This window comes from Eutrigla gurnardus, assembly GCF_963514095.1.
Source record: "Eutrigla gurnardus genome assembly, chromosome: 8".
Taxonomy (NCBI): Eukaryota; Metazoa; Chordata; class Actinopteri; order Perciformes; family Triglidae; genus Eutrigla; species Eutrigla gurnardus.
The window spans coordinates 29,428,816-29,500,904 of record NC_139922.1 but is presented as its reverse complement, the minus strand read 5'-3'; the positions used below and the strand labels follow the sequence as shown (position 1 = coordinate 29,500,904).

Genomic DNA, 72,089 nt, shown 5'->3' with positions numbered 1-72,089 from the left:
AGTGACAGCGACGGCGTGAAATTCAAGCGTAGATCGGGGTAGGTGGTCGAGAGGAAGGACCTGGTAGGACCATGTGGGTGAGATGAGGAGCCCAGTTCCTCCTCCTCGCCCTGTTCGTCTTGGGGAGTGTGAAAATGAGTAGGCAGTTGAAAGGGCAGCTGGAGTGGCAGTGTTTTCTGGGGTGATCCAGGTCTCTGTGAGGGCCAGGAAGTGGAGAGACTGCAGGGAGGCATAGGCTGAGATGGTGTCCGCCTTCTTGACTGCAGACTGGCAGTTCCACAGCCCCCCTAGTACTTCAAGTTCCTTACCGGTGGAGATTGGTGGGTAGCAGAGATTGGATGGGTTACAGCCTCGAGTGAAGTGAATTCGGTAAAATCTTCTCCAGTGCGATGTCCTGACTGGGATAAGACACATGGCTGCGAGGGGGGGGGGGGGGGGGGTTGAGATGTTATACCTACCTCAATGGGCTTCCTCGATGGACTCCCACAGATAGACTCCCTTGTCTTTGTTCAGCTGTCTTGACTCCCACAGATAGACTCCCTTGTCTTTGTTCAGCTGTCTTGACTCCCACAGATAGACTCCCTTGTCTTTGTTCAGCTGTCTTGACTCCCACAGATAGACTCCCTTGTCTTTGTTCAGCTGTCTTGACTCCCACAGATAGACTCCCTTGTCTTTGTTCAGCTGTCTTGACTCCCACAGATAGACTCCCTTGTCTTTGTTCAGCTGTCTTGACTCCCACAGATAGACTCCCTTGTCTTTGTTCAGCTGTCTTGACTCCCACAGATAGACTCCCTTGTCTTTGTTCAGCTGTCTTGACTCCCACAGATAGACTCCCTTGTCTTTGTTCAGCTGTCTTGACTCCCACAGATAGACTCCCTTGTCTTTGTTCAGCTGTCTTCGTTCTGATGGCCCGACGCTGCAGCTGACGCTGTAGTGACAGCCTTTTAAGTGCTCAATTTACCGCAAGTACTGACTGTGGCTCCTCCTTCCCTCTAATCAAGTCTATTCACTACAGGTGAGCTGGCTCAAACAAGCTGATTGCTCACTTACCATAGACAGCTTCACAAGAAGTTCAACAACAAGCTATCAATACTAGACTAAATGTTACCACTAGCTTTACACACACAATGCCTAAACCCAAATCTACAATTAGTTTCTGACTTACCAACAAGAGACAAAGCAGCTTCCTTCCTTTCTCCAGACCAAATGTGGTTTGAAGAGAACTACTGCTGTCCTTTAAGTTCTGACTGGGGCTCCTCCTTCCCTCTAATCAAGTCTATTCACTACAGGTGAGCTGGCTCAAACAAGCTGATTGCTCACTTACCATAGACAGCTTCACAAGAAGTTCAACAACAAGCTATCAATACTAGACTAAATGTTACCACTAGCTTTACACACACAATGCCTAAACCCAAATCTACAATTAGTTTCTGACTTACCAACAAGAGACAAAGCAGCTTCCTTCCTTTCTCCAGACCAAATGTGGATCCCAGCGGTATGTCACATAGGGGGGAGGGGGCTTGAGGATGAGACTGCAGCAGCTCAGAAAGGTCAGACTGTGACCTGCAGATATGATAGTTATGCAGCGTCTCATTACAGAAGGCTGTTATGTAAAGAAACATTAAAAAAATGTTGGTTTTATTAGTAGTAGTTGTAGAACTGGTGAAATAAACAAAAAAAAGTAGAATTATATACCTAAAAATACCCATAATCTCATCTGGAACACTTGTTCCAGATGCAGCTCCGTCTGACATTGCCCTACAACACTGCACTTGCAAAGCTCATTTTTGGGTGTCTTTTTATCTACTTTCTACCAGTTGTTGGTCAGGCTTGTGGCTGTGGCTTCATTCAACTTTTAGGCCTATCTATAACAGCCACAGCTCACTTGTTTCATTCAAAAAGAAAAATAATTTAGGCGAGGCAAAAAAAATGCAATTTCCACTATGTTTGAGCTGCAGTAACTCAGTGTCAGTAACACTTAGAGTAGATCTGACACCTGCAGAAGAAAATTCAAAGGGTTATCTTTCAGGAATGGTCAGCTTTGTGCCTGTAGTCATAGGGGTTCAAAAACAGTAACCATTTTACTTTGGGTATGTCGTTTTCAGCCTTTTCTTCAAAAATAGGACGGCTTTGCAAGAGGTTTAAAGTCCAGACTTTAACATTTTTACCCTTGATTTTATTTGGGGCTGGCATCTTTGTGAGATAGGCTTATGATTATTTTCGCTGACTTTAAGGAGGCTTCATAGCACAGACAACTAGTTAAACAGTTTACAAATGTGTTGGAGCTCAGAGGGAGAGATAAATGGCACCTCTTTATGTTGCTTGGTACTGTAGCTTGGCATTGCTTCATCTTAAGATATTTATTTGTCATATTACAGCTGCCGGTGTTGATGAGGAGGCTTTGAAAGGCCTTAGCCGGGATGACCTGAAGGATCTTTTTCCTGGTCCTGGAAATTTTCTCAGAAGAAAGAAACTTTGGGAGTTCATCAATCAAAATGTAAACACAAATTGGAATAAATAATAGTTATTAAAATTAAATTGTACCATATTTTAATGGTCCTAATGCATTTTGTTTTCATCCTACATAATCCTAATAGTGTGAAAATACCACGGACCAAGATGCCAGCACTTGCAGTGGAAGCGGGATTATGCCCTCAACTAGCTCCATGCCACCATGCCAGCCGCAAGCCTCCTTCCCCATATCTGCTGAGAAAACAATGAAAATGCCAGACCCTCCAGAGTATGTGGTGTACACAGATTCAGAGTTAGACATGGTGCGTAGTCAGTACTTTGCATTGCTCTGCAATGGAAAGGAAAAGAACTACAAGATGTCAAAGGAGCTATGTTGCAGACTTGTAAGGAACACAATCACTAGCATGGTTGCAATCCTGCGTGCTAGTCCCATGGGTAAACAAGCAAGATACCCCTCCAAACTGGAAATGAGAGCCATGTCACAGAAGATTGTCGACTATTATCCTATGTTACGTGATGCTGACACAAATATGCCATATGTAAGTAATATTTTTCATTTTTCTCAACCAAAACTGTGGACAGGTCAGCAACAAGACAAACAATTTATCTAACATTCTTTCACCACAGCTGACCATCTACACCAAAATGTACAAGCGACTCCAGAATATGAGATCTCCAAGGAAGAGGCAGGGCTCCGTACCACAAAGAGGAGCGGCCAAGACAGCTCTCTTCAGCGCAGACAACCAGGACATGGAGACAGATTGGACAGACACAAGCTACTCGAGTGATAATACCATACTTCTTGAGAGCAATGATGACATCAGCGAGGACAACTCTGCAGGTATGCAAATTGTGGGAAAAAAATGAAAGGGTGGCTGTCATACAAATTTGTTTATGACTAAAAATGTTTAATCATGTAATGAAACTATAGTTGTCCACATTTGTTGAACCAGAGTTCATGGCTAGACATGCACTGTGTTTATATATGCCTATTTTGCCCTGTCATATAATTGTATTAAGAATTTTTTCATTATTTCTAAAAAAAAAAGCATCCCCACTACCACTCCCCTCTGTGCGAAAGAAGCCAAAGAGTGGCACCAAAACATCACTGCTGCCATCCGAGCCAGCCTCATGCTCCGCACCCACGACTGTGATTGCTTCACCAACCACGTCTGCATCACCAACCACGCCTGCAAAGGATGTTTTTGGTAAGCCCACCTCAGCACACCTCTCAGCCTGTCATCCATGAAATTGGATTAAAGTTTCCCAAAAAATAGTGCATTGTATTTTAACCACGCTTTATTTCCCCTGTGTTGTTGTTAAAGTGTTAACATTGAAATGTCTCGGCTTGGTTTTTTGTCATTTCAGTGGGCCAGGACAGTCTGAAGATGCAGGCTAGGCACTACAGAACATTGAGCAACATGTACAATAAGCCCAATGCAAAACCCAATCAAAATGATGTTGCTCAAATTTTGGACCTTGAGTTTGAGGCCAGACGGGCTTTCATTGATGCAGATGTTACAAAGGAAGAGGACCGACCTGCAAAAATCTTTGAGGCATATCCATGCTTCAAAGATGTTCGAAATGTATGTTGGTTTGTTGTACTTGAGTTACTGTGTATCCATCTGTGTACTGAATTTCAATGCATTGTTAACTGTTGAACTGTGCACAATGCTGTTTTAGGCAATGGATGAGCTGCGGCGCATAGTAGGTGGCACCAACAGCAGATACATTGAGGAAGTAAAAGGAAGATGGGCAGAATTCTGTGCCAAGGTGCAGTTCTACGGTGTGTGGAAGAAAGTCCTGAAACCCCCTTTCCCTTTGGATGTCCGCAGTGGTAAGTTGCTGTTCCATACAATATGTATATGTATTGATATTTGTACAACATTCAGACCATTCTGTTCATTCTTATATTCTTTAGTGGATTTCACACTCGCCCTCTTCAATGCACTCCCATCCCTCTTCCCCTCAACAACTTCACCACCAAAGAAGCTTGGGAATAGCTGTGAGGCACTTCTTCATATCCTGAAGGTGAGAAATGTTTGTGTTGATTCCTTACTGTCCTCTTTGAAGTGCCTTTGTTTTCTCACATTATTGTGCTTGTTCACATTTAGTAACAATACACCTAAGTTCACAGTTATAGATATGACCTAATTTATGTCAAAAGGGGAAAACAGAAGTGCCTCTAGTGTCCCTCAAATGGTGTTGACAGAAGGAAATAACAAAAAATGTTTTGCAAAACCTTTAATTATTTCATTCATTCATTCATTCACTGATGAAACATTAGCACCTTGCATCAGCTTGTATCAGGTATTAATCAATCCTAAATTCCTACATCAGTTTAACATGTTCCCCCTACACTATTGTAAAGCAATTCATCTGATAATAATGAGTGTGAGTTTTTAAATGTGAATTTAAATTTAAGAGTGCTCAAGTCATTGGTTGCAACCTGATAGTTTCATTTTAAAAATGATCATACACTTTCAATACATTTTTATGTCTTCTCACTCTCTACGCATTGTTCTTTTTTTTCTGTTCCAGTCAGGCGAAGACCCCACCCTGTATCTGGAGAAGCGTCCTCTCTCCTCCCCAGTTCTGCTTTTTGATGGATCAACCACCATCGTGGCTGTTGGTAATGTACCTGTGACCACCCTTCCACAGGAAGATTTCTCAGAAGGAATGTTGGTGCTATTGGCATACTACTACACGTTGCATTTAACATACCCTAAATGTGTTGCAACGCTCCTCTCTGTTATTCAAACAGAGGTCATTGGTGACACAATCCACGATCAAGATGCCACTAGTGCATATAAGAAAGCAATGGCTGATTGGAAATCATTCATTGACAAGTAGCTGAATGTCAAGCAGTATTTTGTCTTGTCATTCATTGACAAGTAGCTGAATGTCAAGCAGTATTTTGTCATGTCAGTTGTTCTTGTTATTGTTACCCATGCCTTACAATGGTTTTGTGTATTCCACAAGTTTATTACAGTGTCACTTAATTATTTGCTTGAATTGTTTTACCTCATCGAGGCCTGCACTGTAAAATGTAACTAATGGTTTCAACTTAAAAATATGAGCGAAAGGGCTGCCTTAAAATTTCAAGTTAAGTGAAAGAAAAAAGATGCTACGGTCGCGGCCGCACCCCTGTTTCAGTTGAGTTGTCTGAACTAGCAAATCTGTTTAATTTGAATTAAAAATGTAAGTTGTGTAAATCTTTTGTGTCATTTGATTTATTAATTGATTGAACTGCTTGGTTGTTATTTGAATTTGCAAATCTATCTTAGTTTAATTAATTTTCAAGATAAACCTGCTTGGATTAAGACAGAGCTTAGTCATTCTTCACTAAGTATAGTATTTTTCTCTAAATTTAATATTTTTCTTAACTAATCTTCAGCTAAATTTGCTAAAAGTAAGAAAGATTTTGTTTGTAATTGCTTATATTTAGTATATTTCACTTATTTTGAGGCTGTAAAAAGTTACTTTTTTAAGTAATCTCATTTTAAAACCAGCATTTTATGCTTGAATTTAGTATATTTCACTTGTTTAGAGGCTGTAAAAAGTTACTTTTTAAGTAATCTCATCTTAAAACCAGCATGTTTGGCTTATTTTAAGCCTTCCAAACACCTCTGTAGACAAGCTTATTTCTAGATTTAACAATCTTAATTTAAGAAATCTTGTCAAGTGAAATTATCTTGCTGCATGGACAGATAATTTCACTTGTTTTGAGTACATTTTCCCTCAGATTTAGTGTTTTTATCTTGTTTTTAGACCCCCCTTTTTTGCAGTGTGCTCTTTGTTGTATTGTTAGTTTTTTCCTTTTATGTCTGTTTAGATATTTTCTGTCTGTTTCGTATCATGTGTTATATGGTTTCGTTTTTTCAGTTGACTTTATTTGCATTTGTGTTTGATTTATAGTTTGTTTCTCAATTTTGTACAGTCTGTTTCGTGTTGTTTGTGGTTTTAATGAATAGGTTTTTTCAAATTGTAAAACAAAGTATATTTTTCATTATAAAATATAAAAAAAAAAAAAACACGCCCGATCTCGTCTGATCTCGGAAACTAAGCAGGGTCGGGCCTGGTCAGTACTTGGATGGGAGACCGCCTGGGAATACCAGGTGCTGTAAGCTTTTTTATTTATCTTGACGGACAGCAGAAGGCGCTGCTGTTCCCCCACGGCGACATCGGATGAATATATATTCTGAAAACTTATGTTCTTCAGCACTGTACTTTTCACATGTGAGAAAAGATCAAGTTTCCTGGCTATAAGTGCACCCAGGCGTTAATGGTGGTGACGATCGACATCTATAAAGGGCTTTTCTCCGCATCCTTCTTCAGCTTATGGCCATACCGCCCCGAACCTCTTGGAGCGCAGTTGGTGTGTGTGTGAGTTGGCGTGTTGGATTGAGAGCAGAGAGTGAGAGCAGCAGTGAGTGCAGTGAGTAATTGTTTGTCTGTCCGAATTGTTTGTTCGTCGTGTGTGTGCGTGTGTGCGGTGTGTTTTTTTTCATTTCTTTTTTCTTCTATTCTGTCCTTTCTTCACTTTATATGTACCTCGTGTCACTTCTGGTTTTTTGTAAAGAGTTTGTTTGAATACCCCCCGGCAGTGACTAGCACTGATCGGGGGTGGGATACACGTTAGCTTCACTTTTGCAAAAAGAAAAAAAAAAAAAAAAATGACGGACATAATGGTAAAAACTAGAAGCAAGGCTAAATCGACGATGAGTAAAAGCGTAACGGACCCGGAATTGGCTGCACCTGCTCTCGCCTCTGGGCGTCCTGCAAAGGGCGTGCGGAGGGGAGAGGAGGAAAGAGGTATGTTTGACGTGAGGATGGATAAGAGTGGTAGATTGGTGAATGAGATCGAGTCTGTGAGTGAAAGTGAGTGTATGGATGGGAGCGAATGGAAGACTGCGGTGGGGAAAAACCGGGTGGCTGCTCAGAAGCAGCGGGCCACGAGGAGTGGGCCGGCTTCCGGGTTGGCAGCCGGCCCCGCCGGAGTAGCTGGAGTAGTGCCACCGATGGTGGCAGCCACGAGGGCCGGGGACGCCAGAGTGGCGGGTCCCGCGGCGGGTCGAGCAGGCGCGTCGGGCCGGGGAAAGGCTCCGATGGCGGCGGCTTCGGCGGCTCCGGCGGTGGGACGGAACGTGTCCTTCGCTCCAGGAGGGACCAAGGCGGCGGCGGGTCTGGCGGCGGTGATTCCAGCGGCCAGGGCAGCGGCGGGACGAGCGGGCGACATGGGACCAGGCAGCGGGACAGGTGGAGGCTCCGGCGGCGGCTTTGATGGCAGCGGAGGTCGGCATGGAAACAGCGGCTGCCTTGCTGGCAGCGAGAAGGGCCAAGGCTGCGGGGGCTGGAGCGGCGGCTGGACCGGGGACGGGAGCAGTGGCTGGAGCCGTGGCGGGCCCGTCCGCGGCAGCAGGACCCCAGCGGACCTTCGAGAAGGAGCTCACCGTGCTCTTGGAGCTTCAAGGGACTCTCCCCATCTCCGCGATGGAGCTCATGCGGGCGGTGAGGGGCTTGTGTGGGGGCTTGGTGGCTTGCCGTGCCACCGGTCCCCGCGCTTATGAAGTGACATTGACGCACATCAAAGGTAAGGAAAGAATCTTGGACGGTTTCAAAATAGAGGACACTGCTGTATTAGCTAAAGGGTTATGCAATGATGAACTAGTTGTGTCGTTCCTCAACTTGCCTGCCTACATCACAGATGAGGAGATAGTGGCTAAATTAGAGAGCTGGGGGGTGGGAGCTGCCTCCCCGATCAGGAGACAAATGTGGCCGGGGACAAACGTCGCTGATGGTACCAGGTTTCTTAAAGTAAAATTTAATGATAAGATCCAGAGCCTGCCGTACTTGGCACGGTTCGAGATGGCCCTAGGGCCAGAGTACTTCAGGGTCATACACGACCGGCAGGTAAAAGTGTGCCGTATGTGCCTTCAGCCAGGTCACATACTGCGAGAATGCCCGGAAATTTTCTGCCATAAGTGCGGGGTCCAGGGGCATTATGTGCGGGAGTGTGGGGCCAAGAGGGGGCCGGAGGAGGAGAAGTGTTTGTTGTGTAGTAATGTTAATTCAAGGTGCTCTTGTAAGGAGAGCGAGGAGGAGGAGGGGGAGAAGGAGGAGGAGGAGGATGCAGGCTCCTCGGCAGAGCTTCTCTCAGAGGAGGATGAGAGTGAGAGCGAGGAGGACATGGAGCAGGAAGGGGCGGGTGTGGCCGTGACGGCTGACCTAGCCCGGGCTGGATCCAGAGAGCAGGTGGCAGGTGAGCAGCAGGATCTGAGCAAGGGGGCAGGTGGGGCCGTGACGGGTGACCTAGCCCGGGCTGGGCCCCCGGAGCAGGCAACGGTGCCGATAGGCCGGAGCCAGGCGGAGCTCATTGGCTTCAGCCTGGACGGGCTAGAGGCGGCTGGAGGTGGCGGCAGGGCGGGGGTTGGCTCCTGTCTTGGAGAAGACGGTGAGCTGCCCTCGGCCCAGGTGATGGCCAGACAGGGGGGCTCAGCCAGTGAGGGGCCACTGCTCGAGGGACGGCAGGGAGGGGTCCCTGTCGTTCCTCAGACACAGCTCGGGACCAGCTCCGACACCGACTGGGACCTGGACCAGGTCAAGCAGGTCAGGACGGGCCGAAAAAATAAGAAAAGAAAAACCAAACAATGATGTGCATTTCCTCCACTAGGTGCCCCTGATGGCTTCCCTCCTCTCTCTTAATGTTCGAGGGCTCCGCACGTGGGTTAAAACCAGGGCCATTTTTGCTAGTGTTAAAAGCAATGAAATCTTGTGTGTTCAAGAGACCTGGTGGGATCAGCGGGTGGAGCAAAGGGTGCGGGGGGAGTGGAAGGGCAGCATAGCTTGCAACAACGGGGGTGTTACCTCCGGAGGGGTGGCTGTGCTGTTCGTGGAGACAGCGGGGGTTACGTGGGCAGAAGTGCACTCAGACAACGAAGGCAGGGTAATCATTCTGGACATTGTGTGTCCACAGTGGGCAGGCAGGTTGATTAACGTGTATGCTCACAATGACGAAATGAAAAGAAAAGCTCTGTTTCTGGGGCTTGAAAGGTGGATCACTCCCACCACCTGGGGGACTTGAACCTGGTTCAGACCCTGAATGATGTGGGGGGGAGGGAGAAACTCAGGTCTGATGTCAGTAGGTGTGTGTTTGCTGATTTGTGTGCCAGAAATGACTTAATTGACATGTTTCGGGTTCTTAACCCAGGCAGGCGGGCCTACAGTCGGGTCCAGGTGGTGCAGGGCCGCAGCCGCCACTCCCGGATTGACTTGCTCCTGGCCTCCGTTGCTGAGGGGGATTCGGGGGGTTGCTTATGAGCCTTGCCCATGGAGCGATCACCTGTTCCTCCGATGCAGCTTCTCGGGGCCGGGGGACGTCCGGGGGGCGGCCTGTGGGTCCTCAACGCTGGCCTGCTGGAGGACCGCCGCTTCAGAGGTAAAATGGAAAAGCTCTTGTTGTATTGTGTTCACGAGTGCGATGATGAGCGGGGATTGTTGGGGAGGTGGGGGGAGTTTAAAGCTAGAATAAAAAGATTAGCAATAAACTTCGCTAAACATAAAAGATGGCAGGAAAGGATGGAGGAGGAGAGGTTGGGTAACATCATTAAAAACGTCATTGATGACATTGACACGGCGACTGGGGCGCAGTTGGCCAGCCTGGAAGCCGCAAAGGCGAGGCTGGCTGAGCTGCACAGAGCCAAATGCCCTGCTGCAGCTCTGCGCGCCAAAGCAAACGACCTCCTCCACGGAGAGAAGTACTCGGCCTACTTTTTGGGCCTGGAGAAACTGAGGCAGGAGAAGCAGGTATCGAGCAGCTACAGGACGAAACAGGTAGGGTGGTCACGGGTCAGGACGGGGTAGAGGAGGTAGCCGTCTCCTTCTTCGAGCAGCTGTTCAGCAGGGAGCAGGTGGATGTGGGGAGGGGGGAACAGCTGCTCAGCAGAATCAGAGGTAGGCTAAACGTGCAGGATAGTGTTGCATTAGAGGGGAGGGTCACGGAGGATGAGGTCGCCAGGGCCGTAGCCGGCCTATCCAGGGCCAAAAGCCCTGGAGAGGACGGCCTCACCGCCGAGCTATACATAGCATTTGAGGAGTTTTTTGTGCCGCTTCTCACACAGCTATTTAATGAGATGGTAGACAATAATGTTGAGCCTGAGGGCTTTGCGGCGGGAGTAATCTCCCTCCTTTTTAAAAAAGGAGACAGGAGAAAGATACAAAATTACAGGCCGATAAGTCTTTTAAACGTAGATTATAAGATCCTAGCAAAAATCATCACGAACAGGGTGAAGGAGGTGGCCGGGGACGTCGTGACCAGCTTGCAGGCTTACGGCGTCCCCGGCCGGGACATAGCTGACTCTATCTTGGCAGTACAAGGAGCGGTCCGGGGGATGGAGGAGTCGAATAAGGGGCTCCTCCTGAACCTGGACCTAGACAAGGCCTTCGACAGAGTGGATCACTCCTTTTTGTTCGGCTCATTGAGCGCCATGGGCTTCGGCCCAGTACTAAGGCGACTGGTGGGTCTCCTGTACAGGGGAGCGCAGTCGCGCCTTAAAATAAATGGCAGGATAAGTAGGGCTTTTGGGATCGGCAGATCGGTGAGGCAGGGCTGCCCCCTCTCACCGCTACTCTTCTCCTGCATAATGGAGTCTTTGGCGGCCGCTGTCGCAGCTGACGGCCGCATGCCGGGACTGCCCGTGGCGCCGGGGCTCAGGAGGGTCACCGTCGTCCCCTTTGCGGACGACGTGACCATCCTGGCCTCGGCGCCAGAGGAAATAGTAGGAGTATGCACTGGAGCATATTGAGGCCTTCGAGGCAGCCTCGGGGGCAAAGTTAAACAAGGAAAAATCTAGCTTATTAGTAGCTAATGGGGGGGGTTTAGGTAGGTGGGGTTTTAATATACAACAGCAGATTAAGGTATTAGGAATATATGTGGGCATAGGTGGGGACAGGGCCTCACACAGTAACTGGGACGCGGCAATTAGCAGGGTGAAACACATTGTTAACAGGTGGCGGCCCCGGGGCCTCAGCCTGAGAGCAAAGGTAATAGTGTGGAACGCCTTAGTAGCCTCTACTCTAGTACATGTTTTGGGAACCTGCGAGCTGCCACATTGGGCACTAAACGTCCTGCAGGACACCCTCTCCACATTCCTCTGGAGGGGGAGGGCAAATTCGATCGCTCGACGGGTGTTAATTGGTAATAAACGGGAGGGGGGTTTAGGACTAATTGACTTGAGTGCCAAAAGAGACGCACTGCGGCTAAAAGTGATTAGGAAATTTCTCGATCCGGCCAGGCAGTACCCCTGGGAGGGCGCGATGGCGGGCTGTTTGGCTCAGTACGGCGAGGGGGACGTGTACAATCTGTGCACTCTCCCTCCCAGAACGGCCTACAGCCAGCTACCGCCATTCTTCCGGGAGGTGCTAGAGGCGTGGGGCAAGTTGCTGCCCCGCCTCAAGCCAGCAGAGGTGAACAGAGGCAGTATCGCACCGTTGCCATTCCTCCAGACTCCCTTCCTCCAGCACGGGGGAAGGGCGCTGTCCTGCGCTCCGCTGCGGGCAGCGGGGGTCACGAGGATTGGTCAGGTGATTGACGGGGAGGGGTTCTTTGATTTTCAAAGAGCCAAAATTTCACTGAACAGGGGAGGGATTAGCTTTAGGCCGGGGCACGTTAGAAGCACCGGTGCTAGAGTAGATAGGGCCATGCCAGAGTCCTGGAGGAGGGCTCTCTGCACCACCGGACCGGTGCGGGACCCTCGGTTGGCGTTCCTCCTGTGCCTGGCCCCGAGCCAGGTCGTACCCCTTGCTGAGTATAACACCGGGGCGCTGTACAGGCTCCTCGCGTCCGAGCTGGGGAGGCGGCCTTCCTCCGAGGCAGCTTGGGGGAGGCTCTTCCCCGGCTCGGACGTGGGGAAGATCTGGAAAAATTGCAGCGTCCCACACCTGTCGCATGCGGCGTTCGACCTGGACTTCCGGGTCAGGCACAGGAGGGTCTTCACCGGGGTCGTCCTGCACCAGGTCCACAGAGAGCTCTTCTCCAGGACCTGTGCAGTTTGTCAGTTAGGGGATGAAGATGATGTACATTTGTTTGTGCACTGCCCTGAGTTGGTGGGTTTTCATGTCTTTTTACTGTCTGTTCTGCGCACTCATTGCCATTACACTCACACGACATTCACCCCCTGGACTCTGCTATTTGGACTGGATCATAAACACACGCTCATCAACACCGCACTGGCACTGGCACGGCAGGCCACCTGGACACGCCGAAACATTTCACTTCACGAGCACAGACACACATCTGTTACACGCATCTGGACAACACTAATACAGGCACATTTCAGGACACTGCACCACGCACGACAACTGGACGCACTGGTGGCGGGCAGTTCTCTCTGTTTTGTGAATGAGTTGGGTGATTTGTGTTTTTCTTTTGAGTGAGTATGAATCTGATGTATATATTTTTCAGTTCGCTTCATTTGTTTTTTGTTGTATTGTGAGTTTTCCTTTTATGTCTGTTTAGATATTTTCTGTCTGTTTTTCTTATTATGTGTTACATGGTTTCGTTTTTCAGTTGACCTTATTTGCATTTGTGTTTGATTTACAGTTTGTTTTCATTTTTGTACGGTCTGTTCTGTGTTGTTTGTGGTTTTAAATGAATAGTGTTTTCAAATTGTAAAAGTATATTTTCATAATAAAAGATAAAAAAAAAAAAACACGCAGGTGCACAGAATCAGCTGATCACATTCAAACGAGAGACTTTGAGCACCGCAGGTGACACTCTCTTCTCCTCATTTCTTTTTTGTTTAGATGTTAAGCTTCTAACTGTTTGTTGGGGGAGATTGATATCTCTTCTTTTCTTAAATCACCCGTTTTATTTTTTGGGGGCGCTTTTGTTAAAACATGATGGAACAACAGACCTGGAACGGAAAAACTACAAATGAGAACGAACTTGACATGGAAGGAGAAAGAAAAAATAGAAAACTCACTGTAAATGTTGAAATAGAGGGGACGATCGGAATCAGCGCAATGAAGCTGATGAAGTGTGTGCGGGAGCTTTGCGGAGGACTGCTGGCCTGCCTCTTTATTAACGAAAACAAATATGAAATGACGATGAGCCATCCGAAAGGAAAAGCGAGACTGTTGGAAGGATTCAAAATCGGAGAGACCAGAGTGCACGCGAGGGAGCTGAGCAACGATGAGCTGGTGGTGTCGTTCCTAAACCTGCCGTTCTATCCATCTGACAAGGAAATATTGGTGAAACTGCAAGGCTGGGGAGTGACAGCTGTTTCCCCCATCAAACGGAGGATGTGGCCGGGGACAACGATTGCAGACGGGACTATATTTTTAAAGGTAAAGTTTAATGATCAGGTCCAGTCTCTCCCATACTCGGCTAAATTTAATACTGCTTTGGGTACGGAATATTTTCGGGTCATCCATGACAAGCAAATGAAAGTGTGTAGGATGTGTGTACAGCCAGGACATATCCTGAGGGAATGTCCTGATTTCCAATGTCACAAGTGCGGAGTCCAGGGACATTACGCCAGGGAATGTGGGGAAAATAACAATAAATGCAACCTGTGCACGAACAAAACTGAAGAATGTATTTGCAACAAAAGCGAAAACGATATCAATTCCGACAATTCCGAGACCTCCGAATCAGAGAGCGCAAACGTAAATGGATCAGGGGAAGAGAGCGAGCAGAGTGAGGGGGGCAATAGCGAGCATGAGAGTGATGAGAATGTGGCAGAAAAAGTGTGCGTGCCAACAAATGATGTGTCAGCGGGCGGCTTAGGCGAGCGCAATACAGCAAAAGAAAATCACAAAAACAAAAGCAAAGCTGTTAAAAATGTGGGGAAGAAGAGCGGGGAGACAGAGCTCCAAGCGAGGCCCAAACTCCTGGCTCGATCGACCCCACCGAAGCCATTAAGTCCCGAGACCATATCAGACACCGTGCAAAGCAGCCGGAGAAAAAAAACCCTAATACCTCAAACGCACCTCCCCAGGCGACAGACATCTCTGACTCGGAAATGGACATTGGTCAAATAAATACAGTCAGAAAACGAACAAACGATTGGCAGATAAAAAGCAAAACAAAGAGAAATAAAGCAAAAACTAATTCATGCAATATTATGTAAAGAAGGGATTTTTGAAAAAACAAACTGTCTACAGGGATCCGGGGGGTAGGATAATAGTGCTGGACATCACAAGAAACGCAAAAGATTTTCGAATAATGAATATATATGTTCCCAACACCGAAAAAGAAAGGAAAGTGTTTTTTAAAGAAATGATAAAATGGTGCAATCAAAACAATGTAACATTGAGCAAAAATTATATATCTGTTAATAATGTATTTAAAAACAACGCAAGCAGACAAGTATTACACCAAATAATGAGAGACAACAACATCATTGATATATGGAGAATATTACAACCAAACAAAAAATAATTTTGGAGGGAAACAAGAAAAGAAACAGAAATCAGAGAAGAAATCAGGAAAGAAGCCGAAAACATAGAAAAACAGTCAAACTATAATACAAGCAAATACGTGTTTCTAAAGGGAAAACTCAACAACATAGAACAAAAGAAATGCAGAGGAGCCATCATCAGAAGTAGAGCAAAGCATATCACAGAAGGTGAAACATGTACAGCTTATTTCCTTGGGTTAGAAAAAAAGAAACAAACGAAAACCTTCATAAAAGAGTAAAAAAATTAAGACGGGAAAATGGTTAAAGCAACAGAAGACATCTTAGAAGTGATAGAAACATATTACAAAAAATTATTTACAAGCAAAAAAATCAATGAAAACGAAATGCAAGAAACAATTGACAGCATTACAAAGAAAATCTCAGCAGCTGACAAGAGACTGGTGTGATTCACCCATTTCACAAAAAGAAATAGAAAACGCAATTGAAAACCTAAACCAAAACAAAAGCCCAGGTACGGATTGGTTTAACGGGAGAATTTTAAAAAACCTTTAAAAATAGTCGGGCTCCCGTCATACTAAAACTTTACAACACCATGGAAAGTAGAGGATGCACTCCTGAGACTCTGACACTTGGCCTGATAATGGTATTATACAAGAATAGAGGGGACAAAACCTTGCTGGAAAATTACAGACCCATCAGCCTATTAAATACGGATTATAAAATCCTAACCAAAACGCTAGCAAATAGATTAAAAAACTTAATTGGTTCAATAATCAACTGGTCTCAAGCTTACAGCATTCCCGGCCGAGACATCACAGATACCATCCTATCAGTAAAAGAAACTATAAATCACATGCAAAAAGACGGAGGCATTTATCTAGGGGTAGATTTAGAAAAAGCATTTGACAGAATTGAACACAATTTCTTATGGGCAGTACTAAAAAAATTCGGTTTTGGCAACAATTTCATAAAATGGATCCAATTATTATACACCAACTCATACAACTGTACCAAATGTAATAGTCACATAACAGGAAAATTCCAAATCCAAAGATCAATAATACAAGGATGTCCCCTCTCTGTCCCCTGGCGGCCGAACCCCTCGCCTGCTTAATCAGTCAGGACAAACAAATAAAGGGCATAATATCTCCTTCAGGACAAGAAACAAAAATCATGCAGTACGCAGATGATACAAATATTACAACAAAAAACAAAGACAGCATAGAAAGGGTGTTAAAGCAAATCTCAACCTACAGCAAAGCTTCCGGTTCAAAAATCAATACAAACATATCAGAAATAATGTATTGCGGTGGGGCGGTGCGGTCGCCGGGCAGGTGGAACTTTAGGGAGGTAGGAGAAAGTGTCAGGGTCCTGGGAGTGCATCTCGGACAATAAATACAATAACTACAAGCATCTCAGCCCATTTGATCAAGAAATCTTTGATGCCTGGAGGTTGGTGCGACCACTTCTAAAAGTAAAAGTGCGCAGTCAACAACAACTCCTGCAGCTGCCAATATTCCACAACCCAGAAATAACGTGCTCTGGCAACTCTCTCTCCTGCAGCCCCGTCAGAAGCAGGAATCAACAGTCTAAACGACATACTAGACAAGGGGAAAATAAGTTCTGGAAAAGTCCATGGTGTTGTAAAGGGAAAAAACATCAAACTGAGGAAACAACTTATTGAAAACATTTGCTATAATATTGCAGTGGCACTGCCCCTAGAGTGGAGGCAAGCCTTTTTCTTAACCAGGGTGCAGGATAACGCTCTAGACTTCCTTCTGTCAGCTGGCTCAGAATCCAAGAGCCTACAGGAAATAAATACACATTGTGGTGGAAATTTGTGGTGGAAATCAGTTTATGATCACCTGATGAGAAATAAGAATACAACTCCTAACAGCGCTTTTAGTAATTTATTCTATAAAGAATCCAAAACAGGCTAGCAGTCGCTACAGACAGACTGTAAACAGACAAAGTCTAATAAGTCAAAGCCCTCGCAAACAGGGTGTCCAAGCGGACCGCATCACCGACATACAGCTTCAGAGCAAACTATCTGGCCAGATAGGGGCAGACTCCTTAAGAGTCTGACCAATTCTTCAGTCTTGAGAAGGGCTTTTTATACAGTTGTTTGTGATGTGTCATCAGAAAGCATTGTTCCGTTGTTTGTGTAGACGGAGAACTTTGTCCAGAATGTGGTGTTTGAACCACTTATCAGTGTCCATAGACCCATATTGACTTGCCAGCTGTGCTGGTGTCACAAGATGCATTTCACAACTCATGTAACACATGACATGACATAAGTGCAGAATACAGGTTACCTCATGACACTTGGAATAGTATGAGTTAAAACTACTCAAACTACTAATTATACTATAATGAACTACTAAATGAGAAATTCCCATCACACACATCATTGGTACCTGACACTTCCAGAACAGCAAACGCAAAGACCATCGTCAGAAACAAACTGGGAAAAACAGTTCCCTGACAAAATCATATCAAAAATCTGGAAAAACATTAAGCCAAAATTCAGCAACCCACAATGCACAAACACAGACTTTAAAATAAGACACAGAAGGATTTTCACAGGTGTCATCCTGCACCAAATCAATAAAAATCAATATGGGAGAGACTGTGTAGTGTGTAAGAATGGAACTGAAGACCTAGAACACCTTTTTCTCCTCTGTCCCGTCTGCAAGAGCTTCACAGAACAAGTAAGAACACTCCTGGAAACCACATGTGGACTGAATCACACAGAAGACAAAGACTGGAACTGGACATTACTATTTGGACTCACAAACAACACAATGGGTAAAAACAATTTAACAAACATAATCCTGGCTTTCACTAGACACACAATATACGTCGCAATGAATTTCAAGCTGTACGAAAACAAGGACATAGACAGATGGGCATATTTTACAAACACTTTGAAACTTCACATAAAAACAATACATTTCCACAACAAGGGCAATAGTGAACAAACATTCCTCAAAGGAAACAACCTCATCTCTGAAACAAAAAAGGGAAAGCTCATATTCAACCTATAAATGCAATAAGTGGTGAGCAAAGTAATGTACCTTCTTTATTGATATGAGTTTGTTTTAGAAAATGTATTTCGAACAAAAATGTAATTCTTGTAAATAATGTATATACCTGTACAGAAAAACATGAAAATGTTTGAATCTTAATAAAAAAAATATAAAAAAATAAAAAAAACACACCCGATCTCTTCTGATCTCGGAAGCTAAGCAGGGTCGGGCCTGGTCAGTACTTGGATGGGAGACCGCCTGGGAATACCAGGTGCTGTAAGCTTTTTCATTTATCTCGACGAACAGCAGAAGGCGCTGCTTTTCCCCCACGGCGACATCGGATGAATATATATTCTGAAAAGTTATGTTCTTCAGCACTGTACTTTTCACATGTGAGAAAAGATCAAGTTTCCTGGCGATAAGTGCACCCAGGCGTTAATGGTGGTGACGATCGACATCTATAAAGGGCTTTTCTCCGCATCCTTCTTCGGCTTACGGCCTGTCACATCGAAAGGTGTTTAACTAAACTATAGATGTACGCAGCATACACTGAATAGGGCTGGCGTGACCTCAGCCCGTACAGCAGGTGCCGAAGCACAGGTCCCGTTAGGAGAAAGGATCCAAAGCAAACACGTTTTCTAAAATAAATAATAATATTTATTGACCAGAAAGGGATAAGGGAAGGGGAGAACAAAACAGGAACAACAGTAAGACAAACAAACACTAAACTATAACCCACTCAGCTGGGTACGACAAACTAATATAACACAAGCGAACAACAACTTTCACCAGAGAAATTGGCGCAGAGCCTACAAACAATGGCATGAAAGCCTAGAAATTAGACAGGTAGTGTCCACATCAATGGCATAGAGCCCAAACACGATACAAGCAGTATCAACCGTGGCATAGGGGGAAGTGGTGTGGGAGAGCACAGGCTTTATCCACCCGCCCCTTTTGATTGTAATTGCCCTCAGCTGTGCCTCACTGGGCCTGCAGGATACTCTACAGGAAGGGGCGGGGGTACCTGAGCAGAGGGGGGAAAAGAAAAGAGATTAAAATCCTCATACAAAATAACTACCTATACCAACCTGATGTTTACATTGAACGGACTACGTTAATAATGATGAGCCAACCCCCCCAAGTAACAGCCATAGTGGGTTTTTTGATTTATCACAGACCACAATCCCCCGACAGCTTTTGCTGCCCGGGGGGATTTTGTTGTTGTTTTTGAGTTAGGACGGACAGCATGGCATTGAACAAAGGAATGGACCAGGTGACGAGTGTTGTAAAGGAGAGGCGGGAGGTGCAAAGACAACCAGAAGGAAGAGCAGGACAAGAAAGGGAGAAGGAGAGTGGGATGAGAAATCACTACGGGAAGGAGCTGACGGTGGAGTTGGAAATTGAGGGAACGGCAGCGATCACGGTCATGGACATGCTGCGGGAGGTGGGAGCGAGCTGCGGAGAGCTGACGGGATGCCGGGTGAGAGGAGAGAACATATATGAACTCACCATGAAGGACGAGGAGGGGAAGCGCAAGTTGCTGGATGGGGTGCGCATAAAAGGTGTTATGGCGCATGCCAAAGACATTTTTAATAATGACATGGTGGTATCCTTCATAAGCCTGCCGGTCTACATGGAGGGCGCGGCAATACTGGCGGGGGTGGGGGAATGGGGAGTACGCGCGATCTCAGGAATCAAACGGCGGAAGTGGCCAGGGACAGAGATTCCTGAAAGTTCGGTTCAACGAACAGGTCTGGTCCCTCCCCTACTCCACTAAATTTGAGACTTTGAGGGGAGCAGAGTACTTCCGCGTCATCCACGACCGCCAGGTGCGCGTGTGCAGACTCTGCATTAGGCCAGGGCACATCTTCAGGGAATGTCCTGAATTTAAATGTTTCAGGTGCCACAAGACTGGTCATTACGCACGGGAGTGCGGGGAGCAGAGGGGGACAGAGAGAGAGGACGAGGAGGGGGGAAGAGGAGGAGAGATGGAGGAGAAAGCAGGAGCGCGCTGAAAGGGGAGACGGAGAGTGCACTAGAAGCGAAGATGAGGGAATGGAGAAAGAACTAGAATGGAGGTATGGAAATGAGGACATCAGCAACGGAGAGGGGATGGAGCGGAAGAGTGAAGTGGAGACAGACGAGACAATGGAAGCAGATGAGAAAGGACGCGAAAGAGACGAGGCTCAATTGAAAAAATCCAGAGTGGGAGAAGCGGCAGGGAAGAGAGAGAGAGAGGGGAGATCCAGGAGGGAGACACCTGAAGCGCAGAGACTGGTGGTGAAAAGAAAAGCGGACTGATTGATGTTTGGAGGGAGAGGCATCCAGGGATGAGGGCATTTTCAAGGAGACAGGTGGTGAGAGGGGTGTTAAAACAAAGTAGAATAGATCTAGTATTGAGTAAGGAGGGCATAGCAGATAGGATAGGGAGAATAGACTATAAAGTAACTGCACTGAGTGATCACATGGTGTTAGGATTTAACTTGGGTTTAGTTTGTGAGAAGAGGGGGGGGGAGTGTGGTGTCTGACTGGAATGTTGCTAAAAGAAGAGAGATATAAAGAGAAAGTAAGAGAATGCATCAGGAGGCGAACGGATGAGAGTATGCATGTGGGAGATATGGGGAGATGGTGGGAGAGTGTGAAAGAGGATATGAAGAAATTGAGTATGGATTATAGTAGAGGCAGGAACAGAAAAGAGAGAGAAAGAGAGAGGAGATTAAAAGAAGCGCTAGAATGGGAGGCAGGGAGGTCGGACAGGGCGGTGGGATATGATTTAGGGAAGTATATTAGAATAAAAGATGATTTAAAAGAGCTAGAACAGAAGAGATGCATGGGAGCAATAGTTAGGAGTAGAGCCAGATATGTTATTGAGGGAGAGAAATGTACCAGGTTTTTTTTAGGGCTAGAGAAGATAAAACAGAAGAAGACTTATATGGAGCAGGTTGAAGGGATAGCTGAAAGAGTAGAGGATTTATATAGGGAGCTGTTTAGGAAGGAAGAGATTAACGAGGAGAGCATAGAACAGGTGGTAAATAAGATGGAAGCCAGACTCAGTGAGGACAATAGGGAGATGTGTGATGGAGAGATAGGGACGGGAGAAATAAGGGCAGCCATATTAGGGTTAGGTAGGAACAACAGCCCAGGGATAGATGGTTTAACGGGGGAGTTTTACATCGAATTTAGGGAGGAATTAGTGCCAGTGTTGGACAGACTGTTCAGATGGATAGAGGGAAAGGGTGTAATGCCTGTGAGTATGTCAACAGGATTGGTTAGTCTCATATATAAGAAGGGCAAGAGGGATAGGTTAGAATACTATAGGCCTCTGAGCTTGTTAAATTGTGATTATAAAATATTAGCTAGAGTGTTAGCTGGCAGGATCAAGAAAGTTATAGGGACAGTGGTAAGATCGACTCAGGCATACAGCATACCGCGCAGGGATATTTCAGACACAATTAGCAGTATTAGAGACACTATAGATTATATGAAGGGTGGTAAAGGAGGGATTGTTTTGAGTTTAGATTTAAATAAAGCTTTTGATAGGGTGGATCACGGATACTTATTTAGGGTGTTGGAAAAAGCAGGCTTCGGGCATAGATTGGTAGGGTGGATTAAGAGGCTGTATGATAGGGCAGTAAGTAGGGTTAAGATAAATGGAATAGTCACAGATACATTTAGATTAGAGAGGTCAGTCAGACAAGGGTGTCCGCTGTCGGCTATGCTTTACTCGATGTCAGCGGAGCCATTAGCGGCACTTCTTGAGCAGAACAAAAAGATCAGAGGCATAGAGTTACCGAATGGACAAGTCTGTCTATTATACCAATATGCAGATGATACAACAATTACAGTTAGGGATAAGTGCAGTTTGGATGAGGTCTTAGGGAGTATAGAGATATATGGTAAAGCATCAGGGGCAAAAGTGAAGATAGAAAAATCTGAAATCATGTACATAGGAGTAGATAGAGTAGAGAGGACAGACATAGGTTTGAAAGAGCGGAAGGATTATTTTAGGGTATTAGGGGTGAACCTAGGGATAGAGGACAGGGAGATATATGCAGTTTGAAGGGATAGTAAATAGTATTAGGAAAACGTTAGGATTTTGGAAACTTAGAGGGCTGATGTTAAAAGGGAGGGTGGTGGTGGTGAATGCGCTAATGATGAGCAAATTTGTGTATGCGATGAATGTACTGGATGTACCTGAAAGGGTGTTTAAAGAGGTGGAGAGAATGGTGAGTGAATTTCTGTGGGGCAAAAAGGGAGAACACGCCCGATCTTATCTGATCTCGGAAGTACCTGGTCAGTATTTGGATGGGAGACCCCCTGGGAATACCAGGTGCTGTAAGCTTTTTTATTTATCTTGACGAACAGCAGAAGGCGCTGCTGTTCCCCCACGGCAACATCGGATGAATATATATTCTGAAAATTTATGTTCTTCAGCACTGTACTTTTCACATGTGAGAAAAGATCAAGTTTCCTGGTGATAAGTGCACCCAGGCGTTGATGGGGGTGACGATCGACATCTATAAAGGGCTTTTCTCCGACTGCGTCTTTCGCTTACGGCCATACCACCCCGAACCTCTTGGAGCGCAGTTGGTGTGTGTGTGAGTTGGCGTGTTGGATTGAGAGCAGAGAGTGAGAGCAGCAGTGAGTGCAGTGAGTAATTGTTTGTCTGTCCGAATTGTTTGTTCGTCGTGTGAGTGCTTGTGTGCAGTGTGTGTTTTCTTCTTTCTTTTTTCTTCCCTTCTGTCTTTTCCCACTTCTCATGCACTTTGAGTTATTCCGGTCTTTGGTGTATTAATAGTTAGATAAATACCCCCCGGCAGTGGCTAGCACTGATCGGGGGTGGGTTTCACGGTAGTTCTTTTTGTGTCTAAAAAAAAAAAAAAAAAAAATGACGGACATAATGGTTAAGACTAGAAGCAAGGCTAAAATGACGACGATTAAAGGAAATATGGACCCGGAAATGGCTGCACCTGCTCTCTCCTCTGGGCGTCCTGCAAAGGGCGTGCAGAGGGGAGAGGAGGCACAAAGTGTGTATGAGGTGAGAATGAGCAAGAATGGTGGAAATGTGAATGAAGTGGAGTCAATGAGTGAGTCTGTTGAGTCGACCTCCTCCAGGGCGAGAGGTACTCCGCGTACTTTCTCGGCCTGGAGAAGGGTAGACAGCAAAGGCAAGAGATTGAGCAGTTACAGGACGAGGCGGGGATCATGGTCACGGGGCGGGATGGGGTAGAGGAGGTGGCCGTCTCCTTTTATGAACGATTGTTTGGCAGGGAGCAGGTGGATAAGGTGAGGGGGGAACAGCTGCTGAGCAGAGTGAGAGGGAGGTTAAGCGCGCTTGATAGTGGTTTACTGGAGGGGAGAATCACAGAGGATGAGGTCGCCAGGGCCGTAGCCGGCCTATCCAGGGCCAAAAGCCCTGGAGAGGACGGCCTCACCGCCGAGCTCTATATGCTGTGTGAGGAGTACTTTGTGCCGCTCCTCACACAGCTTTTTAACGAAATGGTAGACAAAAATGGGGTGCCAGAAGGTTTTTCGGCGGGAGTGATCTCCCTCCTATTCAAGAAAGGGGATAGGAGGGAGATCAAAAATTACAGGCCGATCAGCCTTTTAAACATTGACTATAAAGTCCTTGCTAAAATCTTAGCAAATAGGGTGAAGGAGGTGGCCGGGGACGTCGTGACCAGCTTGCAGGCTTACGGCGTCCCCGGCAGGGACATAGCCGACTCGATTTTAGTCGTGCAGGGAGCGGTCCGGGGGATGGAGGAGTCAAACAAGGGGCTCCTCCTGAACCTGGACCTCGAGAAGGCATTTGATAGAGTAGATCACTCTTTTTTATTCGACTCTCTGAGCGCCATGGGCTTCGGGCCAGGGCTCAGAAGGATGGTGGGGCTTTTGTACAGGGGAGCGCAGGCAAAACTAAAAATTAACGGGAGGCTAAGCAGGGCATTCGAGATAGGGAGATCGGTGAGGCAGGGCTGTCCTCTCTCGCCGCTGTTGTTCTCCATCGTGGTGGAGTCCCTGGCGGCCGCCGTCGCAGCGGACGGTCGCATGCCGGGGCTGCCCGTGGTGCCGGGGCTCAGGAGGGTCACCGTCGTCCCCTTTGCGGACGACGTGACCATCCTGGCCTCGGCGCCGGAGCAGATCGACCACACACTGGAGCACGTCGCGGCCTTTGAGGCAGCCTCGGGGGCAAGGCTAAACAGGGCCAAGACCTGCCTGCTGGTGGCGGACGGAGGGGGTCTTGGCCGGTGGGGTTTTAATATACAGCAGCAGACGAAGATCTTAGGAATACATGTGGGCATAGGTGGGGATAGTGCCAAAAGAGACGCACTGCGGCTAAAAGTGGTTAGAAAATTTCTCGATCCGGCCAGGCAGTACCCCTGGGAGGGCGCGATGGCGGGCTGTTTGGCTCAGTACGGCGAGGGGGACGTGTGCAATCTGTGCACTCTCCCTCCCAGAACGGCCTACAGCCAGCTACCGCCGTTCTTCCGGGAGGTGCTAGAGGCGTGGCGCAAGTTGCTGCCCCGCCTCAAGCCAGCAGAGGTGAACAGAGGCAGTATCGCACCATTGCCATTCCTCCAGACTCCCTTCCTCCAGCACGAGGGAAGGGCGCTGTCCTGCGCTCCGTTGCGGGCAACGGGGGTCACGAGGATTGGTCAGGTGATTGACGGGGAGGGGCTCTTTGATTTTCAAAGGGCCAAAACTTCACTGATCAGGGGAGGGATTAGCTTTAGGCCGGGGCACGTTAGAACCACCGGTGCTAGAGTAGATAGGGCCATGCCAGAGTCCTGGAGGAGGGCTCTCTGCACCACCGGACCGGTGCGGGACCCTCGGCTGGCGTTCCTCCTGTGCCTGGCCCCGAGCCAGGTCGTACCCCTTGGTGAGTGTAACACCGGGACGCTGTACAGGCTCCTCGCGTCCGAGCTGGGGAGGCGGCCTTCCTCCGAGGCAGCTTGGGGGAGGCTCTTCCCCGGCTCGGACGTGAGGGAAATCTGGAAAAATTGCAGCGTCCCAAACCTATCCCATGCGGCGTTCGACCTGGACTTCCGGGTCAGGCACAGGAGGGCATTCACCGGGGTCGTCCTGCACCAGGTCCACAGGGAGCTCTTCTCCCGGACCTGTGCAGTTTGTAAGTTAGGGGATGAAGATGATGTACATTTGTTTGTGCACTGCCCTGAGTTGGTGGGTTTTCATGTCTTTTTACTGTCTGTTCTGCGCACCCATTGCCATTACACTCACACGACATTCACCCCCTGGACTCTGCTTTTTGGACTGGCTCATAAACACACGCTCATCAACACTGCACTGGCGCTGGCACGGCAGGCCACCTGGACAAGACGAAACATTTCACTTCACGAGCACAGACACACATCCGTAACACGCATCTGGAGAGCACTCATACAGGCACATTTCAGGACACTACACCACGCACAAAAACTGGACACACTGGTGGCGGGCAGTTCTCTCTGTTTTATGGATGAGTTGGGTGATTTGTGTTTTTCTTTTGAGTGAGTATGAATGTGATGTATACATTTTTTCAGTTCGTCTCATTTGGTTTTTTGCTGTATTGTTAGTTTCCTTTTTATGTCTGTTTAGATATTTTCTGTCTGTTTTTCTTATTATGTGTTACATGGTTTCGTCTTTCAGTTGACTTTATTTGCATTTGTGTTTTGATTTACAGTTTGTTTTCATTTTTGTACGGTCTGTTCTGTGTTGTTTGTGTTTTTAATGAATAGTGTTTTCAAATTTGTATAGTATATATTTTCATAATAAAAGATAAAAAAAAAAAAACCTCTTGGAGCGCAGTTGGTGTGTGTGTGAGTTGGCATGTTGGATTGAGAGCAGAGAGTGAGAGCAGCAGTGAGTGCAGTGAGTAATTGTTTGTCCGTTGAATTGTTTGTTCGTCGTGTGTGTGCGGTGTGTTTTTTTTCATTTCTTTTTTCTTCTATTCTGTCCTTTCTTCACTTTATATGTACCTCGTGTCACTTCTGGGTTTTTGTAAATAGTTTGTTTGAATACCCCCCGGCAGTGACTAGCACTGATCGGGGGTGGGATACACGGTAGCTTCACTTTTGCAAAAAGAAAAAAAAAAAAAAAATTACGGACAAAATGGTAAAAACTAGAAGCAAGGCTAAATCGACGATGAGTAAAAGCGTAACGGACCCGGAATTGGCTGCACCTGCTCTCTCCTCTGGGTGTCCTGCAAAGGGCGTGCGGAGGGGAGAGGAGGAAAGAGGTATGTTTGACGTGAGGATGGATAAGAGTGGTAGATTGGTGAATGAGATTGAGTTTGTGAGTGAAAGTGAGTGTATGGATGGGAGCGAATGGAAGACTGCGGTGGGGAAAAACCGGGTGGCTGCTCAGAAGCAGCGGGCCACGAGGAGCGGGCCGGCTTCCGGGTTGGCAGCCGGCCCCACCGGAGTAGCTGGAGTAGTGCCACCGATGGTGGCAGCCACGAGGGCCGGGGACGCCAGAGTGGCGGGTCCCGCGGCGGGTCGAGCAGGCGCGTCGGGCCTGGGAAAGGCTCCGATGGCGGCGGCTTCGGCGGCTCCGGCGGTGGGACGGAACGTGTCCTTCGCTCCGGGAGGGACCAAGGCGGCGGCGGCGGCGGCGGCGGCGGCGGCGGCTCCGGCGGCGGTGATTCCAGCGGCCAGGGCAGCGGCGGCGGCGGCCAACCAGGCGGGACGGGCGGGCAGGCCAGCCCAGGTGGCGGCAGCAGCGGCGGAGAGCACGGCGGGACGAGCCGGCGACACGGGACCAGGCAGCGGGGCCGGGAGGACGGCGGTGGACTCGGCGGGACGGGCGGAGGCTCCGGCGGCGGCTTCGATGGCTGCAGCGGTCGAGAGGGAAACAGCGGCTGCTTTGCTGGCAGCAAGAAGAGCGAAGGCTGCGGGAGCTGGAGCGTCGGCTGGATCGGGGACGGGAGCAGCGGCTGGAGCCGTAGCGGGCCCGTCCGCGGCAGCAGGACCCCAGCGGACCTTCGAAAAGGAGCTCACCGTCTTCTTGGAGCTGCAAGGGACTCTCCCCATCTCCGCGATGGAGCTCATGCGGGCGGTGAGGGGCTTGTGTGGGGGCTTGGTGGCTTGCCGACAGGCAGATTAAGGTCTGCAGGCTATGTATCCAGCCGGGGCACATTTTGAGAGACTGCCCAGACTTTAAATGCCACAAGTGCCACAGGCAAGGGCATTATGCCAGGGAGTGCCCTCCAGAGGAAGACTGGCAGCAGGAGCAGGATGGAGAAAGCGAGAGGGGAGAGTCAGCTGACGAAGAGAAGGAGAGGACGGATGGTGATTAGGGAGAAGGAGAGAGCGGGGCTGAGGAGATGGGAGAGGAGAGAGATGGAGTGAGAGAAAAGAATGGAGCCGAAGAGATGGAAGAGGAAGGAGATAGAGTGGAGGAGGTGAACAACGTGGGAATAGACAGAGGAAAAGGTGAAGAGTCGAAGAAGACACCTACGGGAGATGGAGGTGGGAATGGGCACGGAGAGACCAGCAGCAGAACGGACAACAACTTAAAGGAGCAAGGCTGCGTGGGTGGGTGGGTGCATGAATGGTGAGCTGCTGAAAGATGAGAGATATAAATGTGAAGTGAGAGAATGTGTAACAAGAAGAAAGAATGAGAGCATGTATGGGGAGGACATTGGTAGGTGGTGGGAAAGTGTGAAAAGTGAAATAAAGGATTTGAGCATGAGGTACAGCAGAGGCAGGAATAGAAGGGAGAGAGATAAGGAAAGACGGCTAAAAGGAGAATTAATTAGAGAGGCGGAAAGGGTGGACAGAGGAGGAGGGTGTGAGTTAGGAGAATACAATAGGATCAAGAATGAACTAGAAGAGATAGAACAAAGGAAGTGCAAGGGAGCGATAGTCAGAAGCAGGGACAGATATGAGATAGAGGGAGAAAAGAGTACAGGTTATTTCTTAGGATTAGAGAAGATGAAGCAGAAGAGGTGTTATTTAGAACAAGTGAAAGGGAAAGATGGAGACACGATCACAGACTTTGTAGGGATAGTTGCAAGAGTAGAAGACTTTTACAGGGACTTATTTAAGAAAGAAGAGATAGATGGAGAAAGCATGAGACAGGTGTTAGATAAGGTGAAATCTAGAGTCAGCGAGGATAATAAGGAGATGTGCGAAGGTGCGATAGGGACAGGAGAGATAGAGACGGCGATTACAGGGTTAGGCAGGAATAAGAGTCCAGGGTCAGATGGTATAATTGCAGAGTTTTACATTGAGTTCAAACAGGATTTAGTGCCAGTGCTAGACAGATTATTCAGATGGATAGAAGTGAAGGGAAAGATGACAGATAGTATGTCCACAGGGATAGTTAGCATTATATATAAAAAGGGGGACAGGGACAGATTAGAGAACTACAGACCATTAACCATGTTAAACAATGACTACAAAATATTAGCAAGGGTGTTAGCGAATAGAATTAAGAAAGTTATAGGGACGGTGGTGGGGAGCACAGAGGTTTACAGTATACCAGGTAGAGACATAGCTGACACAATAAGTAGCATCAGGGACACAATAGATCACATGAAAGGGGACGCAGGAGGGGCAGTAATAAGTCTGGATTTGAATAAAGCATTTGACAGGGTAGATCACGGGTACTTATACAGGGTGCTAGAAAAGATAGGCTTTGGGCATAGGTTGGTAGGATGGATTAGAAGAATGTACGATAGGGCAGTCAGCCGTGTTAAAATCAATGGGATAGTCACAGACACATTTAGAATAGAGAGGTCAGTGAGACAGGGGTGTCCGCTCTCGGCTCTGCTGTACTCCTTGTCGGCAGAGCCGCTGGCGGCACTTCTGACTTAGAATTGTATTTATTTTTTATTTGAAAGGGACAATACACATTAATGAACATCAGTATGTGAATACAAATGTAAATGTGTCGGAGTTAGCAAGCCTGCTAATTTACATCCGCAGTCCCTTGGCAGGTAAAAAATACACAGCAACAACATCATATACACATTCATACGTAGACATAAAGTGCAGTAATGTCAGCGTGAGTTCTATAAAGTGCCGGGTATAAAGTGTCAGTGTTTTTAAATTGCAAGTGCAAGTTTAAATAGATAGAGTGCATGGATAAATGGATGGATCCAAATGCGATGGCCCTCTCCTGCTGCATAGAGTGGACCAGGACATTAGAGACTTAGCAGCGGGTAGATACAGTAGATCCCATTCTATCACACATACATACAAAGACAAATAAAAGCTAATCAGTACATTAGAAGCATGCAGTTAGAACATTAAAGGTGATTACACGTTTGGTTGGCTCTAAGCCATACCTTCAGGTGGCTCTTAAAAGTAGTCAAGGTAGGGCATTCCTTTACGGGTAAGGGTAGAATGACAGGATAAGGGGCATAGAGATACCAGGTGGGCAAGTAAGTTTACTCTATCAGTATGCAGACGACACAACGGTAACAGTTAGGGATAGTGAAAGTGCAGAGGAGGTATTAGATAGTATAGGGCTTTATGGGAGGGCATCCGGGGCACGGTTGAACATAGATAAGTCTGAAATAATGTACATAGGGAGAAGCAGAGTAGGGATGAAGGATTTAGGGCTAAAGGAGAAGAGGGATTATTTCAGGGTGATAGGGGTGAATCTAGGGATAGAGGACAAAGAAGGGAGAGACAGGCAGTATGAAGGGATAGCAAACAGGATCAGGAAAACACTAGGGTTTTGGAAGCGTAGAGGGTTGAGGCTGAAAGGGAAAGTGACAGTTGTGAATGCATTAATAATGAGCAAACTTGTGTATGTGATGAATGTGATGGATGTGCCTGAGAGAGTGTTGAAAGACGTGGAGAGAATGGTGAGTGAGTTTCTGTGGGGTGGGAAAGGAGTCAGGATAGCTAGGGAGGTATTGGAAAATGAGTACGTGGATGGTGATCGATCTCGATCAGCTTTAACCCTGAGAGGGTGAAAATGATGGTGAGGTTTCTCAAAGAACAGAACGATCATGTGTGGAAAGTGTTCTTAAGGGAAGCAATCAATAAATGTGGCGGGTGTGCAGAGAGTGGAGTGTATATGAAACTAAAGAAGGGTATGTTGTGTGGAGTGTCTGAATATTATAAAGAAGTGCTGGGAGCATGGGGAGAGTTTGTCAAATGTGTGAAGTACGAATGCAAAAGTGTGAAACAGGTATGGGAGCAACCGTTGTTTTTAAACCCCAAAATCACGTATGATGGAAACACAATCTACAACAGGGTGATATGGAGAGCAGGGATAAGGAAGGTGAGGGATGTAGTGTATCAGTATGTACAGGGTTTTATGAGGGCACAGGTAATAGTCGATGAGGTGAGAGAAAGGGGGGATGAAATAGGGATTGGGACGGCGAAGGAGATGCTGAGGAAAATTAAGGAGGGAATGCCGAGAGAATGGGTAGCAATGATTGAGAGTGAGGCTGTGGAGGACGAAAGGGGAGTGGAAATGTATGTGGGGGAGGGAGAAAATAGCGCGAGTCTGAAGAGTGTGAAAACGAGAGTGATGTACAGATGTTTGAGAACAAAAGTAGCGAGGAGACCGGCTGGAGAAAAAGTGTGGAAGACAGTAATGAAGGATCTGGTGTGTGAAAGGATATGGATGAATCTGAGGGTTAAATGGAACAGCATTGAATGTGAAAATTTTGACTTTTTTCTACGGCATAATAGGGTATTTAATAATCTGGTGATTAGTAGATTTGACGAGAAAGTGAGAAAAGAATGTGATGTGTGTGGGGTAGGGGTGGAAACGTGTTTGCAGAATGTAGTGAGCTGGAGGGATATTTAAAAAAAACTAGAAAATGCATTTCCTATGGAAATACGTGGAAATGCTTTAATGCTGAAGCAACACTGAAAAAAAGCTGAATATTTGAAGAAAATATTAAAAAAGCAGAATATCTGCAAAAGTATGAAAAAGCTGAATGGTTGAAGGGAATATTAAAACAGCTGTATATGTGCAACAGTATAAGAAAGCTGAATGCTTAACGGCACCTCGGTAGTGCGTTGGAGGCGAACTGGCATTTCTCCAGCCACCAGTCCACACTCCATGCCATACAGAGTCGAACCGGCGACCGTACAGTTCCCAGCTGAGTTGTGTGAAGACTGCCCTGATGATATTGTCACATATGAGCAACAGTATAAAAAAGCTTCAAATTTGAAGAATATTTAAAAAGCTGAATGTTTAAAGGCACCTCGGCAGTGCCCAGAAGGTGAAATGGCACCATACAGGGTAGTAACAGTAGTAGTAGTAGTATCACTAGTAGGCTAGTAGTAGCAGCAGTACTAGTAGCAGTAGTAGTAGTAGTAGTACAAGTACTCCAGTGTCCACCAGCAAAAACACAACACCTCAACCTCACCTCAGTGGAGCTGCTCAGCGGCCATCAGATCAGACTTTGGTTATACTTGGCAGCTTCCAGATGTGAATATCCATCCATCCATTGTCTACCGCTTATCCTGTATTCAGGGTCGCGGGGGGGCTGGAGCTGATCCCAGCTGTCATTGGGAGAAGGTGGGGTTCACCCTGGACAGGTCGCCAGTCTATCACAGGGCCAGATGTGAATATGTAACTGTGCAAATGTGATCAGGCCATTCCTTAAAACAGAGCATTGCTCTGTGTACTCCCACTGAATAAATGAAAGTTCATGTAAGTTCATGAGGCTAAAGTGACATACGCCTAGCATTAACTTTACTGACATTTACTTAACCTAGTGCCTCAATTGTACCTCCAAAACCATGCTAAATTGCATTGTGATGTCCAGATGGACCAGTTTTATGAATTTGTTCCCAAAAGGTATGGACCACAGATGTCCCTTCATCCGTTCAACAGTTGTCTGCAGCTGTCATTTCAAGGCAGAAGACTTTGTCAGGACTGGACAGACAGCTAAATGGCAGGAGTGTCACTGGTTTTACATTTCCTGAGCATTTGGAAAAATCTTTTTCAATAAATAAAACTGATAACTATTCGAACACTTTGGGCCCTAGTTTCGTGGCGCAGCGCAGGGCGGCGCAGGGTGGCGGAGCCGGCGTAATGCAAGTTTCGACCCGCGCAGCCTTGCGCACGGTCAGTTTGGCAGTTTGGTGGATCGCCTGCGCCAAGATGGGTGTGGCAGCACAGCAGGGGGAGGCGTCACAGATTCAGCTTGGCGTAGCGAAGTTTCGTGGCAAAAAGCCTCGCCGAGACTGCGCTGAAAGCTCGCCAGCTTCAACCTTGGGCCTGTACTACGAAGCAGGATTTGTGCTTAGCGAGGTAACTTAAGCATTAACCCTGGGTTTTCCGTCCTACGACGCTGGTTCACTTCTTACCGGGGTAGATCGCCATGGTAACTTACGCTGTGGAGCTAACCTGCTCCAGAGCAGGTTATGTTCCTGATAAGAGATCAACGTGGAGAAAAACACCGCCGACTGACCAATCAGCTGTCTTGGTGCGCCGATATAAAAAAAAAAGAAGCTCGGTGGATCGTGAGAGAGTCTCGTAGGAGAACTATAGAGTGTACAGAGACCGGCAAAACCCTTTTGTCTGTGTCTGATGATGTTTTTTATGAGAGATACGGATTCTCATCGGAGGGAAAGACTTTTCTTTGTCAGCGTACAGCCTACTTACCACTTTAAAATATGTTTAATATTTATTTGATTGAGGTTCACACTGGACGTGGAAGCGCTGCGGCGCGGTGCGCCGCCGAAAATCCGAGCGATCCACGTACCCCCCCCGTTCAAACCAGACGCGTATTTCTCCGCGGCGGTCGACAAGCGCTTCTGCTCAGCTGTTGTTCATTCAGAGCTATTTTTTGAACCAAGAAGTTTGTACACTTCTTGAATTTATCCGGGAGAGGGAGAGAGAGAAAGGTACACACACACAGACAGAGAGAGTGTGTATGGTAGTAGACAGTAGTAGTGCAGGTAAACCGTTGAAATGCACATATTTGTTAATCTACTCTTCACATTTATTAAATGTATTGTCTCTTCCTGTTTCCAACAGTGCGAGTTTAGATACACAAATATGATCACGTTTGTCAATCGTGGTATTTTATTTTGAAAATTGCTTTTATTTTGAAAATTGACCGGATTGTCTCGTGTTTCTCTGTGTGATTTCCTGCCAGAATTGACGCGTTCACTCGCGGCACGCGCAAAAAATAGAGCAGACGCCATATTATATTACTAATACTATTAATGCGACTTCCGCATTCACACAGTGGGTGAGTTTTTGCCAGCTGTCCTTCCTGCATTTGGCAGATTTTTGCCTGCATTATATGTTTAACTTCTTCGTATTTCTGTAAGATTATGGTTCGCTCCTCGTACGTGAAATACGCCGCTCCGCTGCCGTAGACTGATCCATGTTTGTGATTGGTCAAATGCTGCAAACGCCGCCTCTTTCATGTGCACGCGCTCATAGCTGGACAGGTAAACCCTGGGTTGAGGTAACGAGTTGATAACCAGCTTCGTGTGACCGCTTATCTCCGATTGCCTTTGTTAGGGTTACTTAAGCTGGATCTCTGAAACATACCCTGGGTATGTTGAACTCGCTGAGTAGTACAGGCCCCTGGTCTACTCTCGGCGCAAGGCGTAAATAAAGTCCATTCATTCAAGGCGAATTACAGCTGGCGGAGTGGAAGTTTGGCTGACGGCGCGCAGTGCGCACACGTCACTGAGATCTCACAGGCAGGTTTCCACAGTTCCAGGCACATTTAAATGCAATGAATAACCACAAACACTATTTAATGCAACTAATTGAATCAACACGTGAATTTATATCTATATAGATTGTCCCATCACATCTGACGTCAGATCAAAGGCGGATGATGGCACGCGTAACGGAAACTCAGCCTCTCGGACCAAAACATCTCCCTCTCTCTCTCCTGGGGCCTGTACTACGAAGCGAGTTCAACATACCCAGGGTTTCTTTCAGAGATCCAGCTTGAGTTACCCTAACAAAGGAGATCGGAGATAAGCGGTCACACGAAGCTGGTTATCAACTCGTTACCTCAACCCAGGGTTTACCTATCAGCGCGTGCACATGAAAGAGGCGGCGTTTGCAGCATTTGACCAATCACATACATGGATCAGTCTACGGCAGCGGAGCGGCGTATTTCACGTACGAGGAGCGAACCATAATCTTGCAGAAATACGAAAAAGTTAAACATATAATACAGGCAAAAGGCAACAGTGTCATCTGCCAAATGCAGGAAGGACAGCTGGCAAAAACTCGCCGACTGTGTGGATGCGGAAGTCGTATTAATAGTATTAGTAGTATAATATGACTGCCCCATCATAAGGGCACTAGTAGATCAGACTGATTTGACTCCAACGGTAACTTCGCTGATAGCTTAGTGGTAGAGTTACCGACCTGTGTTACCAGGCTCCTTACAGCGGCCCCGGTTCGAATCCGCCCTGCGGCCGTCTTTTAAATCATGTCGTTACTCTTTCTTTAGTCCCTTTAACTCTTATGATGTCCTTCCGCAATAAAAGGCCAAACATATAACTTTAAAATAATGAATTTGTTGCTTGGATGTATTCTTATAACGTGGTTTATGACAATATCAGCCTAATTCTTTCAGCTGCAATCCCGGCGGTGTAAAACGGACTTGGGAGCAAATCAAATAAATATAAAAACAAAATTCAAAGTGGTCAGTAGGCTGTACGCTGACAAAGAAAAGTCTCTCTGATGAGAATCTGTATCTCTCATATAAAACATCGTCAGGGACAGAAAAAGGGTTTTGCCGGTCTCTGTACACTCTATAGTTCTCCTACCAGACCCTCTCACGATCCACCGAGCTTCTTTTTTTTTATGTCGGCGCACCAAGACAGCTGATTGGTCAGTCGGCGGTGTGTTTCTCCACGTTGATCTCTTATCAGGAACATAACCTGCTCCGGAGCAGGTTAGCTCCACAGCGTAAGTTACCATGGTGATTTACCCCGGTAAGAAGTGAACCAGCGTCGTAGGACGGAAAACCCAGGGTTAGCGCTCAATTTACCTCGCTAAGCCCAAATCCCGCTTCGTAGTACAGGCCTCTGGTTTTTATAATATCGGCATTGTTGTTATTATGATACGTGCGCACAGCGCGTGATGCGCGTGGTGGGAGCGGCGGCGCTGCTTTTGTCATCGGGTTGTCAAGTGACAGAACTTGCACTGAACCTCCCCTAACGCATTAAAGGTGAGGAGAGGAGCTCATTTGATTGGTGAAGATCTGAATCGGCTGTATTAATCCCAGTCCACGCCTCGTCTCCTCCGCGTCTCCCACTCACGCCTTCTTCTCCTCCCTCTTTCCCACTTGCGCCTGCCTGCGCGAGCCTGGTCTACGAAACTAGGGCCCCTTAACTTCTAATTTTCATACTTTATATTTTTGTTAGTTTAGTTTACTTTTTTACATACCTGTTATGTATTCTTCTTTCTCTATTTAATTTAATTATTTATTCATTTATGTGTACTGTTGCTTTCTTTGTGCTGCTGTAACAAACACATTTCTCATCTGGGGATCAAAAAAGGTTTGAGTTATCTTATCTATTCACATGGTAACATTACCTTTAGGACTCCTCAGCATCACTTTTACTGTTTTTTTCTTATGAACAATATAATCTTGTTTCACTGGTTGCACAATAAATGATAAATGTACATATTATACAGATCTCCCTGATTTAGTCCGACCCGCTTCCTGCCACTCAACAGTTGTAACTGCAGCGGTAAAAGGAGGGGTTAAGTGTGGGCTGCACTTGATTACTGTACAAGTTAGATGACAATCACTACACCACTCACTGTCTTGTGTGATATTGATTATGTGTATGAATTTATTTGAGGTAATGCAAAAATGTGTTCACTTAAATTAGGCCTCTCCAATACTGCACCTGGAGGGCCGCTGCCCTGCATGTTTTAGTTTTCTCCCTGCTGAAACACACCTGAGTCTAATGATTATCAAATGTGACAAGCTTCAGCTGCTTGATAACGAGCACATTATTAGACTCAGGTGTGTTGGCACAGGGAGAAACCTAAAATATGCAGTGGCCCTCCAGAAGAAGGATTGGAGATGTCTGATTTAAATTATATAAAATGCCTAAAATGTTGTCATCCACAGAAATCTAATTATAGGCTAAGTCAAAATTGATATTCAAATAGCTTTTAACATCTCAAATACAGTGTAAATGACACAAAGGCACCAGTTAGGACATTTTATTTGACAATTTAACAAAATCAAACAGTGATTAGTGTTGTGAAAAAAAAACAGTAAGCTTGAATATACGAGGAGAGTCTATGGGTTGTATCAATAACAGCGCTTTATTAGCACAAATATCAGGAAAACATATTCCGGCAGTTATACGTGCACGGACCTAAAAGTCAACTCAACATAGGGTTGAATTTACTCAAAAGGCGCTTACACAGAGTGCGCCGCTTATTTCATTGAGACTCCCCATGAGTCTGATTGGCTCATTCAATAGATGCAGGCGGAGCGTAATTTTAGCATGCCGCGGCCTGGTTGGAGCGCTGGGTATTTCCACCCACACTGGCTCATACGGTCCATCCCTCCGGGTGCTGTCTTCTATGTATGTGTATGTATGTTGTCGAGATGCATATATATCATATACTCCCCCCCTGTGCGGATTCCGCTAAGGAATGTGTCCTATGTATATTGTTTGGCCCCTACCCCCGCTGCTCTCTCGCCTGTGCCTGTGGGTGTGTATGTGTGTGTAGTAATTTAAAACATGTGTGATTAGCTTATGTATTTACATTTTTCTCCACATTAGTTAACAGTGAATTGAAATACGACTTAACAGAAAGGAACAATATACAGTAACAAACAACAAGATGTATTAAGTGAACTTAGTGAACAATAAGCAAAACTGAAAAACAAAAGTAATCTATGCAATTGTAATTTTTGTCACTTTTATACCGGTGACTGTGATCAGAACCTTCAAAGGCGGCATCACCATCTGTGCCTCAATTGGTGACCAGAGAGCCTCTGAAATTTGGAGGACGCGCTCATCCTCCAAAAGGAGGTTGAGGGTGCCGTCTTCTCCCTCGACTTCCGTGACCCCCATGGCCCCCACTACCTGGTCACACACAGATGAGACCTCCTATCGAGAGAAAGCAAACATCAGGTATTAGATAAACTTTTCATACACTTGTTCAAATTTTTAATAACAGATTATATATTATGATTTTTTATGGCTTTTGTAATGATGTGTTATACTGTGACTTTTTATGACATTTTTAATGATATACAATATGACTTTTTGTTACATTTTTAGGATATACAATTACATTTACTATATTTTTAAAATATACTATTACATAACTTTTTGAGGAAGTTTTGACAAAATAAACAATTACTTTTATTACATTTTGTACATACTTTATTATTTTAATGTCTTTATGACATACTATACTATGACTCTTTTATGACATTGCTATTATTTCTTTATAACATTTTTAATGACATTACACTATGACATTTTTTATGATTTTAATGACATGCTGTGACTTTTTTATTCATTAAACACCAACGAAGAAGAAGCTGTGTAAACACGGTGCCATCTACGCAAACAGCGTAGCTTTAGCAGTAGAAGCTATCAGGCAAGTGTTCTTTTAAATAAACTCCTGATGTACTTACAAACTTTAAAATGCCTGGTTTTGTGAGTACAGACCCTATGTATACTACTGCAGAAGTTTGGTAACATTCCATGCATTATTAGTGGGGACATTTACGGGATATACTGTAAGTACTATAGTGCTATTACGAAGCCGTTAGGCTGATCGCCCTATCTTGACCACTGCTGACCATCGCTAAAAATGCTTCCGAGGGGGTGTTTGGCTGGAGGTCTTGGTGGAAATTACCTAGGGTCCATTTCACTCCGGACCTACACTTTAAGGGGCCGTCCAGACGGGCAAACACGTTATTTTTTCTTCGTCTTCCTCGGCATTTTTTCAAGAATATTTGCATCAAGACGGATCCACTGAAAACGCTGTTTTTCATATGCCAGGCCTATAGGTGTCGCTTGACATACACCAAAAACGGGTGGGAGAGACGGAGAGACGGAGCATGCGCAGAAGGTTTTCGCTCTATAATTTGTTCTTGCCATCTATAAAGTGCATTTAACATCTGAATAGGCGCTCTGTAAAAATATCAATTTTTTTCTTATGCCCTCTCTCCAGCTGCTGTGAAGAGATGGAGTCCAAAGGCCACAGATGCAGAAATAGAGAGTGTGATTAAGAACCACCTTAAACATGCCCCAGCAAGCTTTTGATGATATGTGTTCCAAAATGGTTTAAAACAAACAGAAGCAGTGAAAACACATTTTCCTACCTCTATCAGTGTGTAATTTGTGCTATGCAGCTGGGGACCGTAGTCTGATGACTTGAAATTGCAGTGTGTCACTTTGACACGGGTCCCCAGCTGCAAAGGCTTTTCCAGGATGGCTGCCTCCCTCCAAAGGCATAGAGGCATCCGAGTTTGATCCTGTAGAAGATAAGATCATATAATATTGTAATGTAGGCTATTGACACCATAATACCTACTAAAATAAATAAATAACCCCCAATTTACAGCAACAACTTGACTTAAATAAATTGACCTATGAATACTCTACCTGCTGCAGTGTCACCGTCAGTAGAGGGACAGCATCCCTGCCCATCTGCACCTTTTGCACTGTGGATAACTGAACAACAAGTTTGATTGTTAAGTTAATTTCATATTGTATTGCAAAACTGGAGAACTGTTAAACTGTATGTCCTATATAGCCAATAGATTTATTTAATCCTTGTGCATCCATGAGGATATTTTTGGCTTTTTACTTAAATGTTTCAATCATTTTGTTCGTGAAATACATGGCATACATTTTGGTAAGGGTGTGATTTTTTTTTTTTAAGTTTACAATAAAATGTGTAGCCAAAAATAGACAGGTGACATTTGTGTCCTCTAAAGTAACAATTGGCAGTTCTTTTTTTTATTTGTATATGACACTACACAAAAATAAAAATGCATAAAAAACAATTATGTTGCCAATCATTGACACAGTCCAGGCCGGAAAACATGGAAAAAAGAAACTAGCATTTCGCATATAGAGTAAATAACTCAGTTTTTTTGTTTTGTTTTTAATAATAATGACATTATATAAACAAATAATCATCATTTGGAAAATGAGTGAATATGTGGTATGATCAGGACTAAAGTTGGTTAAAAGATTTAACTCAGTGTAAGTGCTAAATTATATTTTTTAGACAGTTTTTTTAAAGCAGGCATTTTGACTTTTTAAAGGTATGCACAAGGCTTAAAATGAACAAATATTATATATATATATATATATATATATATATATATATATATATATATATATATATATACATATATATATATATATATATATATATATATATATATATATATATATATATATATATATATATGTGTGTGTGTGTATATATATATATATATATATAAAAGTATATAAAAGTAATCAGTTACGTTACAGCGTTACCGGTGAAGAAAAGTAACGTGTTAGAGTACTCATGCGTTACCAAAAATTAAAAGCCGTTTGCAGTGCCTCGCACATGCTGCAACTAAACCGACACACACACAGCCTCCTTTAAACGCACCGAGAAGTTGTGACAATGATGAGTAACGTCAGTGATCCAACCAAATTAACTCTGCAGGATAACAATAAAGACAGTTAGCAATATGCCACATAGCGCTTTATTAATTCATTTTTTTTTTTGATTACGCAACATATGAATCAAAATTCACACCTAGCCAGCCCAGGTAGCTTATATATGAGCACCAAACAAGATTAGGTGACTCCTGAATTTCTTTAACCCGAATGCAGTTATGAAAGTGCATAAAGTGCGCTTACTTGTAAACACAATCTGAGGTAAACAGGTAGCAGATTCAGATCCATTTAGAAATTAACGACCAGTCAACGATCTAACAGAAATGTTAACAGCTGGATCTATGTCGAACAAAAATGATAACAGGCCGAATAAAATCGCTCACTGGCACACAGGCAAATGTTAAATAGCCTAATAGCCAAACTAAACTACTATTCAAGTGTCCCAGGCCTAGATTCACTTTACAATCGTCCACTTACATTTACTCTTCAAAGTAGTGATTAAAACGTAGCAGAAGAAGATTTTCGAAACGTCTGTCCGACAGTCGATTTCTCCTGTGAGTAAGAACGAGACTCCACGGGTGCGCTGGAGGGTGGTGGGTATTGAAGCGCTGACACAGGTAACGTATGTCAGCAGCAGGGCACAGACGCATCTCAGTGCTGCGCCTCCGCTGACACATCCACAGGTGGAACACTACTGTCTGACAGAAAGCAGGCTGCAGTGGGGTTTTTCCTTTCCGTATCCGGAGAAATTATTAAAATAACGGATTACTTCTTTTAAAAAATAACAAAGTTACTGATTGCTTGACGCAAGAAACTAACGCGTTACACGAAAAAAGTAATAATAGTACTCTAACGCGTTACCCACAACACTGTATGTGTGTGTGTGTGTGTGTGTGTGTGTGTGTATATATATATATCATATCATATATATCATATCATATTATATTTAGGCTTCTCACTTCCACAACCTCCGCCTCCACCGTCATCAGGCCTCCCGCTGCCATGCCGCTGCTGAGGGAGGTCAATGGAGATCTTGGGCATAGGAGGGCTCCTGCCTCCTCCCGCAGCTGGTCTGTAATGCGCACTGGAGCACTTCTAAAAAAAACTGTGCCCTTGATATATTTATATAATACGGAGGGGACTGTCCGTAAGGCGTATGCCCCTTAATGACGTAGCTGCTCCCTTCTTTAAATTTAGAAGAAAACTCTTCATAAATTGTTACCTTGGCCAAGGTGTCTCCATCGCAAAAGACTGCGACGATGTTGTTTTTAGTGTTTCCAATAAAATGTTTAAAACAAATGTAGACCATTTTCTTTTGTCTTTTCATTTTTAAAGCTCTAGGCAATATAGCCTACGCTTTATCAATTGAAATTACTTATATTAAACTTCAACACCTACCTTCTCCCCTTTTCTGTCTTCTTCAAAGTGTCTTCGCGCTACTGAAGCCTTTGTTACACGAACACACACACACACACACAGTGTTTATACTTGATGGCAAATCACAGTCAAGAGTTTTCCACTAACGTCCAATAAAAAATATTTAAACAGTCGTTGCTATGCCCCAGCGGTGAGATCGAAGTGATTCAGTGAGAATCCTCCTGTCATTGGAGCATTCTGGATAGCGGCCTTATCCATGGTGCTGAAACAACATACTGCTCCAGCAACCTCTGATCTCCCCGACATAGCAACAATTGGCTCAATGCTTTTTGTTACTCTCTCTCTCTCTCTCTCTCTCTCTCTCTCTCTCTCTCTCTCTCTGTGTGTGTGTGTGTGTGTGTGTGTGTGTGGACGCAACAACAAAAGCTTCAGTGGCGCGAAGACGCGTTACAGTAAAGTGAATGAATGAATAAACGAACCGTGGGCGTTGTCGTAATACATATATCGGAAAGACTTGCTATAACGTCATGAAGATAACAAAAAATGTGTGTATAAGAATGTAGGAATAAGGTATAACTGATTGATGAATATCACTTTAAATAACTTGGTTGTATTTGGGCAGTGATGAAATCACGGCATTACTCCCGCACATGACGGTGATTGGCTAATCGCCAGCGCTCATTGGCTTGTCTGTATGGTGACAGAGAAACTACAGTTTCATGGTACAGTCACTTGAACAGTTTTTGATGTTTTATGTGATTTCATTGTAATCCCTTACCATCAAAATATATGGGAAGAGATCATCTATTCTCTGTTATCATGTTTGGTTCAGGAGATATTTAGCAAAAGTAGGGGTTAGAGGGTTCTGCAAAGGCAAAACGAGAGCGAGAGAGAGAGAGAGAGAGAGAAGGTGAATGAATGATGTGTTTATTCTTCACTTTCCCTCCAATCTTGTCACTATAGGAGCTCACATTGTTTCCCTGTAGGGGCGGAGTCACGTTTTTCCTGTAATTAAGAGACACACACACTGTTATTCAAAATAAAATTAGTTTATTAAGTATACAATTACGTTTGTATTGGATCTCTAATACCCTCTTGTTTAAGCGCATTAGTGCATGCTGTCACCTTTTTGCGCAGCGGGGGAGGGGGGGGGGGGGGGTGGCGGGCACTATGATTTTTTTTTTGTGCACACAGCGGGCCTGCCTAAACTGTACAAGTATACCAATTTTCATGCTTTTATGAAAAAGTGAACATAATTTTCACATATCATCTGGTCACAAATTTTGAACTAGTATGAAGCAGCCATGGGACTTCATTACAAATGTGTTTTAATTGTATACAATTATATTATTTCGTCAAACAAACAATTCTGTAGTATTTAACACAGTAATTGGTACATTTCAAAATGTAGTTGTAGTATCAGCAGAAATAAATTCATATAAATCATATCAACAGTATAATATACAAACAAGCCTGATACAATTTCCATTTAGAAATAAAACTAAAACTAATGTATTTGTGTAATCTGTATTTCTTCAATATGATTGCTTCATAAATTATGAAATCATTCAATAAACCATTAATCAAAAACCCTATTATGAATTCAAAAGTGTCACAAAATATGAATGAATACTTTCATTCCATCCATCCATCCATTTTCTACCGCTTATCCCTATTCAGGGTCACGGGGGGGGGGGGGGGGGGGGGATGGAGCCGATCCCAGCTGTCATTGAAGGCAGGGTACACCTGGACAGGACGCCAGTCTATCACAGGACCAACATGTAGAGACAGACAACCACTCATACTCACATTCACACCTACGGGACATTTAGAGTCACCAATGAACCTATCCCCATCCTGCATGTCTTTGGACTGTGGGAGGAAGCTGGAGAACCCGGAGAGAACCCACGCTTACACGGGGAGAACATGCAAACTCCACACAGAAGGAACCCGGGAATCGAACCCAGGACCCTCTTGCTGTGAGGCGAGGCTACCCACTACACCACCGTGCAGCCCTACTTTCATTCCGTTTAATTTTATTCAGAATGAATAATATTTTCAGGTTGCAAATATTGGCATAACATAATTGAAATGAACTGAAATTAATTAAATTGAACTATGAATTGAAAATTTAACAAAAGGAAACTTAGCACTACGGGCCCTAGTTTCATAGACGTAGTCAGTGCGCAGCAGACCTAAATCTGTGTGCGTTCACGTTCTTCATACCCCTGTCACCGTAATCAAAATGTCCACATACCCTCATTGAAATGACTGGAGGTGCTGAGTTACTCTGCAGTGGTATGATTTTGCCCTGGGGACACTGCAACTAACCATGAGGAAACTCAAATAGACTTTTTGCTCCACTTTGGTGGTAATTCACTAAAAGTATATGCTTTATGGAGATAATGTGAATTGGAATTATTTCAATTATTACATGTAGGCCCCATTTTAACTCAAAGAAACAAATAAAACTTAAAATAGATAAATAAAATTAGATTAGAATACAGAATTTGATAATCAATGTATCCCAGTATGAACTGGCAGTTAGATCTTGCAATAAAACAAATAAATAAAAAAATAACATTAAAATATAGAAATAGAAACTGTACTTGCAAACCCCAAAACCAACAGAGCCTAAACAGAATTTCTTTTCAAATAGTTTCAGGGCTCAACAATATATATTGTCACCATCAGTAATAGAAGAGATGTGCTGGATGCATTACGCATTATTTAGTAACTAACATCTGACCACATCCTTCTTTCACCCATTCTCTTCATTGATTGTTTTTTTTATGATAAGCACAGTACAGAAAAAATATTGTGATGATGAACACCTTTAGTCAAGATGAATATGTCATGTCTAAAAACATTGTTATTATAGCGACACAGCTTTGTGTCATTTGTTTGATCATGATAAGCAAACACAATTTCAATGGTGGACAATATTGTTTAGCCCTACTTTTAAAGGTTTTTCACATGGTGGTTAGACCGAGGCTAATACCCCCAATAGTTTATGGCTTCAAGCTGCAGCAGGCCTGATGAGCAGTCATGTCAACACTGTCATTTCACTTGTGTGTTATCTCAATATTTAGCTCAGTTTACTGAGCCTCACTGAAATGCAGGTTGTGTCCTTGACTTTGAAGGAACATGGGGTTAGAGTCACTTGTGTGACCTCAGGTCAGAAGACAAGCATGGGAACATTTGTTTCCCAATCAAATCTTTAGACGAGGCTCATTTAACCAAGTCATGTGTTGTGGGCCTTCTGGAGACAAAACCTTCAGCTTACTTCCACAGTCAGATACTGTGACAGCTTTTCAGTTGGGTTTAGATTAGCCCAAGGCTAAGGATACACATGTGAAAATCCTCTAACAAACCTACCAGCTGAAACCCCACACTAATGATCACTTAAATAATATATAATAAAACACATGTCTTCTCTTTCAGGTTAATTAGTTTAGATGCATGTAACATCTGAACTAACCGACAACTTTCCCCTTCATCTGTCATTAATCTGTCAGAAAACAGATGGAGAGAGGGAAAGATGACATGAAAAATAAATACATAAAATAAAAGATATTAACTGTGGTGAAATATAAAAAAAATAACATACATTGTTTGAATCACATAAGAAAGAGATCAATAATAATAATGATAGAAATAATAACAAATTGTCCTACTGTTGAGAGAGGCAGTCATTCTGTCCATGGATCAGTCGTGTATGCTGTTGTTTGTTGAATCTGTCCAAATTGTCAGTGGAGCACAGTGTCAGTGTGGAGATGTAAAGGGCAGTAACATGATGACCTTTGACATGTCCAGTGGCTGTAGGACTGCTTCTTCCAGGTATCTGGCCAGTGTTTGTGTGAGGACAGCATCACGGTAGACATGGAGGAGGAAAGGCCTTAAAGGGAAGAGCAGACAGAAACTTTATTCCTCCCATTCCTTTAGTTGTTAATGCAAACAGCACACACAAACAGTAATGAAACAGTATGTTTGCTTGTTGTTTAGTCAAAGAGGGATCCTGTTCTAAAGGAGTAAAACATTTTTACCTTTAGTTGTTTAGCCTGATGCTGCACCCAGCAGGAAGTGTGACTGACAGTGATGACTGATCTGATCTTCCCTACAGCAGCACACCTGATCACTTCAAGGATCAACAGTAGTTAGGCTCTACTGAAGTCAACTGTGCACAGTAATGGATGCACATGTGGTGACGTGGAGATAGGAGGATAGCGCAGGTCCTGATAACAGAAAACATAAAGTTATTGTCATAAACTGAAGACTGTGAAACAAAACATGTTCAGAAGTTACAAAACAGACATTAATCAAATACCTTGAACACTGCTGCCATTTCATTCAGAGAGGTTTATGAAGGCTTCATGATGTTCAGCTTCTTTCACATGTTGAGCTCTCTGTGCAGTCCTGAGTGTCTCCACTCTAACTGTGAAGTGGAGGGATCACAGAGGAGGAATGACAACATTATACTCAACAATGTTATCCAAACTGTTGCATTAATACAAAGTAAATACATGAATGTACACTATTGAAAGAGAATATCAGATATACAACAACAAGAAAACAATACCTTATAGTCTGTTGTGAAGAAACCTCAGCACTGGCAGGTGGAACACAGGTCTGTGGTCCAGCAGTGACGGTCCACTGTTGATGCTGCTGCAGCATCTGGTCTGTGGCAGCATGATGTCCTGGTTGATGATCCAGTATCTCAGAGCCAGAGTGATGGTGAGGCAAAGACGGGCAGGTGTTATCTCATCCTCTGCTTTAAAGAATGACTGGGATTGGCAGGAAGTAGAAGGTGTCTCTTGCAGTGATGGTCCGCTGACAGTGGACAGAGTTAAGATGCTGCTGCAGCATCTGTCTTGTGGCTGCATGTCTTGGTGGATGTGAGCTGGTTCTCACAGTGCTGAAGGGTGTGAGGCTGAAGCTGGTGTTGTCATAGAGGAGACAGGAGAACTGTGTCTCTCGTCCAGGGGAAAGTAATCTTACATGAGTTATAGTCTCTAACAAGAAACTGGGTGGGATGATAATGTGGAGTTTCAGCTGGTAGGGATCACTAAAGCAGAGAGCAGGTGTTACATTAACAACACCTACTTTCTGATTTCTACACTAAATGTTAGCAGCTGTATACAATGCTGTATACAGCTGCTGAAACAGTTTTGACCTGTGCATTCATCATCCCTGACCCGACCCCCCCACCCAGATGAATGCACAGGTCAAAATGCATTGGCAATATAGCTCATAACAACATATCTGAATATCTGAGTTATCTGAAAAGAAATTATGTATTATCCAATATTCTCAAAACGTACGATTACCAAACAAAATGTTATTTTACTTACATGTGACAGCATACTTAGCTTTCCTTTACATAGCCACTTTACATAGATAAACCGGACCAACAACAATATGGTTATCTAAAAAACAATCACATGATGCTCAGTGGATTTTTGTTCTACCTGACAGTTTTCAGACCTGTGGTGGAGAAGAATTGGGTCCTGCAGCAACAAAGAGGCCTTGCATGTCAGTTTCTCATAGGCTCGTTACAGAAGTCATACTAAGTGTTGAGGAGATCCTCTGGTCCACCCTCCCTCCCTCCCAGCCTCAGAGAGACTGAGGCAGCCTGGCAAGGTGTTGAAGCCTGGCTGCTCAGAGGATACTCCTCATTATGGACCATTGTGTTTGTCATTTAAATCTCTATAAGTCATATTTTCTATATTGTTCTGAGTGAACATAGCATCACAATATACTCTTTTTGATTTTATCATTGCACATTTCAATAATTTACTCTTTAAAATAAGCTGTGTTATTAATACATTTATCACTCACTTACTTTTAGTATTATTACTAGTTAAAGTTCCATCACAAGTTCTTTGTCTATTTCTTGATCTTTAAAACTCACCTGACATATTATGGGCTGTTAGAGGACATGACACAGTAGACAGGATTGTGATAACTGTAATAACTTCTGATCACGCCAGATTGGAGACAACGCTGTGGTTGAGAGATGAGAATGAGGTCGAGCAGTGTGTTCTTCTCTGTGGTTGCAGCATTGATCAGTTGTGTAAATCCATGGGACTGAAACAGCTCAAGGATCGGCTTACTGGCGTTGGATAGGAGATTCTCGTTGAAGTCACCACACACAATTATGTTGTTACAGTCCATGATCTCAAGTGAGTCCAACAGGCTTCCCAGGTTTGATAGGAAAGATGTCACACTGTAGTCTGGAGGTCTGTATTCAGCTGCAATCAGTGCACTCACTGGGGCTTCAACTTTCAGAGCTACGAACTCAAGGTCAGTTACATTATGGACATACTGTTTTTCATGCACTTGAATGTGGTTTTTCACATAAACAGCAACTCCACCACCTCTTCTGTTGGCCATCTGTGGTACATTTGTGTAGGACACGTGTCTGTTGCGTTTGAACATGGTGTAACCCTCTAAATGGAGACTGTCTGCCACGAAGGAGCCTTGTAGGTGAGTTTCTGTGAGACACAAAACATCTGCAAGACACAGTTCATGATGGCTCTTGATGTCATTGACATGAGCTGGGAGTCCCTCTGTATTGTGGTGAATAATGGTCATTGTGTCAGGTCCACTCAATGTATGTTTGATCTGAAGAAGAGGCATCATGTCGTCCAAGTTGACTTGTCTCATAGTTTGCAGGGCTCCAGTGATTTGTGGGTTGGCGTATATTTTACTCTCATCCATATCCAGAATGTGCAGTCCACTGAGAGAGGTCACTCTGCTGACAGCTACATAAGCCATGCCAGGTTCAAAAATGTGTTTCAGTGAGACCACAGCTGATGTCCTTGTCATACCTTGGACCTTGTGAATTGTACAAGCAAAGGCCAGTTTAATAGGAAACTGTCTGCGTACCACTCCTTTCTGTTTCAGATTCTCCTCGGCTCTCTCGATGTACACTAGATTGTCTGGTCCACCTGGTGCTCTATTACGGTAATCCCTTCCAGCTGTTTCATCATCCATCTGGAGCCCAAGTATAGTTACATGTGCAACACCATTTTGTTCAGAAGTTATTACCCTGACCAGAGTAGAGAACGATCCATTCACCAATCCTTGAGACACGTCTATGTTTCTGGTGAGCATGACACGAGCACCCTCAGCCACGTTTACAGTATCTGGTAACTCATTTCTGTTTCCTTTATATGGTTTGGCTTGTCGTGCCATTCTGCCAGTTCGTGGGTCCTTCTTGTAGTCATCTGCATCAATGTTGGTGATATGAGAATGGAGCAGAGCTAATGTTGTTGAGTTGTGTGAATCAACTTGTTTATTAGTTGCAAAAATGTGCAGTACATCATTTGGACAAAGTGCTGGTTCAGTGACGGCCTGTGACAGCAGAGCTCTGTCTGATTCAGACAAAACATGTGACTTTTCTTTCACTCGGATCCTGTTCAACATCTCTGCAAAGGCAACATCATCCTTCTGACGCATAATCTCAGTCAGAGTGATCATCTGAAAGTGTTCCTGCCAAAGGTCAATCTCACAGGGGTCATACACACACAGAGGTTTGGACTGTCTCACTGGTGGAAGCTGATAAAAGTCTCCTACGGCTATGACTGACATTCCTCCAAAGGGTCTCTGACTGCCTTTGATCTGTTTGAGTCTGGCATCAACATAGGCAAACAGGGGCTTTGACACCATGGACACTTCATCAATGATGAGGATTTCAGCATTCAACAGGTCAGATCTGACTTCATCCAGTTTGTTGCCAAGTCCTTGAAATGGAGGTTTTAGGCTTCTGGGCAGCTTGAGAAGAGAGTGCAGTGTTGTTCCTGAGATGTTAAAAGCAGCCGTTCCAGTGAAAGCAGTCAGCAGGACAGTAGGGTTTGATATGTCAGCCTCCTCAGCACGTCTCGGCAGCTTGCACAGTATCTTAGAGGCCTCAGAGTAGATGCATTTAATGAGATGTGACTTTCCTGTTCCAGCACCACCATTGATGTAAAAAAAGAACTGCTCTGGATTAAGGCCACAGACTCGTTTCACACACCAGTCTCTCACTGCATAGAATACACAGGCTTGTTTCTGGTTCAGATTCTGATACATCTGTCGTAACAGTGTGGGGTCTAATGCAGGGGACTCTCTGATGGCTCTGGCTTCAGTTACAGCATTAGCCTGATTTATGTACTCTGGGACATTCTCTTGTTCATTTTCATGATCTGGCTCTCTTGACTCCAGCTCTTCAACACACTCCAACCTCACTACCTCCGATTCTGGTGCCAGATTACACCATTCATCAATCACACCTCTGTTCTGCTCATACTCTTCAACAGCATTCTCAATCTGCTCACTGTTTTTCTCATATTTCGTTTGTTTCGTTTCACAATGTGTTGGACATATTCGGGATGGTCGGAGCCTGAGAGTTGGACACAGCCACTGTTGTAGAAGGACTCATATGTGGGGAAGTACGGTCTTTTCAGTTGCTGCTCTGATCGGTGAGGAATGTACAGTTTCAGTAATGTGCCATAATACTTCTCAGGATATTTTTCCTGTGATGTGCGGTGATATCTGATGATAGCAGGCTTATCCTTTTTCCTCATTTGCACAAATCCCATCTCATTCAGGAGGGGCAACACATCTTTCCCTTTTGTCTGCTGGCCATAGACAATCCTGCAAGTAGCAGCAAAATCAGCCAAACACATCTCCTCATACTCTGGTGTTTCAGGTCTGGCTTTGAATTTGTCAGTCAAAGACGTCATCCACACATCTGCACATTCTGATGTTGTGTTCTCCAGGAACGAGAGGGGACGACTCATTTTCAATGCGTTGTCATCAGTCGGTATGAATATGACACCACGGGAACACTTTTTCATGTTAATGCCACATGCACGGGTCACACACTCCTGAGCACTGACCTCTCGCTTTTTTGAGTATGCCTGCATGATTTCCCTCATTTCATCACATTCGTTGACGTGGTCTCTGTTGGAGTTCTCAATGACTGTTTTGAGGTACTCGGACATTCCACCTTCTTTCTTGGTTATGTACTCTGTGAGATACACAATGCATCCGTGTGCGTTCAGTATGTACTGTATGTCGATATTTGCATCCCAGGCTTCTAGCAAAAACGGATTATATCCATTTACCCAGCAGTCTTTTGGGTCACGTTTCAGTATCACTGCACTGGATTTGTTCATGAGGTCGAGGCATCGTTCATACTCAATGTGTGTTAAATCGCATCGAGCCAGGAGCTGCTCTAAACTCAGGGAGGCTGTTTGAGGTTCATTCAACAACAAGTTCAGTGGTCTGAGCTTTTCTTTTGCTAGTTCCACGAGCAGTGGATCAAATTCCTCATCAGGTCTCGTTATCATGGTGTCTCTGACAGGTGGTTTGGGAAATCCAAATCTGCATCCAGAGCTGCGAGTCTTGAAACATGTCTTTGAGTGGTTTTTGCTGTGCATTTGCAGTTCTGTGACTTTTTTGTACAGTTCAGGTTGTTTATGTGGGTCAGGCAGCTGAGCTGTGATGTATTTGGACACAAAATCCAACACCGTCTGATCATCATCCTCATCAAACACAGGTGCACCTTCTATCCAAACGAGGCAGTGAATGTGTGGGCTTCCTCTGTGCTGAAACTCAACTCTGTAAAAGTAGTCAACAACTTTGCCGATGGGCTGTGCAGGAGACAAGATGACATCTCTGAATAACGCCTCAACACGCTTATCAAACATGCGCATGGCTGTCACAGGATTGCTTCGCAGGATCTCACACTTTGCTGACCAGTCCAGACTTTCAAAATCCACATCTTCACCTTGCTGCCTTTTTATTGCTTCGATCACCTCAGGCCAACGCATTTCAGCTGCAGAGAATGTACAGAAGAAAGTGGGCTTTCCCAGCTGTCTGATCATGGCAAAAAAATCTTTGGTCGTTTTCTCCCAATAGGCTGGTGTTCCTCTCAGTGGCTGCATGAATCTGACTGCATCTCTGTTTCTCACCAGTCTCTCAACCTCTCGTTTATCTTGCAACATTCCTGAGGTGATTTTTCGTCCATCTCTGGTCAAAGGTTTTCCTTTACGTAACTGTATTGTCATGCTAGAAGTAGCCAAGTGTATTTCAGTCACAAACTGTGCAAAGAACAGGTAATTTGTGTCTCTGGCAAAACGGCCATCATTACAGAAGAGCCTCGCTTTGAAATAACCGCTGGGTGTCACTTTAATAGGTCTCTGTTCATCCAGTGTGTTTTGACCGGTAGGGAACTGAACAGGGAAAGCCATGGCCTCCAGTTTAGGTGTTCTGAAAAAGCTGACTGGACTGTTTCTTTCAGCGGGGGCAACAGAGTAGATTCCTTCACTAAAAGATAGTATTTCCTCTGCAACATCACATGGCTGAAGGCATGATTCCAGAGCAAAACCACCATTAGGCATGTCACCTTCCTGCTCATCATCATCTCTCTGCTCCTTTGGTTGTTCACCATCACCGGACAACATGTCGACATCCTGTTCATTTTCAGGCTCATGTTCTGCCTCACACAGTGCATCAGTCTCACACCTGTCCATTTCCATTAAATCAGCTTCATCATAATCATCATCCTCCATTGTTGCATTCTCATCATTGTCATCGTCCTCATCAGGAAGTGTTGGGTCACATAACTCTGCCTCATCTCTGATAGTAATGTCTTGATACTGTGGGTGGATCTGTTTGAGTTTATGCAGCGCCTGCACTAGTTTAGACCAGGTAACAGTCTGAAACAGCTGGTGACCTCTGTAACACAGTCGTCTCTTCAGTTTCACTCTCATGACCTGAGACTCACTTCTCAGTCTGGGTAACGCTTCCACTGTTTCCTGAACCTCCGAGGGAACACATATGACATTACCACGTATTAGATTCTGTCTGCCTTTGGGAAGAGGAATAATCTTGGCAAATGCTATGCACTTGGCTATGAGATGTCTCTCCAGTATGTTGAGATCACACAGTTCAGATGGAATGTCAGCGAGCTGTAAGTTGTTAGCAACAGCGAGGCTTGGCATATTTCCATTTTTAAGGTGATTATGACAGGTGTGACAGATCCACTCTCTCCTTCTCTCATCAGGCATCTTACACTGTTGTTCATCTCTGCAGTCAGCATCACAAACATGGACATACTTTCCAGTCAGGCATCGAGCAACCATGTGTGGATTTCTGGCATAATTTGACCTTTTGCAGAGACGTACAGGTTTTGAAAAGAAGCTTTATGGCAGACAGTGCACACATAAGTGGGACCGTTCTTTATTTGTGATCTGAAAATCTTTATGGCCTCTTTGATCAAAGAGTTGTCATCCTCTGTCTCACATGTTGGTCTGTTCATCTGTCTGTATTTATTTTTTATTTTCATGGCACATCTCATGTTCTGCATACTCCTGAACGCAAGATTGTTCGCGTACCTGTCTCGCATCCGTTTTCTCATTAGTTGTCTGTGTCTTTCCCTGAAGGATTTGTCGTTTCTATATCTCGTTCGGATATAAGATTGCTGTCTCTCTCTGAAGGCCACATTCTCTATGTATCGACTGGTTATGTAATTTTTTCGTTTCTCTCTGAAGTTAAAATTATTTTTATATTGGTTGGTAATAAATTGTATTTGCTTATTTCTGAAGTCAGCATTCTCCCTGTATCGACTGCTGAGGAATCGTTTCCGTTTCTCTCTGAATTCAGCATTCTCCCTGTATCGACTGCTGAGGAATCGTTTCCGTTTCTCTCTGAATTCAGCATTCTCCCTGTATCGACTGCTGAAGAATCGTTTCTGTCTCTCTCTGAATTCAGCATTCTCCCTGTATCGATTGCTGAGGAATCGTTTCCGTTTCTCTCTGAAGTCAGGATTCTCCCTGTATCGATTGCTGAGGAATCGCTTATGTTTCTCTCTGAAGTCAGGATTCTCCCTGTATCGATTGCTGAGGAATCGTTTATGTTTCTCTCTGAATTCAGCATTCTCTCTGTATCGGGCTCTTATATAATTTATTTTCTGTTTTCGTAATTCAGAGTTGTTTCGATAGCAATTAGTAACAAACTCTTGTTTTCTTTGTCTGAATTCTTCATTAGAATATTTCCTGCTTGAGTCAGATTTTTTCTTTGCTTTAAATGTCTCATTTGAAGCATACTTTTCCCTCTCTTTCCTCTTTTGATTCTCCTTTCTCTGTGATACCTTTTCAGAGCGCATTAGCCTACTCTTATATTTTCTCCTTTGCTCTTTACTAAGTTTTTTCAGTATACGCGAGATGTCATGTGAGATATTATCATTGGCCACAGTATTTATCAATGGAGCAGATAAGTTTGACTCACTGTGAGGGGCATCATGGGATGTGACAATGTTAGTGGACACTCCCTGTAATATGTTAACAGAGACATCACTGGCATCAGGGTTTACCTTTGCAGCAGAGTTTGGGTCATTCAGCAGAGCATCATGTGATCTGACAGAGTTCAAGTTGAAGTGGCTCAATGGTTCTGGTTCAGTTTCCATATCAGTGGATACCTCATGTACAATGATATCAGTGACAACAGTGTTTATCTTTGCAGCACTCTTGTTTTGAGGAGCATCATCCAGCAGAGCAGTTGAAACAGCAGCAGCATGAGTTGTAGGTTGACTCTCTCTGTCTGGGATATTCTGAAGGATGTCCATGTTCACATCGTAAAACTTCACAGGCTTCAACTCATAGTTACTGGAGGACTGTGCGCCTGACATTCTGTGACACTTCATGAGCCTGTCAATCATATCACTGAGACGTGTGAATGTTACCATGACAGCAGTACCAGGAGTGAGTGAACCCGGGGGGAGGGGCAAACCTTTAGCTGTTCTGGAGTGGGGGTCAAAAAATCCAAACCTGCCTGACCTGGTTCTGAATACTGCAATACACAACAGTCTCATCATCAGTAAACCATACTGCACTTCTGATAACAAGCAGCTCAGTCCTGCCTCAAGGTCCAGATAACTGTCTACAGCTCCAGGTAAAGGGTCTCCAAATGTGCCGTATCTGGAAAGTTGTGTCATGTCCACATAATGTATACACCTGCGTGCAGGAACTTCATCAGGGAGCTCATCTGTAGTCAGATAGATGTCATCATGGTTTAGCCCTTTCCTCACCTCTGAGTACATCACATTACCCTTATCCAAAACAAGGTCCAGGTCTGCTCTGGTCAGGTTTTCATTCTCATGAAGGAATGCAAGAAAGGTCAGTGAGTTACAGGTACACTGCTTATTTCTGTTTATGCCATATCTACTGGAAGCCTGGCTGCGTGATGCACACACATGTCTTACAGAAGGCTGATGTCCCAGGTCCACACAGTCTGCATGAGAAGGTCCTGCTACACATGGTTCATCTCTATGATGTCCTGGTTTTACGATGTCAGCAGAAGATACCTTTGGTACACTTGTCTCATCACTTTGACCTCTGTGGTTTACCTGGGTCACATTAGAAGGTCCTGCTACACATGAGTCATTACTGGGACGTCCTCTCTTGATAACATCAGCAGAAGATACCTGTGGTACACTTGTCTCATCACTTTGACCTCTGTGGTTTACCTGGGTCACATTAGAAGGTCCTGCTACACATGAGTCATTACTGGGACATCCTCTCTTGATAACATCAGCATAAGATACTTGTGGTACAGATGATGTATCGTGTTGACCTGCCTGTTTCACACTTTGAACATGAGATGCTGCAGACATGTTTACTTCTCCACTGCTCTGAGGACCAACACATTCTGCTTCTTTAGTTGGTTCACAGGGAAACTTGTTTGACCTCTGCCAGCGCAGGCGTGCAGCTTGGGAATTCTTATTTTTCTTTGGCATTGTTTTAATGCTCCAAGACCACTATATTTTCTGTTATTTATTTTCTACACAGCAAGATATTAAACCCAATATGAATGAACAGTTAATGTCACAGGATCAGAATAAAGAAAAACCTGTGCCTGCTTATAGTAATCAAGAGCACTTAGGATGACAAATTAACTCACTGAAAAGAGTTAACGTTTCAAAACTATTCTTTTTATAACTATTTATCAAAAGAACAGACTTAACTGTGGCCAAAAAGCCTGTGGAAATATATGTAATATATAACACTATCAAGAGATCTGTATTAATGTTCAAATTAAATGTACTGAGATTGTGATCGTAGCTTTATATTTATTTTTGTGATAAAAATAATTTTAATGTCAAATTCAATGACACAAGCTCAGTTAAATTCCTCAAACAGTCTGAATATATTCAGGTTTATATATATATATAAACTATGATCAAATAACCCACTTGGTTGATGAATTACAGTATATGAGGGGTTAAACAACAACAAAGCACTTATATACACTTACTGATGCAAACAGGTCTTTATATGTGAATCAGGAACAATGCATATAATTCGGTGTTACTTGTACTTATTTAGACCAGTTGAGTAAAACTGATTGTGGCCAGTGAATTATGAAGATATCTGACCTTTGGGTACACACCTGCAGAGCAAAATGTTCAGTAACAACTACACTTCTTAGTGTAAATATGGACTTTCACTTCAATCTTATTTCTTGTTTTACAAGAACACTGTTATCTTTAATTTCTTCCTTACAACAATTATATATTTGAATATGTACAAGATTGGGGAAAAAAAGTATTTAGTCCAATGTTTGAAATTATAGCTGTAAATCAATTCAATGTAACTATATAATATTTTTGATCAAATTGGCTTCAAAATAGAGATGAAGTTACTAATCAAATTTCAATATCAATATGGACTAAGATAGACAAAACCTCTCTATAGAAATTGTTGTCTTAGGACTGTTGATATGTAGATTTCAGTTCCTACAGGTTTCTAAACAGAATAAATTTAATTTAATATGTAAATTCAGTTCTTTAAAATGTCTTGTCAAATCTGGGGAAATGATATTCAATGTGAAAACACAGACACTAGAGAAGATATATTATGCTAATCACAATGCTATTGCTGATTTCAACCCACCTAAATTTCAATAAAGCTTTGTAATTTTTTTGTAGTAATCCACTAGAGACTGGTGAATTAAACTTTGAAGACTTTCCTCAATTTAATGCTAAGGAAACAGTATTTAGTGTAAGAACTAGTGTAGAAACAATTTAAGACCAAAACACTAACAATGATACTGTTAATATCAATGCTATTTAAATGTGTAAATCACAGAATATACAATTTTAATATTTTCCACTTATAATGCTCCAAAATGCAAACAATAGTCCAATATCAGCTATGATCTGTCCTGATCCTCAAGTGTTTGAACTTACCAGCAGAGAATAACTGAATGCTAGACTAGATGTCTTTTCAGTGTTTGATATATATTCAGTAATACATATATATTTATATATCAAGGTTTATATTGAATATGAGGACTACAGTTGTTGTGTGAGTGTGATGACAGATGAGTTCTTCTGGTAGATGAAGAAGGTTGAGTCTGCAGACAGGGAACAGCCAGGTCCTCCTCACAGATCGTCTGTCTGTTTATTTCAGGTTAAACAACACAACAACACTTACAGACTCAAACAATGTGTACAAATAATAATATAACTGAACTGGATAATAATTAATACAATGTATGTAGTTGTATTACTTTTACACTTATTAACACTATTCAAGTTAACAAAGTGTGAAGATAATTACAATCAAAACAAACCTTTGGATACAAACCAACAGATCTCAGAAACAGCAGCACCGTTCAGGAACAACTACACGACTTTTCTAGTATAAATGAGTTTTCAAATTTACAAGCTTCAATTTTTAATCAGAGTGTATTTCAAGTCCAATGTTTTCTGATAAAATTGTAACTTTCAATTCAAAAGTTAAAATAGTAAGCAATAGTTGTGTAGCAATTTTATGTTCAAATCAATTTTGGAGAAAAACAATTCTCTTAAGCTTCAATTATTAATTATGTAATTATACAGTATTTCAAAAAATTGAATATGTTGTTCAATTTGTAAAAATAGTTATATTTTTCAAAAATAATTAATTGCAAATTGGAAAGATCAAAAGATCTTTGGTTCAGAGGATGGGTATAGAGATTGATAGCAGAGATCTCAGAGTTCTGTTCAAAGGTAGATCAGGTTCTTGGATTGAGGAGAGGTGACAGGAAAGAATGAGCACGAGAGAAAGAGACTCTCAAGATTCCAAAAATAGTCAAGATCAAGGCACTTTTCAACCAAGAGACTTTTTCAAGTTTTCAGTTATTCAAAAATCCACTTATTCAATTATCCAAGAATGGGCATGGGACCCGCGCCCGAATCATAGTGGGTATAGATAGAGTCACAATGTTTGACAGATTAGAGGGATAGACAGGTAGAATGTCACAATTTAGACAGAGGGGTAGATATGACAGGATAGAATGAAGAGCCAATATTTAAGTCAGAGTGGATAGAAGATATACAAAGATCGAAAGCCAATATGATAGGGGAGAGGAGAGGAGAGAGGCTGGACAGCCGGACCTGTAAGACAGAAAAAAAAAAAAAGTTTCAATGTAAGAAATCAAATGAAGTAACTTCTACCCAAAGATAAAATATCAGTAAAAAGGTGTCTTCACATGAACAGTCTAAAAACATAATCACTAACAAATAGCCCTATTATTACTACATTTCTGGTTTTGCCAGATTTATGTGAAAGACAATGGTGTTATGAAATGCATCTAGTCAGTGGGCTGTTTTACAAGACTCAGTATATCACTGCCACTTTGGTAAGTGTGTATAGGCAACATCCACTAATTTGAAGCTCAGTGCTGAAATTCAACATTTCATTCATGTCTGTGAACTTACTGTTGAGTCACCGCAGGGTTGCTGACACTGATGGTCTGCAGTTAGACAGGGAGTAGGGGGGTAATGAAATAGCCTCTTTGCTTTACTTTTCGTATTATGTTTCAATTTGTAGTCTTAAGAGCTCTTTATCAAGACTGTAAGATTTTATGTTAATTTTTAGGTTTAAATCAACCTTCAACCTTATGCACTCAAGTGCAAGTCACGATAACTAGAGGATACATGTTCATCAACTACCTATTTTTTCCTGACTAACGACACTATGATGAGATGGCAGCACTGTCATTTAACGTTAATTGTGATGATAATAAACGGTCATATTCTTTGACGAAAAAAGACGAGACAAAAATGTAGTTTAAACCTTCCGTCTTTTCTCCCTCTCTGTGGCTTGTCCCTTTGTCTCTCTCCCTCTCAAACACACTCAAGTGGTGGGTGAGAGTGTGACTGACCCACGTATCACTACTGAAGGTGTTCGGAGGACTCAGGAGTTACTGCAAAGCTGCATCGTTCATCATTCAACCAGGTGTTAGAGTGGGCTGGAACAGTACCTTCAGTTAATAAGTAAATTCATCTGATCAGCAGGTTTATACATGCGTTTCATTCTGCAGCACTCGCTGTAGCAAGTGTCTGTGGTTAGTTCAGGTGTCTGTAATAACAGTAGGGCAGTGGAGTGTCTGTTATCTGAACTGCTAAAGTCAGCTGAACAGGTAAACTGGACTAAAATGTTTTGGTTTTCATCAACTAAAACTATGAAGAATAAAAATGACTAAAACTAATTAGCATTTTCGTGAAAAGACTAATCTAAAATAGCCCAAATGAACACTTTAAAGTATACACAATTATATGATCAAATAAATAATTATTTTGAAACAATTTTGAAGCAGAAATAATTATAAAACATTGTGTACATTTTACATTTACATGAATTAAATCAGTTTGCTTGTAAATGTCTTCTCGTGTTCCTTTATTAAGCAAAAAGCACATTACTTAATTTCATTATTATTAATTTTCATTGTGCACCACAAAGTTTTTTATTTACTCCTAAATTTTTCTCCTTAGAAAATGATATTCTTTTTCTTGTTTTTTAAATCTGTGTAAGGGCTCACATTCCATGTGGACCTGGGCATGAGGCAGAAAGAGGTAATTCTAAAATGTAAATCAAAGAAATATCAGTTTAGTGATAGCAAAATCAAAATCCATGTGTGTAAACTTACACTTCAGAGTCACCAACAGGGATGTCTGCAATTAGAGACAGGAAGGAGGGAGAGAGAAAGATTATCAGTTTCAGAAGCTACCTCATGATCTCACAGCTCATTTCAAGTCGCACTACTATTTCAAGAAAGCTAAATTAAGGATCTACAGGAAGTCCTTCCTGCCTGTACTGTTACGGGTCAGAAACACTGGGGGAACCCAAAAGCGGACAGACAACTGAGGCAAGGTGAAAAGGTGTTTTATTTAACACAGATAAATCCAAGAAAGTCCAGGAGGCCTTGAGTCTGAGGGGCGAAGCGCTCAGAGGAGCGCAGCGCTGGAGGCGGGCCGCAGGTGAGTGGGGGAGCTGCGCGCCCGCGGCTGCTCGGAGACGCACCGGTTCGGTCGGAGCCGCCGGTGAGCGGAGGTGCAGCGTGTCTGGGCCGGCTCGGAGGTGCGTTGGTCTGACGATGTGCTGCAGAGGTGCGGAGTCCAGAGCGGAGTCCAGAGCGGAGCGGGACGACACTAGAGACGGGAGAAGAATTAATGATTCTGAAACAGCAAGACGCACAGGAGTACTAGTGACTAGTCTCGAGTAGATCTGACAACTGAGCCATGTACCGCGTGAGGATCACGTAATCATCTGGCAGCGGGCAGCGTGAGGATCCAGGTCTTTAAGCCGGCGCTGATTGTTCACCTGCTGCAGGTGAGTGTGTGCGAGCTCCCTCCCGAGATCGCCGGCTCCGCCCAGCCTCCAGCGCACCTCTGCAAGCAGACAGAAAAAAACACAAGTACCGCGACACACCCAGCTCACTCAAAACATAGACCATGACAGTACCCCCCCCTCAACGGGCGCCTCCCGGCGCCCTACCTGGCTTGTGGGGAAACTCCCGGTAGAAGTCCCGCAGGAGAGTGGGATCCAGGATAAGGGCCCGGGAGACCCATGAGCGTTCCTCGGGACCGTAACCCTCCCAGTCCACCAGGAACTGGAAACCGCGACCCCGGCGACGCACGTCCAGGATCCTGCTAACCGTGTAGGCGGGGTCGTTGTCAATGAGCCGGGTGGCCGGCGGGGGTTCGGCCGGAGGGCTGAGGACGCTGGAGGATACGGGTTTGAGCTGCGACACATGAAAAGTGGGGTGCACGGGTAGGGACGCAGGGAGCTTCAAACGCACCGCGGACGGATTGATCATCCTCACCACTTGATAAGGGCCCACGAAGCGTGGAGCCAGCTTACGTGACTCCACCTGCAGAGGAAGGTCGCGGGAAGAAAGCCACACCTTCTGTCCAGGTAAATAGGTCGGAGCGGGGACGCGGTGGCGATCCGCTAGGCGCCGGCTGCGCCTGGTAGCGCGCGTAATGGACTCACGGGCCTCCCTCCACACCTCCGTACAGCGGGCAACGTGAGCCTGGACAGAGGGGACCGCGATGTCACGTTCATGTGAGGAGAGGAGGGGCGGCTGGTAGCCGTAAGCAGCCATGAACGGAGTCATCCCTGTAGCCGCACTGGAAAGCGAGTTGTGAGAGTACTCCACCCATGTGAGGAAGGAGGACCAGGAGGATGGGTTGCGAGCCGTGACACAGCGAAGGGCAGTCTCCAGGTCCTGGTTCGCTCTCTCCGTTTGTCCATTCGACTGGGGATGATATCCAGATGTCAGGCTGCAGGTGATGTCGAAAGCTTTGCAGAAAGCTTGCCAGACCCGGGACGTAAACTGGGGGCCACGGTCGGAGACGATGTCTGTGGGCAGCCCGTGGAGCCTGAATACGTGCAGTGCCAGTAATTCCCCAGTTTCAGAGGCGGAAGGGAGTTTGGCAAGAGGCACATAGTGGACCATCTTCGAAAAACGGTCCACAATAGTGAGGATGGCTGTGTGACCGTTAGAGGGGGGGAGTCCGGTCACAAAATCCACAGCGATGTGAGACCAAGGGCGACTGGGGACAGGGAGAGGCTGAAGGAGCCCCGCAGGTGGACGATGCAAAGCTTTACTCCTTGCGCACACCACACAGGCCGCCACGAACTCGCTCACATCTCTCGCTTGTCTCGGCCACCAGAAATACTGCCGGAGAAACAGTAGTGTACGCTGGGCCCCAGGATGGCAGCTCAGCCTGGACGAGTGCCCCCACTGAAGCACCTGAGTCCGGACCTCCTCTGGTAAAAAGAGGCGATTAGGGGGCCCAGTACCCGGATCAGGATGGTCACGTTGAGCCGCTCGCACAATCGTCTCAATCTCCCATGTGGCGGCGCCAACGATCTGGAGCGGAGGCACGATGAATTCGGGGTCAGCGGAGTGAGCGTCACAAGAGTAGAGGCGCGAGAGTGCGTCTGGCTTCCCATTCTTGGACCCGGGGCGGAAGGAGAGGGTGTAATTGAAACGGCTCAGGAAAAGGGACCATCGGGCTTGGCGGGAATTTAACCTTCGAGCAGAGCGTAGATACTCGAGATTTTTATGGTCAGTCCAAATGAGAAACGGCTCTTGGGTACCCTCCAGCCAGTGTCGCCACTCCTGTAATGCCAGCACCACTGCCAATAGTTCCCGATTGCCCACATCATAGTTCCTCTCCGCCGTGGAGAGCCGTCGGGAGAAGTAGGCACAGGGGTGAAGCTTGTTGGTCGTTGCGCTCCGCTGTGATAGAATAGCGCCAACGCCGGAGTCGGATGCGTCCACCTCCACCACGAACTGGCGGTCAGAGTCGGGGTGCAGCAGGACGGGAGCCTGCGTGAATAATGTCTTTAGTTTCAGGAAGGCTGCATCAGCGGAGGGAGTCCAGGTGAAGGGAGAGCCGGAGGAGGTTAACTGATGGAGCGGGGCAGCGACTCTGCTGAAGTCCCGGATGAACCTCCGATAAAAGTTGGCGAAGCCGAGAAATCTCTGCAGCTGCTTGCGGTTTACAGGAGCTGGCCATTTCTCCACCGCCTGGATCTTGACCGGGTCGGGTTGGAGTTGTCCCTGGGCGATGATAAATCCCAGAAAGCTGACCCTGGGAACGTGAAACTCACACTTTTCCGGTTTGACGAACAGCTTGTTATCCAGCAGCCGCTGGAGTACCAGCCTCACCTGCTCCACGTGCGTCTCCATGCTTTCCGAGAAGATCAGGATGTCATCTAAATAAACAAAAACAAAGTGGTTTAGCATGTCCCGCAGAATGTCATTGATAAAAGCCTGGAAAACGGCTGGTGCATTTGAGAGTCCGAAGGGCATGACCCGATACTCAAAGTGCCCCAAAGGTGTCTTAAAGGCGGTCTTCCATTCATCGCCCTCTCTAATGCGAACCAGATGGTAGGCACTACGTAAGTCCAGCTTGGAGAACACACGAGCATGACAGAGAGGTTCGAAGGAGGGGTCGATCAGGGGTAGTGGGTATCTGTTCTTAACAGTAATATCGTTCAACCCCCGGTAGTCTATACATGGTCTTAATGTGCCGTCCTTCTTTCCCACGAAGAAGAAGCCTGCCCCGAGAGGAGACGAGGAGGAACGAATGAGGCCCGAAGCCTTGGAGCTGTTGATATATTCTTCCATCGCCTCCCTCTCAGGGCGAGACAGGTTGTATAAACGACTGGAGGGAAAAGTTGCGCCGGGAAGCAGATCGATGCCACAGTCGTAAGGGCGATGGGGTGGCAGGGATTGGGCTCGCTCTTTACAAAACACCGGAGCTAAGTCATGATATTCAGGGGGAACCAGGGACAGATCCGGGGGTTTGGGAAGGGGCGCCGTCTGTCTCTTGTCCGTGGAGACGGCTGAGCGGAGGCAGTGAGAGTGGCAGAATGGACTCCAGCTGGAAATTGAAGCTGCTGTCCAATCAATGTGAGGGTTGTGAAGACGTAACCAGGGGAGCCCCAGGATCACCGGGGAGCAGGGAGAGGGAATAACAAACAGCCGAATATCTTCTCTATGGTTGCCCGAAATAGTCAGGGTAATAGGGGTGGTGCGATGAGAGACAGTGGCCAATTTACGCCCGTCCAGCGCATTTACTGTTCTGGGGCTCTCGAGGGGCTCGACAGGGATGAGAGCTTGTTTCACCAGGGATTCATCAATAAAGTTGTCATCTGCGCCAGAGTCCACAAACACACGCACGGGTAGAGACTCAAGTGAAAACTGGAGGGATGCAGGGAGGTCTATACGGACTAAAGGGCTGGGGCATGAAGACGTTCGGCTCACCAGGGTGCCCACTGTCAGTGGTGAGCCGGACCTTTTGGCAGAGTCGGGCATTGTGCGAGGAAGTGTCCGGGCTGGCCACAGTAGATGCATAATTGGAGACTTCTCCGGCGTTGGCGCTCCTCGGGAGTCAGGCGAGACCTCCCCAACTGCATGGGCTCCTCCAGTGCAGCAGGGGGAGCCCTGGGGACACCGGGAGGACGGGAGGTGGAAGGGAGGCTAAGCGGAGAATTAGGAGGCTGATTATAAGTGGGGCTGTTCCAACTGCGACTACTGGTGGCCCTCTCTCTCTGTCTCTCTCTTAGACGATTATCCAATCTAATCACAAGGGAAATTAGTCGCTCTAGGGTGTCTGGCTCCTCTCTGATAGCTAACTCATCCTGGAGTTTATCCGAAAGCCCACGTTTAAACAAACTCACGAGCGCCGGCTCGTTCCAGCCGGCCTCGGCAGCAAGAATCCGAAACTCAATAGAGTATTCGGCTGCAGACTGAGAACCCTGACGTAGAGACAATAACCTACTCGCCGCTACTGAACCCTTAACGGGGTGATCAAATACCCTCCTCAGCTCATTAACAAAAGAGGCATACGTGCCAAGAATAGGAGACTCCCCCTCCCACAATGCAGTTCCCCACTGTGCTGCCTTACCTCTCAGGAGATTCATAGTGTAGGCTATACGAGTTTTATCAGTAGCGTAACTCCTGGGCTGCAAGTCAAAAACATGCGAGCACTGTAACAAAAACCTACTGCAAGAACCTATGTCGCCGGAGTAGTGTTCTGGGGGCGGAACAAAAGGCTCCTTGGTGTGGGGCGAAGGGGATTGGGCTGGGTCCGCCGCAGGGGGGTCACTCACAGCGGCAGGGGAGGCGGCTGGGGGTGGTGTGACGAGCCCGGTAACCTGCTGGCCCAGCTGGGAAACGTTGGCATTGAGTGCGTTGAGGGCCTCCATAATCTGTTGGAGCATCTGTTCATGCCGTCCCACGAGGGTTCCTTGCGCATTCAGGGCTTGCACAAGCGATGCCGGATCCGCTGGGTCCATCGCTTTGGCCAGATGATTCTGTTACGGGTCAGAAACACTGGGGGAACCCAAAAGCGGACAGACAACTGAGGCAAGGTGAAAAGGTGTTTTATTTAACACAGATAAATCCAAGAAAGTCCAGGAGGCCTTGAGTCTGAGGGGCGAAGCGCTCAGAGGAGCGCAGCGCTGGAGGCGGGCCGCAGGTGAGTGGGGGAGCTGCGCGCCCGCGGCTGCTCGGAGACGCACCGGTTCGGTCGGAGCCGCCGGTGAGCGGAGGTGCAACGTGTCTGGGCCGGCTCGGAGGTGCGTTGGTCTGACGATGTGCTGCAGAGGTGCGGAGTCCAGAGCGGAGTCCAGAGCGGAGCGGGACGACACTAGAGACGGGAGAAGAATTAATGATTCTGAAACAGCAAGACGCACAGGAGTACTAGTGACTAGTCTCGAGTAGATCTGACAACTGAGCCATGTACCGCGTGAGGATCACGTAATCATCTGGCAGCGGGCAGCGTGAGGATCCAGGTCTTTAAGCCGGCGCTGATTGTTCACCTGCTGCAGGTGAGTGTGTGCGAGCTCCCTCCCGAGATCGCCGGCTCCGCCCAGCCTCCAGCGCACCTCTGCAAGCAGACAGAAAAAAACACAAGTACCGCGACACACCCAGCTCACTCAAAACATAGACCATGACATGTACAACCAATCTTGTCCGTGTCAAGACAGGGGGTCAGGAGGTGAAGCCTCACTCTTCACCCTAACAGACTTATGACTGACTTAGACACTCCCGTCCACTCATACAACCATCACCCTCTTTAAAATGAAATAATCTGATTAATAACTGCACTATAACTTTACAGTACAATTGGGATTTGAGGTCCACCTCACACATTTAGCGTAAACATCCCTGTTAAGCCCACCAAGTCTGATTTTCACACACAAAAAAAATAAAAATACTGACCCAAGTGAGAACATGGGTTGAGAACCATATTGATAAATCTTACCTCCTACTAGCTCATTTCATTTAGTCTCCAGTCCTGTCCTATAGCCTGTAAATGCCCTTTGAAATAGGCGTGACCAGACTTTTTGCTGTTATCAATGCAGAAAAAACTATTTACAAAGACAAAACTGTAGTGGAAATTACTCCTGAATACTTCATCTTTCAGTACATGTTGTCTGTATCTCTATCCTATGCTTGGGATTTGAAATTTGCCAAAATGTCTGGTGTAGCCAGCTGGTTGAAAGTGCAGATATTGTTATGAAGACTTCTAAAGAGCAACTGACTGAAATAAAAACAGTTTGCAGATTCAATACTAATGTTCGAAGGAGAGGACTAGTTAATGATTCAATTTCAGCATTTACAAATAAACAATACATGTAATTGCAATTGTGCTCACTCACACTTGTAGTGTGTGACAGCTAGAACTTGCAGATTTTGCATCACTGATATTTAAACATAAGTATTTATTATTAAAATGAAGGGAAGTCATAATATTTAGCTATTTGCACATGACATTAAAAACAACTTTATGAAAAGTAGTATTGAAAAGTATTAATTGATCGTGCAGAGAGGTCATTGACAGTGCAATTGCAGACGGTATTTTTGTTATTGTCCACTTTAAGCCTCCCAGGTAAAAATTGTAATTGTTTTACATTTAGCAGTATTATAATATAAACTACCCATGTCAACTATACATGCCTAATCATGCTTCTTGTCATTGTAATGAGTACAAATCAAGAAAAGAATGTGTACGTATTAGCCTAAATGTGTGCTAGAGTGGCTCTAAAATAGCAACAACTTGACCACACAATGCGTGCAGGCTGCGCTAACAAGTCATCTATTGCAGTTTTACACTATAAATGTTCAAAAAATACCTCTGTACTATTTATATGTCCTAGAAGTTCCCAGTAAAAGATGCCATACCAGTGTTTTACCCCTTCAGAAGCAATTACATAGGAATTATACATACTGTGATATAATACCATTACCATCCATGCTTTGGTTTACACAGTGACAGAAATTTAAGACCACAGCTGTAAGCTCCCGTAATATTCCCCACCAGTATTACTAAAGTACTCTCTCTTTATAGGACCTTTAAGATTTGCAATAATCTGTTCAGTGCATGCTGCATTCAATAGTCACAGTAAACTAAATAAAGGCAAAGCGTGATTTCAATCATGTATGAATGTTTTTTCTAAACAAAATAAAAAGATGTAAATTATTAAACCATTACCCACAGTCAATTAAATTTCAGTTAAAATATTGCTTTACTTACCAAAGTGTAGAGATCTGTGAATGTTCTGTTAAAGAGAAGAAACAATGTGACAAACTCAGTGAGCATGCATCTTTTCCATGTCAACTATAAACATCAGGTCCAGTGTGAATTATCCACGTTGCCATGTTCCACCTCGTCTAACATAAAATAGAGATAGTCTGGCTCTAAGTCACAACCGCAATGTCGACATAATAAATATAAAATAAATATGATGTGCTTGAATGCAGCTTACACATTAAGACAAAATATCTACAGTCGAGCCTGCATACAGTATAGCCTGTATAGTAGATAGATAGATAACTACTGTTATTTAATACCAGCATTATTTATTCAAGCTCACTCATAAAGGTTGGCTCATTAGTGTGCAGTGTTTCCCCTAGCATTTTTTCAGGCCCGGTGGTACCCACCGAAAAAACCCTAAACAGACGAGACGCGTGGGATGGTGTATTGGTGCAGTTGGATTAAGTCAGGCGGCACAGCAAGCAGTCTGCAATTCTGCAATTATTATATTTGCATTCAACATTTTTGTTCAACCAGAGTGTATTCAAGGTTTTCAAGGATTCAAGGAGAGAGTGACTTATTAAGGTGCTGGTTGATGGAAATGATCCAAAATTAGGGGCCGGAAAAAAAATATGGCTTGAAAATGAGGAGCATCACATTAATAGCTACAGATACTGTAAAACACTATAACGACATATGAGTGCATATATTGTCTTATTTTCTTAAGTAAAATATAAGTTATAGGTTTACTCAACAGCCTAATAGTTTATAGAAATTCAGGTAGAAATAGGTTGACTCAGAGTTCCACAGCTTATCAAAAAAAAATCCTTATTTTATTAACATAGGCTGCCTAAGGGCGCGATCAGTAGCGTGCCTCGGCACAATAGCCCCCCACAGGGGGTCCCCCGCGGCTTGCATTCACACTGCTCCAGCCCAAACGGACTTTGGCCCGTTAGCCGGTTGTACATCGTCAGTACGTCCTAATACTACACACGCCTACACAGCGCCGTCTCTGCATATATTTCTCGACAACACTCGACCTGCATCAGCGAATGTGCGCACGAGCGGATCTGTGCGAGCAGGCAGCGCGAGGAAAGCGGATTTTGGACGGAGACACACAGCGGCATTTTTCTTATAAATGCACCGGTCCGGTTCCGGTACCGGTCTGGTTCCGCTCACACCACGAGTCTGACGAGTGCAGCATCTTATCAAAATACAGTATCAACTTACGTGTTTTCAAAGTAGAAAGCGACATCGTGGTGGTTTAACGAGGCGGAGCGGCATCAGAACAACATCAAGCCCGTAAAGTACACGAACAAGAACGTAGCGGGAGCGCGCGGCGAGGATTGTTGCGGCCGCGCGTCTTGCAGAGCAAGTCTACTGTGCTGCGCGGAGGCGCTCCTAATGTAAATGATTATTGATTTATGAATGAATTGATAGGTGGCTTATTTTTGGCGTATTGATTTTTTTTTTGGCCTGTACAATGGTAGGGGAAACACTGGTGTGTAAAACCTGCTTTATGTAGACTGGCCTTACATGCACATTCAACAATAAATTAAATTAAAATTAAACTCTCCCGTGTAAAGGTTAGTTAGACAGATAAATTGAAGAGATCCCTGGATCACATTAAACACCCATGGTTGCCTTAAATTACCTAGCTGAGTGCTGCTAACAGCTAAAACTGCTGGTTTAAAACTGAGCCAGAAACACACATCAACAGAATAATCAGTTAGCTTGTTACTGGTTAATTTTTTTACATGTGTTGCATTCTGCCCTGCCCCTCCCAGTGTGGGTGTGTCTCTCTCTCCCCCTCACTCTCTCCCTCTCAGGCAGTGCTCCAGGGATTGGCGACAGGTGTGCAGGGGACACAGCTGCAACACATCACCTCGTCACTCACCGGCTCAAAAACCCTGGTCTCCTCACTCATCGCTGCCAGAACTTTACAGTCTTCTCTGCGGTAACAGTCAGGCCTCAGCTATTGTTCTCGTGCGCTCTTCAGAGTTTCTGTGTTACTCATTTTTGACCCCTGTTTTCCTCTGCCTCCAGTTCCTCTGCCCCTGCCTCCTTGTCGCCATCCCTGGACCTGCCCTCCTCCCTGGACTCCCCCTCCCTCTTCGGCTCCCCCCAGGATTCCCTCCCCGCACCCCTGGACTCGCACCCCTCCCTGGATCTCCCCGGATCTCCCCTCCTCCCATCGTCCCCCCTTCTGTTTGGTCACAATAAATCTGTTTAACGGCATTGTTGCTGGTCTGCCCTTGGTCCTTTCCTTCGCCGTAGGAATTCGTAACAGAAGGTTCTGGCCAACATGGACCACGCAGACGCCAACGACCTCCGGGACACCCTCACCTCTCAGGACTCACTCCTCCGCAAGCATGATCACCTGTTGGGATCCCTCATGGAAAACTCCGCAGCCCTCGCAGCACAAGTAAGCACCATCACAAATCAACTCTCTGCTCTCTCTGGTCAACTCTCCCAAATCACCCTTTCCCAGCCTCCAGAACCCTCCCCTGCTTCTGCTCCAGCCCCAGCCAGGGCTAGCAGCCCTGTTCCGATTCGGGAGCCCCACACCGTGGACCCTGAGCCATATGCGGGGGATCCTGCTTGCTGTCGGCCTTTTTTGCTCCAGTGCTCCCTGGTTCTGGATCACCGCCCTCTAACCTTTGTCTCTGATTAGTCCAAGATTCAGTATATTGTCGGGTTGCTGCGGGGGCGGGCATTAGAATGGGCCACGGCTCTGTGGGAGGTTTCCCATGTCTATTTCTCATCATTTTCCCTGTTTATTGACGAGTTTAAAAGAGTTTTTGACCATTCCCTCCAGGCCCGAGAGGCATCCTCCCAACTCCTCTCCATCCGTCAAGGGGTGAGGAGCGTGGCGGATTACTCTGTTGACTTTAGAGTGGCGGCGGCCAGCTCTGGATGGAACGACGCAGCGCTTTGTGGCGCATTCACACGGGGCCTGTCCGAGCGGCTGAAGGATGAGTTGGCGGCCAGGGATGAGCCGACCACTCTTGACTCCCTCGTCTCCCTGGCCGTGAGGATTGACAGCCGCCTGAGACAGCGTCAAAGGGAGAGAGGCAGCCAACCCCCAGCACCACGACCCCCACCTTCTCCAGCACGGTGGCATCCGTTTTCCTCTGTGAATCCGCCGACCAGGCCGGCGTCATCCCGCCCCTCCCAAACAACCCTCCCTGGGACCCCGTCGGACCCCGAGCCAATGCAGCTGGGCCGGACCCGGCTCACCCTGGAGGAGCGGCAGAGGCGTATGTCCGCCAACGAGTGCCTTTACTGCGGTCGAGCTGGTCATTTCATTGCTGCCTGCCCTGCTCGGCCAAAAGACTAGGCTCACCTGCTGTTGAGGAGCGGCAGGTGAGCCTAACCCACTCCTGCCCAGCCAGACCAAACCGTCTCACCATCCCTGTATCCCTGAGCACCCCCTCCGGCCCCTTACAGCTCCAGGCACTCATTGACTCCGGGGCGGAGGACAACTTCATCGATGAGCTCCTTGTGTCCCAAGCCAATCTCTCTACAGAGTCCCTGGAGAGGCCCATAGTGGTTCGAGCCTTGGATGGTAAGGAGCTGTCCCGAGTGGTCCGTCAGACACTCCCACTCCAGATCCTGGTATCCGGTAACCACGGTGAGAGCCTGTCCTTTAAGATCCTGTCTTCTCCCTCTCCACCTATGGTCCTGGGTCATCCCTGGCTGGTGCGTCATAATCCTCAGATCGACTGGGCTGCGGGTAAGATCCTCAATTGGGGAAACCACTGTTTTCAAAACTGTCTGCAGTCTGCTCGTCCTCAGGGGGGGGACGTCACTCCTTCCCAGCCTTCCACCCCTGACCTCTCCCTGGTTCCCCCCATGTACCACGACCTCGCCCCTGTGTTCAGCAAAGCGAGCGCCCTCTCTTTGCCTCCCCATCGGCCCTACGACTGCGCTATTGATCTCATTCCAGATGCGCCCCTCCCCTCTGGCCGTCTCTACAACCTCTCTCGCTCCGAGAGAGAAGCCATGGAGAAATATATCGCTGACTCCCTTGCAGCGGGCATCATCAGACCCTCCACCTCCCCACTTGGAGCAGGATTTTTTTTTGTGAGTAAAAAAGACAAAACACTCCGTCCCTGTATTGATTTCCGTGGCCTCAATCAAATCACTGTAAGAAATAAATATCCCTTGCCCCTCATGTCATCTGCCTTTGAGCTTCTGCATGGTGCCACCATTTTTTCCAAGCTGGATCTCAGGATCACCTGGTACGTATAAAAGAGGGGGATGAATGGAAAACCGCCTTTAATACTCACCTGGGCCACTTTGAGTACCTGGTGATGCCGTTTGGACTCACAAACGCACCTGCAGTGTTGCAGGCTCTGGTAAATGACGTGCTGAGGGATTTTATTAATCATTTCTGTTTTGTCTATTTAGATGACATCCTTATTTTTTCCCACTCGGAGGCAGAACACAGGGGGCATGTACGACAGGTCCTACAGCGACTGCTGGAGAATCGGCTCTTCGCCAAAGCAGAAAAATGTGAGTTTCACTGCAGTTCAGTCTCCTTCCTGGGACACATCATCCAGAGTGGCCAGGTGAGAGCGGATCCGGAGAAACTGAAAGCTGTGACTCAGTGGCCAATCCCCACCTCCGTCAAACAACTCCAGCGTTTCCTGGGCTTCGCTAATTTTTACCATCGTTTTATCAAGGGTTTCAGTTCGGTCGTTGCCCCCCTGTCTGCTCTCACTTCCCCTAAGATACCATTCAGGTGGACACCTCAGGCCAATGACGCTTTCTGCAGACTCAAAGAGCTCTTCACTTCAGCCCCAATCCTCATCCAGCCTGACCCCCGACGGCCATTTATTGTGGAGGTAGACGCCTCGGATGTGGGAGTAGGAGCAGTGCTCTCACAGCGCGGTGGGTCAAACAACTTACTTCATCCCTGTGCGTTTTTTTCCCGCAGACTGTCTGCCCCGGAGCGCAACTATGATGTGGGAGACAGGGAACTCCTGGCTGTCAAACTGGCTCTGGAGGAGTGGCGGCACTGGCTCGAGGGAGCGGAGCATCCTTTTACGGTATGGACTGACCATAAAAATCTCTCATACATTCAGTCAACCAAAAGAATGAACTCACGACAGGCCCGGTGGGCGCTGTTTTTTGACCGCTTCAACTTCTCCCTCACTTACCGTCCTGGAAGCAAGAATGTGAAGCCCGATGCTCTCTCCAGGCAATTCTCAGTTTCAGACACTCCCTCGAGCCCTGACACCATCCTGCCGCCCTCCTGCGTCATAGGAGCCCTCAGATGGGAGATTGAGGGGATGATCGAGGACGCTTTGCGCACCCAGCAAGACCCTGGCAATGGCCCCCCAGGAAAGCGCTTTGTTCCAGATGCGGTGAGATCCCAGGTGTTACAGTGGGCACACTGCTCCCCTTTTTCTTGTCACCCAGGCATGAACCGGACCCTCCAGCTCCTCCGTCGCCACTTCTGGTGGCCCTCCATGTTGGCAGACACCAAGGAATTTGTGGCTGCCTGCCAGACCTGTGCCCGGGGCAAAGCATCCCACAAAGCCCCCGCTGGTCTCCTCCATCCCCTGCCTGTCCCCAGCCGTCCGTGGTCCCACATTGCCCTGGACTTCGTTACAGGTTTGCCTACATCGAAAGGTAACACTACCATCCTCACCATCATTGACCGATTTTCTGAATCTGCTCACTTCATCGCACTCCCCAAGTTACCCTCTGCCAAGGAAACAGCCGACCTCCTCGTGTCCAATGTCTTCCGTCTCCATGGCATCCCGATGGACATCGTCTCTGACAGAGGGCCGCAGTTCATCTCCCGCGTCTGGAAGGCGTTTTGTACAGCTCTGGG

At 45.4% G+C, this 72,089-nt stretch overlaps 1 long non-coding RNA gene across 1 annotated transcript; it reads right to left on the bottom strand.

Moving 5' to 3' along the window:
• Positions 1-56,335: 56,335 nt before the first annotated feature.
• LOC311017079 lies at positions 56,336-66,396 on the bottom strand. Its single transcript, XR_014597584.1, has 3 exons — positions 66,245-66,396; positions 58,834-58,858; positions 56,336-57,298 (listed from the first exon to the last, which is right to left on the bottom strand). It is a non-coding gene; the product is annotated as an uncharacterized lncRNA (long non-coding RNA).
• Positions 66,397-72,089: the final 5,693 nt, after the last annotated feature.